Source organism: Apodemus sylvaticus, chromosome 16, assembly GCF_947179515.1.
Source record: "Apodemus sylvaticus chromosome 16, mApoSyl1.1, whole genome shotgun sequence".
NCBI lineage: Eukaryota > Metazoa > Chordata > Mammalia > Rodentia > Muridae > Apodemus > Apodemus sylvaticus.
Window position 1 is genome coordinate 44,020,871 of NC_067487.1, and position 72,089 is coordinate 44,092,959.

The following is a 72,089-nucleotide window of genomic DNA, read 5'->3' on the forward strand; positions in this document are numbered from 1 at the left end:
ACCAAGGCGACACAGGGTCCAGTTAGGCCCTGCGCCCACGACCACTGACCTTCGCTGACCAGCCGGGCGGCAAGCAACTGCGGTTCTGCGGAGCCTTTCGCTGCACGGAAGCCACTTCAGAACTCGGCTGCCCGCCAGTCAGGAGAGACTCACCGCCATCTTGATCCCGGGCTCCAGAGATCGGTCAGACTGAGGTACACAAACATAATCCTAGGCCCAACACCGCAGGGGTCTGAGCCAGACGGGCGTTGGCCTGCACCCAGGCCCTGGGCTGTTCGAGTGGCCATCGGGGCGCCAACCCAGCCAGGAGTTTTTTTTTTTTTTTTGCCCCGGCCGGTGCACGCGCCGCCATTTTGCCTACAGGAGCCAGAGTGCTCGGGAGGGCAGAGACTGCTAACAAGCGTAGCCTGAGGCTAACAAAACGGGGGTCTAGGCCCCAAAAGGCACAGGACTGACCCCAAGAACTGGGCGGCTTGGTGGGCCATCTGTGTGTCAACCAGCCCAGGAGGTTATTAGCACAACAGACTCTCCCGGTGCTTTCGCGGAGCGCGGACGCGCACGCCCGCCATCCGGGTCACCTGGCGGACCCAAATAACAGACATAGCCCTAGGGGAACTTTGCTCGGACCTTGGCCTCCCAGGCGTTTGCCTGGACTCAGGGCCCAGGCGACAAGGCTAACCTAGTGTGCGCCAGCCCGGTTGGGGAAATCGGCTGCCCAGCGGAGTGAGCGGAGCACAGGGGAGGTCACAGCAACATTCACCTTCGGAGCTCCCTGGGGGTGCACACGGGTTCCACCTGGTCCACAGACACAATCTGGGGCAAGGCCTCAGGCAGAAGCCCCCAGCCCAACTCTCTCCGCTTCAGATCAGCCTGGGTGGCCGCCACATCTCCAGGTCCCTCAAGAGGCTAGTGGGGGCTTCCGGGCGGCCAGCTGGGAGAAGTCGGTGTGCTCCAATAAATCCTGCGGGCCCCAGCGGGAGCCTTCAGGTGCCTGCTTCGGGATCTGAACAGCCTGGACAACAGCACCCTGTCTATAGGCAGTGCAGAGTGTAAGCTGTGCACCAGAGGCCAACGGGGAAGGGGCAGCTTGCACTGGTGAGTCCAGCACTGACAAGACCAAGTAACACCAGTGAGAGCTAGATGGCAAAAGGCAAACGCAGAAACGTCACTAACAGAAATCAAGGCAATATGGCAACATCTGAACCAAATTCTCCTCTACCAGCAAGTCCTGGATACCCCATCACACCAGTAAAACAAGATTTGGATTTAAAATCACTGGTCATGATGCTGGTACAGGAACACATGAAGGACATTGAGGAGAAAATGGATCAAAAGTTAGAAGCCCTTGCAAGGGAAACACAAAAATCATTGAAAGAAATCCAGGAGAATACAAAAGCCAACAAGGAGGAAATGCAAAAAACACTTAAAGAAATACAGGAGAACTTTGCTCAACAGGCTGAGGTCATGAAAGACGAAACACAAAAATCTCTTAAAGAAATACAGGAGAACTTTGGTCAACAGGCTGAGCTCATGAAAGAGGAAACACAAAAATCTCTTAAAGAATTACAGGAAAACACAAACATGCAAGGGAAGGAGCTAAGCAAAACCATCCAGGATCTAAAATCAGAAGTAGAAACAACTAAGAAAACTCAAAGGGAGACAACTTTGGAGATAGAAAGCCTTGGGAAGAAATCAGGGGACAGAGATGCAAATATCAACAACAGAATACAAGAGATAGAAGAAAGAATCTCAGATGCTGAAGATTCCATAGAAACCATGGACTCAACAGTTAAAGAAAATGCAAAGTGCAAAAAGCTTGTAACCCAAAATATCCAGGAAATCCAGGACACAATGAGAAGACCAAACCTAAGGATTATAGGCATAGATGAGAGTGAAGATTTACAACTTAAAGGGCCAGCAAATATCTTCAATAAAATTATGGAAGAAAACTTCCCTAACCTAAAGAGAGAGATGCCCATGAATATACAAGAAGCCTACAGAACTCCAAACAGACTGGACCAGAACAGAAATACTTCCCGTCACATAATAATCAAAACACCAAATGTTCTAAACAAAGAAAGAATACTAAAGGCAGTAAGAGAAAAAGGCCAAGTAACATATAAAGGAAGACCTATCAGAATCACAGCAGACTTTTCACCTGAGACTATGAAGGCTAGAAGGTCCTGGGCAGATCTCATGCAGACTCTAAGAGAACACAAATGCCAACCAAAACTACTATATCCAGCAAAACTCTCAATCACCATAGATGGAGAAACTAAGATATGTCACGACAAAACCAAGTTCACCCAATATCTATCCACAAACCCAGCCCTAAAAAGGATAATAGGAGGACAACACCAATACAAGGAGGGAAACTCCACCCTAAAAAAAGCAAGATAGTAACCTTTCATCAAACCCAAATAAGTTAAGCAATCAAATTTAAAAAATAACGTCAAAAATGATAGGAAGTAACAATCACTATTCCTTAATATCTCTTAACATCAATGGACTCAATGCCCCAATAAAAAGACACAGACTAACTGACTGGATACGTAAACAGGACCCTACATTTTGCTGCTTACAGGAAACACACCTCAGGGTCAAAGACAAACACTACCTTAGAGTAAAAGGCTGGAAGACAATTTTACAAGCAAATGGTCTCAGGAAACAAGCTGGAGTAGCCATTTTAATATCAGATAAAATTGACTTTCAACCCAAAGTCATCAAAAGAGACTCTGAGGGACACTTCTTGCTGGTCAAAGGAAAAATACAACAAGAAGAACTCTCAATCCTGAACATCTATGCTCCAAATGCAAGGGCACCCTCTTTCATAAAAGAAACTTTATTAAAACTCAAAGCACACATTGCACCTAACACAATAATTGTGGGTGACTTCAACACTGCACTTTCCTCAATGGACCGATCAGGAAAACAGAAACTAAACAAGGACACAATGAAACTAATTGAAGCTTTGGACCAATTAGATTTAACTGATATATATAGAACATTCTATCCTAAAACAAAAGAATATACCTTTTTTTCAGCACCTCATGGTACCTTCTCCAAAATCGACCATATAATTGGTCACAAGACAGACCTCAACAAATATAAAAAGATAGAACTAATCCCATGCCTCCTATCTGATCACTATGGAATAAAAGTGGTCTTCAATAGCAACAGAAACAACAGAAAACCCACAAACACGTGGAGATTGAACAATACTCTACTCAATGACACCTGGGTCAAGGAAGAAATAAAGAAAGAAATTAAAGACTTTTTAGAACACAATGAAAATGAAAACACAACATACCCAAATCTATGGGACACAATGAAAGCAGTGCTAAGAGGAAAACTCATAGCCCTGAGTGCCTCCAAAAAGAAAATGGAGAGAGCATACATTACCAACTTAATGACACACCTGAAAGCCCTAGAACAAAAAGAAGCTATTTCACCCAGGAGGAGTAGAAGGCAGGAAATCATCAAACTCAGGGCCGAAATCAATCAAGTAGAAACAAAGAGAACCATACAAAAAATCAACAAAACTAGGAGCTGGTTCTTTGAGAAAATCAACAAGATAGATAAACCCTTAGCCAGACTGACCAAAGGGCACAGAGAAAGTATCCAAATTAACAAACTTAGAAATGAAAAGGGAGACATAACAACGGAAACTGAGGAAATCCAAAAAATCATCAGATCCTACTACAAGAGCCTGTACTCAACACAACTGGAGAATCTGGAGGAAATGGACAATTTCCTTGACAGATACCAAATACCAAAATTAAATCAGGACCAACTAGACCATCTAAACAGTCCCATAAAGCCTAAAGAAATAGAAGGAGTCATAGAAAGTCTTCCAACCAAAAAAAGCACAGGACCAGATGGTTTCAGTGCAGAATTCTACCAGACCTTCAAAGAAGAGTTAACACCAATACTCTTCAAACTATTCCACAAAATAGAAACAGAAGGAACACTACCCAATTCCTTCTACGAAGCCACAATTATGCTGATACCAAAGCCACACAAAGATCCAACAAAGAAAGAGAACTTCAGACCAATTTCCCTTATGAACATCGATGCAAAAATACTCAACAAAATTCTTGCCAACCGAATCCAAGAACACATCAAAACGATCATCCACCATGATCAAGTAGGCTTTATCCCGGGAATGCAGGGTTGGTTCAATATACCGAAATCCATCAATACAATCCACTACATAAACAAACTCAAAGAACAAAACCACATGGTCATTTCATTGGATGCTGAAAAAGCATTTGACAAAATTCAGCATCCTTTCATGCTTAAAGTCTTGGAGAGAACAGGAATTCAAGGCCCATACCTAAACATAGTAAAAGCAATATACAGCAAACCGGTAGCCAGCATCAAACTAAACGGAGAGAAACTTGAAGCAATCCCACTGAAATCAGGGACCAGACAAGGCTGCCCCCTTTCTCCTTATCTTTTCAATATTGTACTTGAGGTACTAGCTCGGGCAATTCGACAACATAAGGAGGTCAAAGGGATACAAATTGGAAAGGAGGAAGTCAAACTATCATTATTTGCAGACGACATGATCGTCTACCTAAGTGACCCAAAGAACTCCACTAGAGAGCTCCTACAGCTGATAAACAACTTCAGCAAAGTGGCAGGTTACAAAATCAACTCAAGCAAATCAGTGGCCTTCCTATACTCAAAGGATAAGCAGGCTGAGAAAGAAATTAGGGAAATGACCCCCTTCACAATAGCCACAAACAGTATAAAGTATCTTGGGGTGACTCTTACCAAACATGCGAAAGATCTGTATGGCAAGAACTTCAAGACTCTGAAGAAGGAAATGGAAGAAGACCTCAAAAAATGGGAAAACCTCCCATGCTCATGGATCGGTAGAATCAATATAGTTAAAATGGCCATTTTGCCTAAAGCACTATACAGATTCAATGCAATACCCATCAAAATCCCAACTCAATTCTTCACAGAGTTAGAAAGAGCAATTATCAAATTCATCTGGAACAACAAAAAACCCAGGATAGCTAAAACTATTCTCAGCAACAAAAGAAAATCTGGGGGAATCAGTATCCCTGACCTCAAGCAATACTACAGAGCAATAGTGTTAAAAACTGCATGGTATTGGTACAGTGACAGGCAGGAGGATCAATGGAACAGGATTGAAGATCCAGAAATGAACCCACACACCTATGGCCACTTGATCCTCGACAAAGAGGCTGAAAACATCCAATGGAAAAAAGATAGCCTTTTCAACAAATGGTGCTGGTTCAACTGGAGGTCAGCATGCAGAAGAATGCGAATTGATCCATCCTTGTCTCCTTGTACTAAGCTCAAATCCAAATGGATCAAGGACCTCCACATAAAGCCAGACACTCTGAAGCTAATAGAAAAGAAACTGGGGAAGACCCTTGAGGAAGTCGGTACAGGGAGAAAGTTTCTGAACAGAACACCAATAGCGTATGCTCTAAGAGCAAGAATTGACAAATGGGACCTCATAAGGTTACAGAGTTTCTGTAAGGCAAAGGACACCATCAAGAGGACAGATCGGCAACCAACAAATTGGGAAAAGATCTTCACCAATCCTACATCAGATAGAGGGCTAATATCCAATATATATAAAGAACTCAAGAAGTTAGACTCCAGAAAACCGAACAACCCTATTAAAAAATGGGGTACAGAGTTAAACAAAGAATTCTCACCTGAAGAACTTCGGATGGCGGAGAAGCATCTTAAAAAATGCTCAACTTCATTAGTCATTAGGGAAATGCAAATCAAAACAACCCTAAGATTTCATCTTACACCAGTCAGAATGGCTAAGATTAAAAATTCAGGAGACAGCAGGTGTTGGAGAGGGTGCGGAGAAAGAGGAACACTCCTCCACTGCTGGTGGGGTTGCAAATTGGTACAACCACTCTGGAAAGCAGTCTGGCGGTTCCTCCGAAAACTGGGCACCTCACTTCCAGAAGATCCTGCTATACCACTCCTGGGCATATACCCAGAGGATTCCCCACCATGTAATAAGGATACATGCTCTACTATGTTCATAGCAGCCCTATTTATAATTGCCAGATGCTGGAAAGAACCCAGGTATCCCTCAACAGAAGAGTGGATACAAAAAATGTGGTATATCTACACAATGGAGTACTATTCAGCCATTAGAAACAATGAATTCATGAAATTCTTAGGCAAATGGATGGAGCTAGAGAACATCATACTAAGTGAGGTAACCCAGACTCAAAAGGTGAATCATGGTATGCACTCACTAATAAGTGGTTATTAACCTAGAAAACTGGAATACCCAAAACATAATCCACACATCAAATGAGATACAAGAAGAAAGCAGGAGTGGTCCCTGGTTCTGGAAAGACTCAGTGAAACAGTATTTGGCAAAACCAGAACAGGGAACTGGGAAGGGGTGGGAGGGAGGACAGGGGAAGAGAAGGGGGCTTACGGGACTTTCGGGGAGTGGGGGGGGCTAGAAAAGGGGAAATCATTTGAAATGTAAATAAATTATATCAAATAAAAAAAAATGGGGTACAGATCTAAATAAGGAATTTTCACCTAAAGAAATTCGGATGGCCAAGAAGCACCTTAAGAAGTGCTCATCATCATTAGTCATTAGGGAAATGCAAATCAAAACAACCCTGAGATTTCACCTTACACCAGTCAAAATGGCTAAGTCCAAAAACTCAGGGGACAGCAGGTGTTGGCGAGGATGTGAAGAAAGAGGAACACTCCTCCACTGTTGGTGGGGCTGTAAGATGGTTCAACCACTTTGGAAATAATTCTGGCAGTTCCTCATAAAACTGGACATGACACTTCTGGAGGACCCTGCTATACTTATCCTGGGCATTTACCCAAAGGATTCCCCGGCATGCAATAAAGACACATGCTCCATTATGTTCATAGCAGCCTTATTTCTAATAGCCAGAAGCTGGAAAGAACCCAGATGTCCCTCAAAGGAAAAATGGATAAAGAAAATGTGGTATATTTACAGAATGGAATACTACTCAGCAATTAGAAACAATGAATTCACAAAATTTTTAGGCAAATGGTTTGATCTGGAAAATATCATCCTACGTGAGCTAATCCAATCCCAAAAGAATACACATGGAATGCAATCTCTGATAATTGGATATTAACTAGCCCAGAAGCCCTGAATACCCAAGGCACAAATCGCATAACAAATGACTTCCATGAAGAAGTATGGAGAGGGTCCTGATCCTGGAAAGAATTGGGGGGAATAGAAGGACATTGGAGGGGAATAGAAGCACAGAGAAAAAGGAGGGAGGTGACTGGAGAATGGGTGGAGAGAAGAAGGTTTATGGGACATATGGGGAGGGGGGATCCGGGAAAGGGAAATCATTTAGAATGTAAATGAAGAATATAGAAAATAAAAATATTTAAAAAAAAAAAAAAGAAAAAAATGAGAATGTATTGGACAGCAAGCCATCTCCTTTGCCTCAGATAGAGACCACTCTGAAGCACAACATGTATTGCAAAGCTTGTTTCTGAACAATCTACATGTAGTGACCCTGTTTGGTATCTTGCCTGAGAGGGTACTCTTCTTAACTTTTCCCTCCCTCTCCAATTTGTCACACTTTGGTGGCCCTCTTCCTGAAAGCCCTTAATCATTCGTACATAAATTTTCAGAGTGCAATTTTTTTTGGTAACCTTGCTTAAAAATTTGTAACCTAAAATCTGTAAAGGCTACTAGTGTGAAATTTACTAAAAGCACTGTGTCATTTTCTTTCAGCCTCTGAATATAATCATAGATTTAAGATACATGAAGAACTTCTCGGAAATCCACCAATTCAGTTTAGTATATGCCTTAAAAAGTGCTTTTCCAAAACTAGTGTTATGCCAAATTTAATAGAAGAAAACAATTCAGTAAAAATCTGCATATTCCTTTTCCTAACAGTAGCCAGTACCCTATGTGATCTTTTTGCTCATGGTCTTCACTCTTTTAGCAAGTTTAGCTTATAGCACTTTGTCCGACGCTATGAAGAAAATGGTGTCTTAATTTTTGAAAGTGTGTAGCTCTCCAATTGAATGAACATCTGAACCAGGATTCACATTCATGTCTGACCTGGAGCTACAATTCCTAACCTTCCTGTTTCACCTATTCTATAAGCATTCTGTGGTAGAGTAGATGTCTGTGCTCGATAACTTATTAATGACTCTTCTCTCCTGCAGACTTAAAGTGAGCATTCATCTTCATTCAATGACTCTCATGAAAGAAATTATCATTAATAAATGCAAACCATATATAACCTAGCTATTTAACAGAATTTTAATTTCTTTTCTTAAATCTTTTTTCTGTAAGAAAGCAAAGACTTGTTTATTTTGTGTTAATTCAAGGAGATAACTCATTAGAGACCAGGAACCATGGATTTGACCAGATAGTGCAGAGAAAAATACCAATAACCCATGTATGCAAGGTCCGCGTAGAAGAATGGCTACTATGCCCATTACACTATGGTTCACATGTAATTACTTACATTACTTAGATAATGACCCTGCCAAACTGTGGTGGTCGTTTCTCGGCTTCTGAAAACTGATCACCTGAGATTCTTATCACCACATGCTATGATGAGGCAGATTCCTCATCATAGGGATATTGGCTCATCATTCAACAGCAATATTGTCTCTTTTATCTGTAACAACTATGAGAGTATTCAAGAATGTCCACGTGGGAATGCACACAGGGCCATTTTTCTCTTTGTGATTAGGCAAAACAGCATATAGTTCATAGCAATCTTTGAAACTGAAAGCAATATGACTCAACTGGTTGGCATTGTGCATGTCTGGTCTTACAAAAAATGCTAACTTCACATCCTGTGAGATCTTCTTTCAACCCTGTAGCATCAAACCTGTTCTATGTATTCAGTGGTTCCATGGTTAATACTCTTTCCAGAGTCTTTTCCTTAGCAATGATTTAAATGATGGCACTCAATTTGCAAAACGATGCTAATGAAATTGAGTGGAAGAATGATTTACTTATGATGGAAACTGAAAGTTATAACTGTGTTACTTTGAATGCTTCAGAATTGGCTGTTTTTGTGTGTCTATAACGTGTACTATAGTTGGATGAAGTTATATGTGTTTTCCCAATAAGATGTTGAGCCCTAACCCTCAGTACCTATGAAGCAAAACTGATTTGAAACAGGATGTTTGAAGATGATCAAATTAAGATAAGATCTTATGTTGTATAAGGAGGACTAAATAACTCATTGTTATTGTAACCCTGATTCAAGGGCATCTCAACACAGATGGGAGAACAGCATGAATGCCATTTGAAGTTAAAGACAAAGCTTAGTGCAATGGGACAAGAAGCCAAGGGATGGCCAAAACTCACGTTGATCTACCAGAAGCTGTGAGATAAATGTGGGACAGATTGTCCTGGGGAGATCTCAGGATGAGCCTTCCCTGCCTATAGCTCAGTCTCAAACATCTAGTGCTCAAAACTGTCATGCAATGCACACTTCTCTTGTTTAGATTACCTAGATGCTCTAGGGATCCATCTTGTTTACATTGATTATGTCAAGTGTAATAGACTAGAATCCAAGTATTTTGACTTCTTTAGGACACCAAATAAGCAATGTTCCCTATCCTTAGAGCAAGCATCCTGTGTTGTCCCCATCCTTAGAGCAAGCATCCTGTGTTGTCTTCCAGTTTTCAGAGGATTTTTCATTTTAATTGGCAAATATGTTGTTGAGATCTTTCTGATGGCCTACCATCCTCTTGGGTGTCCCTATTGTCACCTCTAACAAGGTTCCAAGAGTGTCGCACGGGATTTTCCTTATTACTGAGGAGAGGGTACATAACTAGTCCATCCACTGCTTTTGCTTGAACTTAGGACTTGAAAAATGGGATATGAATATCCATTTATTGGATAGAAATCCAAATGATATTTTTATATAATAAGCTGCTCTACTTACTGTATGTTCTCTATTAGAAAACAATGTCTCTGTGTTAAAAATGTATGTATTATATAAGTTCCCAAAGTCTCTTCTCCATTCATCATTCCACTCCTATGCTCTCCTGCCTGGTACTGCTACTATATTCATGAAGTCAAATTGAAGGTTTCACAAAATAAACACTATACAATGGTCCACATACACCGGTTTTCACCAGGATGATGTAGTAAGTCCTTTGGCCAATATTTAAGGCTTCATTTGGTATTTTTTTATCCACACTTACTACTTCAATCCCATACTATGATAATATGAAAAGCAAACTCTTATCAAGTTGATGTTTCTATAGTTCCTTGACCATCTCTAACTATCTGTGTTCCTACCATATTCTACCCCTGAAACATTCTTTCTTTTCCTTGTCCCAGTTCTTAATTTAAGACCCAGTTTATCTTCAAGCATTTATTTCCATAAAGACTTTTCCAGAACAATGGGCAATGGTTCTGTAATACTTACACTCTTTATAGAATGTGACCTTTAGCCCACCAAATTATACATCATTAAATATATCTTTTTGTTAGTATCTTGTGTCTCTAAAAAGTGTAAAATCATCTTTTTAGACTTTAGCATAAACAGTTGTAAAACAGTAAACATAAATTTGACAAATGATATCAACAATAGTCATTTTTCCAGAAAAGAAGCCTACACTTGAAATACTTAAAAGAGTATTCTTGTATACATTTATAAGATTTTAACGTCTGTAATATTATCTTGATTTCAAATAGAAGTTAAAATAGAGTGTAAATAGACTAAATTATGTGTCTAAATTTAGTCCAAATATTCAAAATAAGACAATGGTCAGATAAAGGTCTAACCTGAATATAAGTCTTTCTACTTTACTATAATTGAAGCAAGCTCAATGCTGCTTCAATTATAACATAGAAATCATTATTGTGTATTTAATATCAAACATATAAGGATGTGATAAAGTCAACACTCTCAAAATATCAAGAGATATTGATAATAGCACATTTATGAATAAATATTATAAATCCTCCTTGGTGCAGCATTCAGTTTCTCTGTCACAGGGAACTAAAGCATACTTTGCCTTTCTGTGTCACATGGTAATGAACCCCAATTTGAATTTGAGTTAGAGAATATGGAACTAGTAAAAACAAAAGAAACTTGAGCAATTTAGAAGCAGGTAGGATATTGGGATACCATTTGACACACTGGGTGAGATACATAGCTGCAAAAACTATTTTGGTTTGCTTAGTTTTGTTATATATTTAATTAAAATTTTTCTAGTACCTGCATTAAAATTGTTCATATATAAATATATATGTATACACACACACACACACACACACACACACACACACACACACAGAGAGAGAGAGAGAGAGAGAGACCATGCTTTGCACCCTTATAAGAAATCAGATATAACTAGTTGTTCTGAAAGTAGCACTTGTTGTTTATAAGGCTGTCAGCAGGAATAACTAAAGAATTATTGCATTTTCCTACTGGCTTGTCTTGCAAACACAATAGTGGAATTAAAGAAGAAGCATTATTTAAATATACCTCAAATTTAAATAGTGCTGTATGCTCAGAATTAATTCATACATTGGCTCACAGTATATATTTCAAAGTCCAGTTGATATATGCCCTTTGCTCATAGATATTGGAAAAATCAGTTGCTGAGTGCCCAAGAAGCATTTAAAGGAATGAAGTTTTGCTACAGACAATAAAATCCATGTTCTAATGACTTATGTCTCATCCTCTACAAATGAAGATCTTGAATAGCATAAGCTTTTGAAAAAAAAAGCTATTACTTCTTAGGAATATATGATAAAATTTCTGCACATAGCATCCAGTTCTGCAAATGGAAATATAATCTTATAAGCAGTGTTGGTAAGGTTAAGTTGACAGATCATCCAAAAATGATGTGGGAGCCTGAGAGCTAAGAGACACCTGTCACCTTCCCATGCTGTCTTTGCAATTATTTCTTGCTTGTTATTCTTCTCTGCATTCTCATCAAACTCATTGAGTGTGCATTGTAAACTGTTTTCATTTTATCCATTGTCCACGTATGATCTCAAGCTATAGCTAAGAAAATAGCAAAAGGTTTTCCAGTAACATCCATTTCATTTTGCTTGGCTATATGATACTCTAGCATCTATTAAAGTACCCACTGTTGTCCATGTGTCTATTCTTATTTATTTATTTGTTTCAGGATTGGGGATTTTATTAATTGGTTTCTAATCAACCTGAACAAATACACAAGATAATAGACAACTTCTTATGGAAAGAAGATTTTATTTTTATTGGTGCAAAGACATCGCATGAAATGGCTAGTCACATCCTGTCTACAGTCAGAAGCATTCAGCTCACTTTCTTTGTTTTCCTCTTACCATGCAATCTGATCCCCTAGCCCATGGTATGATATCACTGATATTTAGGGTGAGGTCTGTGATCACTTGATTCTCTTTGGGAAAGCCTTCATAGACATGTTTACAGGCATGATTCCTTAACACCCTAGTTCTTACTAATCCAATCAAGTTGACAGGGATAGAAAATTGATAATATGGTAGACAAGAACTATACAACCAAGTCATATGTCAGTCCTATTGTGTTTTTGAACTATGTTGAAACAGAAATGAAAAGGCTAAGTGATAATATATAAACCTTCAATTTATGTAGAAACTTAATACCCTGTGTCTTCCTGAAATCTTCAGTGAAAAGGAAAAGATCTGTAAAGTGAATAATATACATTGAAAAGTTGTGGCTTTCAGAGAAGTTCCTTCATTTGCTTCAATCAAAAAATAATAAAAATAGCATGCTATCTATGATGTATAATTTGAAAAGCTTAGTATTTTAATAGTGATGGTGAAATGAATATATTAGTTAAAAATTAATATAAAGATATTCGAGTTAAATCTGCTAGGTCAGGTACCCATAGAATGAGAAACAAAGGGACGTGGAATTGGCTATTAGATCAGGAAACAGACAAGAGGAAGGACAAAGCTCTGGGTGAAGTAATGAAACTAGAAGCTAGTGTTGGGTGGCTCTGACCAGCTCCCATGAAGCCCTTCCACTTGCTTCCTGCTTCCTGCTCAGTTTATGAGGGTAGTCAGAATGACCCTTCATTGATAACTAAAGCACCACTGAAGCTGTAATGAGGATTTTTCCACTATGGTAGTCCACACATATATGTTAACAAAAGGTGTTCATCCTCAAAAGGACTGATGCCATTGTAATACTGCTTGTATTATGGTTTTAACACACCTCCACTTTTGTAGAAATTATAAGAGGAAATACCCTTAAAGAAAAATCTAATTCACTATGATTTAGGGTAGAAGAGTTTCTTTACCTCATGAATATGACACTGACATCATAAATATTCATAAAATGTCTTTAAAATCCATGTTACAGAAACCACTATGCTGGTCTCTACTTTGAGACATGCTCTCCAAATATCTCTTGAAAGTCTTTGATTATTAAGCTTCTGTTCAAACCATTTATGTCTATTGGCTGAATCTATTCCTTCAAGAATAGAAGAACCAAGAATCCCTCATAATATTTGCACCTTGTTGCATAAGATTTATCAATCTGGTAAAATAGAAAGTCCAACTGGCAGCATTTTGTAGAAGAAAAGGATTTATGTTAGCATGTAACAAAAGTGATGTTATCTACAGCTGACTGGATTTGTTCCCAGGAAAAGAGTTTAGTCTTTTCATCAGACTTTAAACTTTCCTTTGTATGTCACCTGGTAGTCTGCTTAGAGATTTTTAGAGTTATTTTATGAGCCAGGGTAAGTATAAAACTTCTTGGGAATATTTTTATTTCCCTTAAAAATCACTTAATTTAGTAAATTTGTTATATTCCATTTGACATGTCAGATGTGATGACATAAATAATTTTATCTAATTATTGATATAAACCCATTATTAACACATTTTTATGTGTCACTTGGCTAGGCTACAGTACCAATTATTGATCAAATATCAGTTAGCAAAACACAGTGAAGGAATTATTTTATTTGTACCTAACAGTCAAACCAAATAAACTAGATCACCCACCATATGCAAATGGACCTCATTCAACTAATTGACAGATTTATGAGAAATGACAAAGGTTCATAGAGTAAAAGGGAATTCTCCTCTATATACACTTTAGTCTCAAGACCACACCCAAGTAACTCTTCCCTAGATGTCTTGCCTACAACCTCTTTGTAGATAAGCATTTAACTGCCATAAGAATGTTTGTTAAATCATTCTCTCCCACCCTTTTCTCTCTCACCCAATAGTATACATTAATATTGATTGTATATTTTTACTATGTTTAGGTGTGGGTCTTGAATTCCTGTTCTTTCCAAGACTTTTTAGTGTGAAAGGATGCTGAATTTTGTCAAAATGCTGAATGCTGCAAAAATTATTGTCTTGGCTACAAGCCAATTGACTATGCCTTTGATCTGTATAAAGATGTTATAAAGCAGGCATTGCCTTATTTCCATTTGTTGAGAAGGAGATTTAAAGAGATTCAGTAGTTACTTTCAGTGACAAATATAATAAAGCTGTAACTCAAGGAGGCTACGTGACTTAATGAAGTTTAGAGAAATGTTAAAATGTGATGTCCTTGATTTGAAAAACAGGGACTCCCCATTAAAAATACTAATTGTAGATTTTTTTCCTTTTCCATGGTGTTTTGTTACTGTCACTCTAAGTGACAGTAATGCTAATAAATAAATTATTAGCATTAGTTTACATTTGTCTTTATATTGTAGAGTAGTCAATTTTAAATGGAAATATTAGATTTAAACTCTATGTAGGATTGCAGAATTATACAATTTACATTTCCTAGTTTATAAGTGTATATAGTTCCTTCTTAGCAAGAAAAGTAGAAAACACGGAAAAATAATAATCTAACTCCCTTATTTTCAATTCTGGATATGCATGAATTAAGTGGGGACTGAGAAAGAAAACTCAATCTCCACTTCAATCTCAGCCATTATTTGTTTGCTTGTATTCCTTAATTTACGTTACCTTATACTACTAAATGATATAAAATGTAATACACTTCTTTACTTTGCACCTCTCTATACATTGCATCTACTGGAGTTCTTCACTCATGGACCATGTAGAAGACATATGCAAATAAAACATTCTATAACAACATGCCAGTGTGATGTGCTTATTCTTCTATTTAAGCAAAAGTTCTGTTGCCATATCACCAACAAGACAAAAAAACCCACATGGTCATTTCATTAGATGCTGAAAAAGCTTTTGACAAAATTCAGCATCCTTTCATGTTAAAAGTCTTGGGAAGAACAGGAATTCAAGGCCCTTACCTAAACATAGTAAAAGCAATATACAGCAAACCAATAGCCAACATCAAACTAAATGAAGAGAAACTTGAAGCAACCCCTCTAAAATCAGGGACTAGACAAGGCTGCCTCCTCTCTCCATATCTTTTCAATATAGTACTTGTGGTACTAGCTAGAGCTACTAGACAACATAAGGTGGTCAAGGGGATACAAATTGGAAAGGAAGAAGTCAAACTATCACTATTTGCAGATGATATGATAGTATACTTAAGCGAAGCAAAAAATTCCACCAGAGAACTCCTACAGCTGATAAACAACTTCAGCAAAGTGGCAGGTTATAAAATCAACTCAAGCGAATTAGTAGTCTTTCTATACTCAAAGGATAAGCATGTTGAGAAAGAAATTAGGGAAATGACACCCTTCACAATAGCCACAAACAATATAAAGTATCTTGGTTTGACTCTAACCAAACAAGTGAAAGATCTATATGATAAGAACTTCAAGTCTCTGAAGAAGGAAATAGAAGAAGACCTCGGAAAATGGAAATATCCTCCATGCTTATGGATTGGCAGGATTAATATAGTTAAAATGACCATCTTGCCAAAAGCAGTCTACAGATTCAACACAATCCCCATCAAAATCCCAACTCAGTTCTTCATAGAGGTAGAAAGAGCAATTCTCAAATTCATCTGGAATAACAAAAAACCTAGGATAGTATAAACTGTTCTTAACAGTAAAAGAACTCCTAGGGGAATCCCAGACCTCAAGCAATACTACAGAGCAATAGTGTTAAAAATTGCATGGTATTGGTACAGTGACAGGCCGGTGGATCAATGGGATAGGATTGAAGACCCAGAAATGAACCCACACACCAATGGTCACTTGATCTTCAACAAAGGAGCTGAAAACATCCAGTGGAAAAAAAGACAGTCTTTTCAATAAATTTTGCTGGTTCAATTGGAGGTCAGCATGCAAAAGAATGAGAATTGATCCATTCTTATCTCTTTATACTAAGATCAACTCCAAGTGGATCAGGGACCTCCACATAAAGCCAGACACACTGAAACTAATAGAAAAGAAACTGGGGAAGACCCTTGAGGACATGGGCATGGGGGGAAAGCTCCTGAACAGAACACCAATAGCTTATGCTCTAAGATCAAGAGTTGACAAATGGGACTTCATAAAATTACAAAGTTTCTGTAAGGCAAAGGACACCATCAAACGGGCAAATCGGCAACCAACAAATTGGGAAAAGACCTTCACCAACCCTACATCTGACAGAGGGCTAATATCCAATATATACAAAGAACTCAAGAAGCTAGATGCCAAAGTGCCAAATAACTCTATCAAAAAATGGGGTACAGAGCTAAACAAAGAATTTCACCTGAAGAATTTCGGATGGCTGAGAAGCATCTTAAGAAATGTTCAACATCATTAATCATTAGGGAAATGCAAATCAAAACAACCCTGAGATTTCACCTCACACCAGTCAGAATGGCTAAGATTAAAAACTCAGGAGACAGCAGGTGTTGGCGAGGATGCGGAGAAAGAGGAACACTCCTCCACTGCTGGTAGGATTGTAAGATGGTACAACCACTCTGGAAATCAGTCTGGCAGTTCTTCAAAAAACTAGGTATGACACTTCTGGTGGACTCTGCTATACTTCTACTGGGCATACACCCAGAGGATTCCCCAGCATGCAATAAAGATATATGCTCCACTATGCTCATAGAAGCCTTATTTATAATAGCCAGAAGCTGGAAAGAACCCAGATGTCCCTCAATGGAGGAATGGATACAGAAAATGTGGCATGTTTACACAATGGAATACTACTCAGCAATTAAAAACAATGAATTCATGATATTTTTAGGCAAATGGTTGGAACTTGAAAATATCATCCTAAGGAATGCAATCACAAAAGAATATACATGGAATGCAGTCACTGATAAGTGGATAATACTCCAGAAGCTCTGAATATCCAAGACACAACTCACATATCAAATGAGTCCCAAAAAGAAGGAAGGAGAGGGCCCTGGTTCTGGAAAGGCTTGATGCAGCATTGTAGGGGAGTATCAGGACAGAGAAATGGGAGGGGGTGATTGGGAAATGGGTGGAGACAAGAGGGCTTATGGTACTTATGGGGAGGGGAGAACCAGGAAAGGGGAAATCATTTGGAATGTAAACAAAGACTATACAAAATAATAATAATAATAATAATAATAATAATAATAATAATAAATAAAAGAACTTCATGAAATCAACAGGAAACACTAATCTAAGAATTGAACACTACTGAGCTATGAACTTGTCCATCTTCAGGACCATAAATTTGTAAGCCCTGCTATGGAGAGCAAACTTGATCTTAATCTTATTTCCTCTAACTGATGCCTATAACAATGAGTGGATGAAGAGGCCATGTTGGTTATGCTCCAATAATTTTGTATTCTTGAAAATAAGCACATCCTGAGAAGATCTCAGCCTGGTACCTTTGGCAAGAGTGTTTCTCCTGTTTTTGGTTGATTAACATTGAGATGCTCCTAAGTGATTTTGTTTTCCTACTTTAGAACTTGCAGCTGGCTCTAAGCAGGTAACTACAACAAAGCTTGTAGAAACTGGTAACAGGCAACTTTTATAGTTAATTTGAGAATCTAAGATACTAGAACAGTGAAAGACCCACATTACTGTCTGTAATTAATAAACATTTTGCTAGAATTTTTTTTAATTTATAGAAAAATAGAGAGAAAAGGAAAATGTTCCCTTCTACCTTGTTGCCATATCCACATAAAACATTATCCACTATGAGCATTCTATTCAAAGTGGCACACTTGTTACTATTCATGGAGTCACAATGACATGATTATTTCCCTAAATGGTAGTATCAATCTGGATTCACTCTTCATATTTCTTTCATATAAAACTTTCTATAGATTTGACAAAAGTGTAACTATACAATGCATTCACTATTATAATATCATGCTGTGTTGATTCATCTTTATTGTCAGCTCTATTGGTTTTCAAATCACTATCCAGTTCTTAGCTTCTCCAGGGCAGCTGAACTCCAGGACGAACCACTCTGAATGTGAGCAGCACCATGCCACAGGCTGGGTGTCCAGACTGAATAAAATGGAGAATTCAAGTGAGTACAGTGCTCTTCTTCCTGAGTTACTTGGTGGAAGAAATTTCAGGAGAGTGTACATCCAGGCTGTAGGGGATCATTACAGCTCATTGCACTTCATGTGCTCTACAGAGACAAAGAGTAAAAAGATATAAAATCTGTGCAGTTCCTGAAGAAATTAATGTGATCAAGTTAAAAAACTATAGACAAGTTGGGTGCCCAGATAGCAACTGTGATTGTTATAAAGATTTCTTCCATTAAAGAAACACTGTATTACTTGATGTGCCAGGGTAGGGGAGGAATACCCAGGGTGTCCCACCCTCTCATAGGAGAAGGAGTGGGAAGAAGGGACTCAGTAGGGGAGGGACTGAGAGGGGAAGCAGAATATGGGAAGTGAACAAATAAATTAATTAATTAACACTAAAACAAAGAAACATCTATGTTCTTTATTTAGCCAGTAGGCAAGATGCATTAGGATGAGGCCCTGCCAGGTGAATTGTCAAACTTTTGAAAGTGAAATTGATTCAAAAGAAGGGAGCCTGAATTCAGAATGCTGCAGTAAGAAGTTCAATGCTAAAAACAAACTGCTATGCAAGTTTGTGCTTTCCCTGGCATAGCAACAAGGTATACAGATGCTACTACAGTTGTGGTGAAAGGGGCCAGATTAGAACTGGCAGCAGGAATTAGCTTTGCAGGCATGCAAATTGCAAGGGTTACAAGGATATAGGAGCTTGTGGTAAAGTTCCAGAAAGCCTCAGATACCAGGTACAATACTGCAGTTCTGCATTTCCTGCATGGACGCTAGGAAAGCCACCGAATAAATCTGTAAAGAATGTTGTGATGAATCCTGAACGACATTGCGTATGCCATGGGAAGTCTTCCATGGAAAGCTGTAAACACAAAGTAGAGCTGTCCCAAGATAGAAACTGTATCTTCTTCCTGCAGCATAACTGGAGGGGCAGGGATGCCCAAGGATGCTGTAGCATAGGTAATGTAAAAAAGAACCCCAGATACTGGGACATGATACTAAAGAAATGGGCATTTTCCTTGCTAAGTCGTGGCCTTGCTTCAGTCCAATCTTTTCAGGTTGTGTCCATTGCTTCATTTTAGAATAGGAATTTTAATTCTATTGTATTTTGGAAGTATGTAAGTCGTGCTTTGTGTATTGTGTGTTGGAAGTATGCGACATTTTGCAGAAGTCAGAGTTAAAAGGTTTCCTTACGTTTCAAAAGACACCATGGATGGTGAACTTTTGAACACAATTGAGACTCTAAAAAAGTTTTGAGGATTCCTGGTGATTAACTAAATGCATGTTGTGTGGAGCACAATGTGAGGAGCAGCCATGAGCCCGGGGAAGAACAGAGGTGGAATGTTATAATGTAAAAGTGTCAAGCTGTTGACTCGGCTTGCTATGGTCAATATTCATCGAAAGCTTATTGAATTTGGAGCTTCCTAGGAAACGCAACTCTATGCGTATCTGAATGTTTCCAGAGAGGCTTAACTAAGGAAGGAATACCAACCTGCTTAACTAAGGAAGGCATACCAACCTGCTTAACTAAGGAAGGCATACCAACCTGCTTAACTAAGGAAGGAATACCAACCTGCTTAACTAAGGAAGGAATACCAACCTGCTTAGCTAAGGAAGGAATACCAACCCTGAATATTCACTGAATATTCCTATGGGCTAGAATCGCACACTAAATAAAGAATAGAAAGTGATATGAGTATTCTCTCTCTCTCCTTTCCTCCCTCTACCTTTCCCCCTCCCTTCCTCCCTCCTTTCCTCTCCCTTCCTTTCCCCCTCCTCTTCCCCCTCCCTCTCTCTCCTTCCTGATTATAGGGAAACATGACACATGACAACACACCTTACTGCCATGTCTTTCAATATCTGCTTGAACTATGATCCAAACATAAACCTTTCCATTTTTAACTTGATCATAAACAGGTATTCAGTCACAGCAATAAGACTTGTGTGAAACACAGATGAACAATTGTTTCACTCCCCTAAAAGTCAGTGCCCTCATTCCTTTCTTCCTAATGCCTGGCAACCAATAGTCTTTGACTTGTTTCTATAGATTTGTCTTTCCCAGGAATTCACGTAGTTGGCATCACCCTATAGTCAGTCTTTTCGAGTTAGCTTTTTTTCATTTATATGTTTCAGGGCTTGTTATGACCTTCCTTTAAAGCATTAAATAAAGTTCCACTGTCTATCCTCATCTAAATATAGTGATCCACTCATGTTCTGTAGAACCTCTGATCTGCTTTCAAGGTTTGGCACTTGTGGATAGAATAGTCCATGTGCAGTTTTTCTCGTGGATATAAATGCCAACTCATTTGAGTAAATACAGCAGTGTGGTTACACTAGTTCCTGTGGAAATATCTGCCTCTAGCTTTTTAAGCTGATGAAATGAGATTCTCTGTGTCTAAGTGCATGACTTCCAGTTTTTTTTTCAGGTAGCAATGTACTTTGTACCTTCAGTCTGTTGCTAAATCTAAAAGGAGTCATTGATCTTTCAGTTTGTTCGGTTTATTAGTTGTTAACAAGGGGTGGTAGCTTCCTCATTCCTTACTACAATCAGAAATCCTAATCCATCACATCTTTAATTATAAATTCCTGAGTTCAAGACCCATAGATAACACTTGCCAACAAAAGCTACTGAAACAATAATTTTGAGTAAATTCATATTTCTGCTTAAGAGTCCTTTTGTATATACCAGAGAGCATATTGGGAGATATTTGGAAAATGGTTTTCCCTGGTAAGAATAGTTTCTAAATGTATAGAATTGATTAGAAGAGAAATAAAATCTTGAATTCTATACTGGAACAATCTTTTTCTGTGTCTTTTTGTTTAACCTCACAGAGGTAGTGTGAGTCTTGGCTCATTGCTTTCATTCCCTTGGGAAGAAAAAGCAGCATTGATGTCATAATCTTAGTGTGGAACGTACTCCTATGGATGCTTCTCCTTCTCAACCCTGGAAAAGAAACGTGGTAGCTTTAAGGGCAAAGCTGTTGTTTTGATGTAGTCCTTGTAGCAAGGATCAAATCCTTGGTAGCAGCAGCAGCATGTGGCACAGCTTGATCTTTCAGATCAGGCAGATTAAGAATATTATATTTTCTACCCAGTCAATGCATGGACCATGGTTAATGATTACTTAAAGCCTAAATCCCCCGGATGATTTTATGTCATTTGGAAATGATCAGAGCCCATGTCCAGCAAAATCTGGCAGCGACATGTTGGCACTCCCTGTCAACAGCAGATGCTTTCAGAGAGAGTGAGTGGAGATGGGGGGACAGAGAAGCCTATAACACAGGTAGAAATTATTGTGTTTACGCTTCAACTCGACACACACATTCATTCTTTGAAATGAGATGTTGACATTGAAGACATTTAGCATGGTAATGAACTACGTATCATTACTGACAAGGAGTAGCATTGCCTGTTTTCTAATTCCAGGTATACAATTGAGAATTCTATTTCACTGCAAAAAATCATTGTCAGCAGTGCACTGAAATATATCAAGCACTTTGGGAAGTGTATTTCTTTAATATTTATCAGGATAAATTTCATAGGTCACCAAGGGAAGAGCATCTGCAGTGCTCTTTGTTTCTTAATACTATGCTGTAGCCAAGGTTTAAAATCAAGGTGAGGCTTGCAGCACCCGGCATGATATCCCTTCTGTTCATCAGGCCTTGCTTCAAATCACTCCGCTGAGCTGCTGGTTATTTCAAAGATGTAAGTACCACTGCTGCTTCTCTAGGCACATCTGGTCATTGTTGTGTTTCCTGTGCCTCACAGCTGGATAGGAGTCTTCATTGCTTTTTTCCCTTAGCGCGTTGCATACAACCTTGTGGTGCTTTGAAAGCTAGAACTCTGGGAGGAAGCGTCTGGAGGAGTTCCGGTGGAAATCTTCTGAGGCCTGTATCCAAAGTATGTTATGTCTTCAGCAATAGAAATTTAGGCATGTATACCACTCCTGGGCATATACCCAGAGGATTCCCCACCATGTAATAAGGATACATGCTCTACTATGTTCATAGCAGCCCTATTTATAATTGCCAGATGCTGGAAAGAACCCAGGTATCCCTCAACAGAAGAGTGGATGCAAAAAAATGTGGTATATCTACACAATGGAGTACTATTCAGTCATTAGAAACAATGAATTCATGAAATTCTTAGGCAAATGGATGGAACTAGAAAGCATCATACTAAGTGAGGTAACCCAGACTCAAAAAGTGACTCATGGTATGCACTCACTAATAAGTGGATATTAACCTAGAAAACTGGAATACCCCAAACATAATCCATACATCAAATGAGGTACAAGAAGAAAGGAGGAGTGGCCCCTTGTTCTGGAAAGACTCAGTGAAGAAGTATAGGGCAAAACCAGAATGGGGAAGTGGGAAGGGGTGGGTGGGAGGACAGGGGGAGAGAAGGGGGCTTATGGGACTTTCGGGAGTGGGGGGCTAGAAAGGGGGAAATCATTTGAAATGTAAATAAAAAATATATCGAATAAAAAATTAAAAAAGGGCGGCAGCGGCGGCGGCGGCAGCGGCAGCAGTGGCTGCTCCAGCTGAAGGGCCATCAGCAGTGGAACCAAGGCGTCACAGGGACCAGTTAGGCCCTGCGCCCACGACCACTGACCTTCGCTGACCAGCCGGGCAGCAAGCAGCTGCAGTTGTGCTGCGCCTTTCCTGCACGGAGGCCACTTCAGAACTCGGCCTCCCACCAGTCAGGAGAGGAGCATCCATCTTGGTTCCGTACTCCAGGAATCGGACAGACTGAGGTACACAAACATAATCCGAGGCCAACACCGCGTTGGTCTGAGCCCGACTGGCGTTGGCCTGCACCCAGGCCCTGGGCGGGTCGGGGGGGCCATCGGGGTGCCAACCCAACCAGGAGGTTTTTTGCCCAGGCCTGCGAGCGCGCCGCCGCCATTTTGCCTGCAGGACGACAGAGAGCTCAGGCGGGCAGACCTGTAACAGGCATAGCCTAAGGCTAACAAAGCGGGGGTCCAGGCCCCAAAAGGCACAGGACTGACCCCAAGAACTGGGCGGCTTGGTGGGCCATCTGTGAGCCAACCCGCCCAGGTGATTGTTAGCAAAGCAGACTCTCCCGGCGCTTTCAGGGAGCGCGGGCGCGCATGCCCGCCATCCTAGTCACCTGGCGGACCCAATTAACAGTCATAGCCCTAGGGGAACTTTGCTCAGACCTTGGCCTCCCTGGCTTTTGCCTGGACTCAGGGACTGGGCGGCCAGGCTAACCTTGTGTGCGACAGCCCGGTTGGCAGATCGGCTGCCCAGCGGAGTGAGCGGAACACAGGGGAGGTCACAGTAGCATACACCCTCCGCACTCCCTGGGAGTGCACACAGGCTCCATCTGCTCCACAGACACAATCTGGGGCAAGGCCTCAGGCAGAAGCCCTTAGCTCTACTCTCTCCGCTTCCGGATCCAGATCAGTCTGGGCGGCAGCATTACATCTCCAAGTCCTGCAAGTGGCTAGCTGGGCTTCCGGGCGGCCAGCTGGGAGAAGTCAGTGTGCTCCAGTGAATCCAGCGGGCCCCAGCGGGAGCCTTCAGGTGCCTGCTTTGGGATCAGAACAGCCTGGGCAGCAGCACACTGTCTACAAGTAGTGCAGGAGGTAAGCTGTGCACCAGAGGCCAACTGGGAAGGGGCAGCTTGCACTGGTGAGTCCAGCACTGACAAGATAAACTAACACCAGTGAGATCTAGATGGCAAAAGGCAAACGCAGGAACGTCACTAACAGAAATCAAGGCAATATGGCCACATCTGAACCCAATTCTCCTCTACCAACATGTCCTGGATACCCCATCACACCAGTAAAACAAGATTTGGATTTAAAATCACTGGTCATGATGCTGGTACAGGAACACATGAAGGTCATACATAAAGAAATTCAGGAGAAAATGGATCAAAAGTTAGAAGCCCTTGCAAGGGAAACACAAAAATCATTGAAAGAAATCCAGGAGAATACAAAAGCCAACAAGGAGGAAATGCAAAAAACACTTAAAGAAATACAGGAGAACTTTGCTCAACAGGCTGAGGTCATGAAAGACGAAACACAAAAATCTCTTAAAGAAATACAGGAGAACTTTGGTCAACAGGCTGAGCTCATGAAAGAGGAAACACAAAAATCTCTTAAAGAATTACAGGAAAACACAAACATGCAAGTGAAGGAGCTAAGCAAAACCATCCAGGATCTAAAATCAGAAGTAGAAACAACTAAGAAAACTCAAAGGGAGACAACTTTGGAGATAGAAAGCCTTGGGAAGAAATCAGGGGACAGAGATACAAATATCAACAACAGAATACAAGAGATAGAAGAAAGAATCTCAGATGCTGAAGATTCCATAGAAACCATGGACTCAACAGTTAAAGAAAATGCAAAATGCAAAAAGCTTGTAACCCAAAATATCCAGGAAATCCAGGACACAATGAGAAGACCAAACCTAAGGATTATAGGCATAGATGAGAGTGAAGATTTACAACTTAAAGGGCCAGCAAATATCTTCAATAAAATTATGGAAGAAAACTTCCCTAACCTAAAGAGAGAGATGCCCATGAATATACAAGAAGCCTACAGAACTCCAAACAGACTGGACCAGAACAGAAATACTTCCCGTCACATAATAATCAAAACACCAAATGTTCTAAACAAAGAAAGAATACTAAAGGCAGTAAGAGAAAAAGGCCAAGTAACATATAAAGGAAGACCTATCAGAATCACAGCAGACATTTCACCTGAGAGTATGAAGGCTAGAAGGTCCTGGGCAGATCTCATGCAGACTCTAAGAGAACACAAATGCCAACCAAAACTACTATATCCAGCAAAACTCTCAATCACCATAGATGGAGAAACTAAGATATTTCATGACAAAACCAAGTTTACCCAATATCTATCCACAAACCCGGCCCTAAAAAGGATAATAGGAGGACAACACCAATACAAGGAGGGAAACTTCACCCTGGAAAAAGCAAGATAGTAACCTTTCATCAAACCCAAAAGAAGTTAAGCATTCAAATTTAAAAAATAACGTCAAAAATGATAGGAAGTAACAATCACTATTCCTTAATATCTCTTAACATCAATGGACTTAATGCCCCAATAAAAAGACACAGACTAACTGAATGGATACGTAAACAGGACCCTACATTTTGCTGCTTACAGGAAACACACCTCAGGGTCAAAGACAAACACTACCTTAGAGTAAAAGGCTGGAAGACAATTTTACAAGCAAATGGTCTCAGGAAACAAGCTGGAGTAGCCATTTTAATATCAGATAAAATTGACTTTCAACCCAAAGTCATCAAAAGAGACCCTGAGGGACACTTCTTCCTGGTCAAAGGAAAAATACAAAAAGAAGAACTGTCAATCCTGAACATCTATGCCCCAAATGCAAGGGCACCCTCTTTCGTAAAAGAAACTTTATTAAAACTAAAAGCACACATTGCACCTAACACAATAATTGTGGGTGACTTCAACACTGCACTTTCCTCAATGGACCGATCAGGAAAACAGAAACTAAAGAGGGACACAATGAAACTAATTGAAGCTTTGGACCAATTAGATTTAACAGATATATATAGAACATTCTATCCTTAAACAAAAGAATATACCTTTTTCTCAGCACCTCATGGTACCTTCTCCAAAATCGACCATATAATTGGTCACAAGACAGACCTCAACAAATATAAGAAGATCGAACTAATCCCATGCCTCCTATCTGATCACTATGGAGTAAAAGTGGTCTTCAATAGCAACAGAAACAACAGAAAGCCCACATACACGTGGAAACTGAACAATACTCTACTCAATGATACCTTGGTCAAGGAAGAAATAAAGAAAGAAATTAAAGACTTTTTAGAACACAATGAAAATGAAAACACAACATACCCAAATCTATGGGACACAATGAAAGCAGTGCTAAGAGGAAAACTCATAGCCCTGAGTGCCTCCAAAAAGAAAATGGAGAGAGCATACATTACCAGCTTAATGACACACCTGAAAGCCCTGGAACAAAAAGAAGCTATTTCGCCCAGGAGGAGTAGAAGGCAGGAAATCATCAAACTCAGGGCTGAAATCAATCAAGTAGAAACAAAGAGAACCATACAAAAAATCAACAATACCAGGAGCTGGTTCTTTGAGAAAATCAACAAGATAGATAAACCCTTAGCCAGAATGACCAAAGGGCACAGAGAAAGTATCCAAATTAACAAACTTAGAAATGAAAAGGGAGATATAACAACGGAAACTGAGGAAATCCAAAAAATCATCAGATCCTACTACAAGAGCCTATACTCAACACAACTGGAGAATCTGGAGGAAATGGACAATTTCCTTGACAGATACCAAATACCAAAATTAAATCAGGACCAACTAGACCATCTAAACAGTCCCATAATGCCTAAAGAAATAGAAGGAGTCATAGAAAGTCTTCCAACCAAAAAAAGCACAGGACCAGATGGCTTCAGTGCAGAATTCTACCAGACCTTCAAAGAAGAGTTAACACTAATACTCTTCAAACTATTCCACAAAATAGAAACAGAAGGAACACTACCCAATTCCTTCTACGAAGCCACAATTACGCTGATACCAAAGCCACACAAAGATCCAACAAAGAAAGAGAACTTCAGACCAATTTCCCTTATGAACATCGATGCAAAAATACTCAATAAAATTCTTGCCAACCCAATTCAAGAACACATCAAAACGATCATCCACCATGATCAAGTAGGCTTTATCCCGGGAATGCACGGTTGGTTCAATATACAGAAATCCATCAATACAATCCACTACATAAACAAACTCAAAGAACAAAACCACATGGTCATTTCATTGGATGCTGAAAAAGCATTTGACAAAATTCAGCATCCCTTCATGCTTAAAGTCTTGGAGAGAACAGGAATTCAAGGCCCATACCTAAACATAGTAAAAGCAATATACAGCAAACCGGTAGCCAGCATCAAACTAAATGTAGAGAAACTTGAAGCAATCCCACTGAAATCAGGGACCAGACAAGGCTGCCCCCTTTCTCCTTATCTTTTCAATATTGTACTTGAGGTACTAGCTCGGGCAATTCGACAACATAAGGAGGTCAAAGGGATACAAATTGGAAAGGAAGAAGTCAAACTATCATTATTTGCAGACGACATGATCGTCTACCTAAGTGACCCAAAGAACTCCACTAGAGAGCTCCTACAGCTGATAAACAACTTCAGCAAAGTGGCAGGTTATAAAGTCAACTCAAGCAAATCAGTGGCCTTCCTATACTCAAAGGATAAGCAGGCTGAGAAAGAAATTAGGGAAATGACCCCCTTCACAATAGCCACAAACAGTATAAAGTATCTTGGGGTGACTCTTACCAAACATGTGAAAGATCTGTATGACAAGAACTTCAAGACTCTGAAGAAGGAAATGGAAGAAGACCTCAAAAAATGGGAAAACCTCCCATGCTCATGGATCGGTAGAATCAATATAGTTAAAATGGCCATTTTGCCTAAAGCACTATACAGATTCAATGCAATACCCATCAAAATCCCAACTCAATTCTTCACAGAGTTAGAAAGAGCAATTATCAAATTCATCTGGAACAACAAAAAACCCAGGATAGCTAAAACTATTCTCAGCAACAAAAGGAAATCTGGGGGAATCAGTATCCCTGACCTCAAGCAATACTACAGAGCAATAGTGTTAAAAACTGCATGGTATTGGTACAGTGACAGGCAGGAGGATCAATGGAACAGGATTGAAGATCCAGAAATGAACCCACACACCTATGGCCACTTGATCCTCGACAAAGAGGCTGAAAACATCCAATGGAAAAAAGATAGCCTTTTCAACAAATGGTGCTGGTTCAACTGGAGGTCAGCATGCAGAAGAATGCGAATTGATCCATCCTTGTCTCCTTGTACTAAGCTCAAATCCAAATGGATCAAGGACCTCCACATAAAGCCAGACACTCTGAAGCTAATAGAAAAAAAAACTGGGGAAGACCCTTGAGGACATCGGTACAGGGAGAAAGTTTCTGAACAGAACACCAATAGCGTATGCTCTAAGAGCAAGAATTGACAAATGGGACCTCATAAAATTACAAAGTTTCTGTAAGGCAAAGGACACCATCAAGAGGACAGATCGGCAACCAACAAATTGGGAAAAGATCTTCACCAATCCTACATCAGATAGAGGGCTAATATCCAATATATATAAAGAACTCAAGAAGTTAGACTCCAGAAAACCAAACAACCCTATTAAAAAATGGGGTACAGAGTTAAACAAAGAATTCTCACCTGAAGAACTTCGGATGGCGGAGAAGCATCTTAAAAAATGCTCAACTTTATTAGTCATTAGGGAAATGCAAATCAAAACAACCCTAAGATTTCATCTTACACCAGTCAGAATGGCTAAGATTAAAAATTCAGGAGACAGCAGGTGTTGGAGAGGGTGTGGAGAAAGAGGAATACTTCTCCACTGCTGGTGGGGTTGCAAATTGGTACAACCACTCTGGAAATCAGTCTGGCGGTTCCTCCGAAAACTGGGCACCTTACTTCCAGAAGATCCTGCTATACCACTCCTGGGCATATACCCAGAAGACTCCCCACCATGTAATAAGGATACATGTTCTACTATGTTCATAGCAGCCCTATTTGTAATTGCCAGATGCTGGAAAGAACCCAGGTATCCCTCAACAGAAGAGTGGATGCAAAAAATGTGGTATATCTACACAATGGAGTACTATTCAGCCATTAGAAACAATGAATTCATGAAATTCTTAGGCAAATGGATGGAGCTAGAGAATATCATACTAAGTGAGGTAACCCAGACTCAAAAGGTGAATCATGGTATGCACTCACTAATAAGTGGATATTAACTTAGAAAACTGGAATACCCAAAACATAATCCACACATCAAATGAGGTACAAGAAGAAAGGAGGAGTGGCCCCTGGTTCTGGAAAGACTCAGTGAAACAGTATTCAGCAAAACCAGAACCGGGAAGTGGGAAGGGGTGGGTGGGAGGACAGGGGAAGAGAAGGGGGCTTGCGGGACTTTCGGGGAGTGGGGGGGCTAGAAAAGGGGAAATCATTTGAAATGTAAATAAATTATATCGAATAATAAAAAAAAAAACAAAAAAACAAATCAAAAAAAAAATTAAAAAAAAAAGAAATTTAGGCATGCCTTGTCGGACATCTGTGGGAGAAGAGGTCCTTGGTCCTATGAGGGCTCCATAGATGCCCCCCACCGTGGGGAAATCTAGGGAGTTTAGGTGGGAGTGGGTTGGGTGGAGACAGGGCATGGGAGGATGGGTTGGGAGTTTTCTGGGAGGGGGGAAAACTGGGTAATGGAATAGCATTTGAAATGTAAATGAAGAATATATTCATTAAAAAAGAATCTGTTTTCAATTAACAACAACAAAAGGACTGAATTTGCTCTTATTCCATGGCTTATGTCATTTTACCTGTACCCCTTTTTTTTCCCATAGATAAGGTTTTTACTCCCACCTGTTATATATCTAGGCTAGTTTTTCCATTTCCATGATTTTTCTTCTATTCAGTCCCTTTAATTAGTGAACTTTCCATTTATTCGAAATACTTTGGGGAGTTTAATCATGGGGACATGAATAGCTCATAGTGATGAGGCTTCCTCCTAATTTGCCTAGCAGTTTGGTGGTAGTGCTTCCAGAGATTTTTGGGTTTACAGTGAGTGTGACAGAAAGAGCTTCAGTGAGACAGTTTTATTCTCATGGTTATGATGTGATTAAACCATTTGGAGCACAGGGCAAAGACCAAAGCCGGGACCACCTCAGTGTACAACATCCCCTCTGTTTGTAATGCTTCAAAAAACACAGATCCAGAAATTCAAAAAGGCCTTCCACATGGTTGACTATCAGGGGGATTGGGATGGCTTCATCTGCAGGGAAGTCTTGCTTCCCTCACGTGGGGAATTCCAACTAAAGAATATCTGGATGTCATGATGAGTGAGGCTTAGGTCCCATTGATTTCACCATATTCCTCCCTGTGTTCAGTGAGAAGTTGAAGGGTATAGATCCTGGAGATATCATCAGAAATGTACGTGCGTGCTGTGGTGAAGAAGCCACTGGTACCACCCAGGAAGAACACCTGAGAGATCGGCTGACTACCACAAGCAACAAGTTCACAGATAGAGAAGTCGATGAGCTGCACAGGGAAGATCATGATGACAAAGAAGGGAAGTCAACTAGTCAACTATAGTGAGTCCTCATACATTCTTAAACATGGATCAAAAGGCACAGATGACTGAAAGGAACTTCAAAGTCCACCCAAATGCTCCTTGTTGCCTCTTGGGATATGTCTGAGTTATTTCATTGAGAGCCTATTACATGCCCTTAACATTAGAGTCTTCCGTTTTCTTTTTTTTTTTTCTTTTTCTTTTGTTCTGTGTTTATTCTTAGACATTTAGAGCACATGTTATCTTTATACTCAGATTGGAAATGAAGCTTGCTGTCACTTTTGTAATGGAACCTGAGGTAATTTAATGAACTGGTAGTCCTGTCCATCTCGGGTAACTTCACTCGACAGTTAGGATTTTTTTTTTTTTTTTTTGAGAATGTTATTCACTCTTCTTTTGTTCTGAACAATAGCTAACAGTTCTGGTGAAAAGCAAACATGAATGAAGATCTATTGCCTGAAAGTAGGTCTTTTCTCCAATTAAAATCAGATCTCTGCTTCTCCTATTTAAACTCTATTTTCTAGTACTTCCTACAATATACTATATTCTAAAATTCTGTTTGAATTTTTATTTCATGAATTTATTTTGGTTCACGTCTGATTACTGTACACATATGCAACATTTTTTAAGAAATTACTGTCTTGTATTTTGACATTTTGTTGTTTAGTTTTTACTAGAGTATATATAATATGAAAAATATAGACAGTTTCATAACGTAATCTTTAAATCATGTGATAAACAGCAATGTATGTTGATTTCTAATTGGATTTTGATTATTGTTCATGTGGAATGATCAAAAACTCAGAATGATCTTTTTACTTAGTGACTTTTTTGGAAAATGAGGAAACATCAGGTTTGAAGTTCAGAATTTAAAGTGGCATGTTTCACCTTGCCCCCTGGGGTGACACTTCAGTTGTACACTGGGAAACACTCTGTGAGTCACAGGGATTTCTCTTGTCTCAGAGCTCACTGGAACCAGTGGGTCTTATTTTACATCAGCAGCTGCTGGATTTCACACTTCTATTTGCCACCTTTCTAGATCTTTCCTTTTGAACTTATTAACACCATCCTGCAGCTACCTTCAAGATACACTGCCAGAAGAAATAAAAGTTTTGTGCAAGGAGCAAAAGGGTTTCTAATTCCCGTATGTCAGCACTTCAGGTCAGGCCCATTGCCAGTGACTAATAGCATTTAAACAATAGTTCATTCAGGTGAGATGATTCACTAGATATTATTCAAAAGTGAGAAGAAAATTGTCTGGTTATACACCTTAAAACCACCAAAGCACACAGAAAATGAAGCTAGAAGTCCAGTTTCTTATTCAAGCTTCGCAGGTAACCTGAAATTGACAATGAATTTCTTCATGACCTTTCAACATCTCTGCTTTCTCATATGTACAATTAAGTGGATATTGCCTGCATTATCTGCTTATTTTGATGACAAAATCACACAAAATTACAGGGAATACTGAATGTACTCTCTATATATACCATCAACCTTCCAACTTGGAAGTTTAAGGAAATAAATGTATGAATTGAGAAAGGCAACAAAGAGGGCCAATAGTAATTAGAGGCTATTCACCTGATTTCTCATTCAACACTTGCATTTGAGGAAAAGTAGCTACTTCTATTTGGCTGACTTTTAACTAGAGATGTAAAATGAAAACTTCATTTCACAATTACCAGGTTGTCTGGTAATTTTTAGCATCACACAAAGTCACATATCCAAGTTGCAGGGCTATAATTTGTGTGTGTGTGTGTGTGTGTGTGTGTGTGTGCACATGTGTGTTTTGAGAGAGACAGAGACAAAGATACAGAGACACAGAGACACAGAAAGACAGAGACAGAGAGACAGAGAGAGACAAATACAGAGACACAGAGACTTAGACAGAGAGACAGAGAAAGAAAATGTAGTGGATACTGTTGGTGGAAAACCTAAATCTGTTACATTTAGAAATAAAAATGTAATTTTATCTATATACCTGAACACATTTGGATCATGATAGAGAATAGCATAGTAAAATATAAAAATATTCTGATTATAATAAAGAGAATGGTTGTATGATACCTCACTGAAAACTAAGCCATCAGTCAAGCGTAAGGCATGCACTTCCTATATGCTCCTTCCATAGAATCTCGGTCCTAGCAAGAGCTGCCAGTTATCTGATTTTAGTAAGTTTTGACAGGCAGACATTAATCAATAAAAGTTTTAGGTCTGTATGGTTAATGTGAAAGCACATAATTTGACTTATTGTCTCTGTATTTACATTACTATATGAACAGTATTTACTGTGAAGTCTAGAGTCATAAATAACATATTACTATAAATAAATCACATGTAATCTTTAAAGGCAAACACTGATGCTATCTGCAGCATGGAGCCTTTACTAACCCTTTAATCAACATGAATAGAACCTCTGCTTAGCTAATAACTATTTGATCTTCTCTCTTTTCTCCAAAAACCCAAGACTGATTCCATGCACCAGTTTGATAAACACTCATGCTCTGTGTCACATTTATGTTTGTGTCCCTAGTATGTCCAGTATGGTGTTATGTAACAAATAAAAAGTGTATTGGAATTGGGAAGGCCATGATGATAAGCCATAACAAATCATTGGCCCTAAAACATAATCCAGTATTATTTGATCACACAATAAGAAAATGAGGAATGAGTGGCATTTTCCTAATAGTATTTCAAACTATATTATGGGATGAGTGTTAAAGTGAATGAACACTGAATGGAGTTTTTAAATAAAGTAATACTCTCTGTGCATCAATTCATCACTAATTACACTAATTAAATACACTTAATTATCTGGCAGCAAAGGTCACTATAAGATGGTAGATCTCACAGATAATACACGGAGAGATTGTCACCATTGAGCAGTCAGTGTGATGAGGGCCCTTGCTAAGGTTAAGGCTATCAAGGAGCTTTTGGAAATTGCTGTTAGTTGGGGGGGGGGAGTATAATGATGTGTTTTGAGGTGATAAGTTGGATTAACTGCATTCTACAAAGGCAGATCAAAGTTCACAAGAAAATGTACTTCTGACATGTGTCACCAAGTCTTAACATGTGTTTTTTTTTGTCATTTCAATAAATATAAAATTGCATGGCTAAGGGCAGAAGATCTTGGTTATTTAGTGATAACCTTGAAGCTTCCTCCATCAGTCTGTAGGCCATAAAGAGGGTGCTTTTCTGGAATAAAGAACACTCTTCAAATTGTTTCATGATACAGATTGTTGCTGACTGAGACCTTGCTGTCTGGCTCAGGACACAGACAGCTATGTCTCTGACATGACAAATTGGTGCTGGTCAGCAGAAGTTATAAAAGATTTGGGCCACAAGCACATATAAAACCCTCGGTTCAGTCTCCAGCACTGCAATAGGTAAATAAAAACTCAGAATGCAGAGTATTAGCCTCTCTTGCCATTTAAATTTGTCTGGCTAAAATTTTATGTTTCCCAAAGAATTTTAAAATATAATTTTTGGATTATTGTAAGGACTAGAACAGATTTCAATTTTGTTTTCTCTCTGAATTGCAATAAATTTCAAATCTGCAAGCAAAAAAAAAAAAAAAAAAAAGATTTGGGCCACGTTTCAAAGCTCAGTTAGCTAGCTCTGTTTTATGAGTGTGTGATACATAAGGCATGCATTTCCTATATTCTCCTTCCAGAGAATCTTGGTCGTAGCAAGAGCTGCCAGCAAGTAGACTTTTCCTCTTTGTACCTTCAAAGAGACAAGGATGTCACTAGCTAAATAAGTGTCCCTTTATCAAATTCATGCCCTGCAGAGAAGTAATCAGATGAGTTGATAAAATGGTGCAAGATTATAAACATGGAGCTATTTGAGCTCTATTTGAGAAAACCGAGGACATTTGTATGTCTCCAGAGCTCCCGTGGGATCATCTAAAGCTTGATACTACTTTGTCCCTACTTTGCATATGGCCTCTCTACATAGGCATATGCTATTCATTTGCTCTGTCTTTCATAGACATTGATTCTTTAGTTTAATTGCTGCACATTGGACTTTGTTGTAAGTTAATGGGGGAAACCAAATAGAATTCTTTAACCTGAAAGATGGCATTTCTTAGCAACATATGAAAAGATTCGTAAGTAATAATAATCAGAAGGAATTACAAAATTCTAGATAATATGGATTGGTTGTATGACATTATCATCAGGACAAGTATTTTATGAATAAAAGAAAGCTAAGAAAGGGAGACAGTAACTGAGTATCACAAACTGAGATGGGAAGAAAAGTTGATTCTTGAAGTTAAAAAGTGACAATGTACTATAGCCAATCACTTATAGAAGGGGAATCACACATGTCATATAGAGCATAAAAGGTGTTGCCAAAAGAAAGAGCTTTTAAAGTAAAAAAAAAAAAATGAGACCTGTTTTATCAAATTCTGACAGTGTTAGCATGAAAAATGGTTTTGGGGACAAATGGCAAAGCGAAGAATGTCACTAGTAAGCTGTTAAACTGGCCAATCCATGATGACTGCTACAGTGTGAAATCAGGTGTGTGTGTGTGTGTGTGTGTGTGTGTGTGTGTGTGTTTTCACATACCTAGGAGAGGAAGGAAAGTTTGGAAATACATGAGAACTTTTCCAGTGTCAGCCAGCAATGACCTATCAGAACTAGAGTTTTAAAACTGGTCTATGTGAGTTAATTCTATTCTAACCATGAATCTTTCTTATGAAGAATTGAATATCAAAACTTTCAAGATTTTAGTAAATAATAAAGGATTTTTTTTGATTCCCATTCATGGTTTCTTAGAGATGCCAACATATATTGAAGCCAGTCTGACCCTAAGTCTCTGTGTCAACTAGATACAAGGATCCAGAGGAGTAAGTTATCAAAAAAATGAAACTTTCTAGTTAAAATCAGTTACTTTCTTTCCTGATGTTATTATCTATTGTTGTGTTACTTTTTCCTGGAGAGGGTGAAGAAAACTCTCTTCACTCTATGTAGGGCACTGATGACAACCAAAGAAACAGTTATGTCCATCTGGTCCAGCTTAGTTACCCACGTGTTTATTGGGGCTTACTTAGAGGAAAATGAATAAGGGCTTGCCTACAGGAGCACGGGTGAGTCAAAGCAGCTAGGTCAGCGCAAAGCCCACTTAACATAAACAAAACTCATAAAAACTCTATCCTTTGGAGGTCCCAGCATGACCTTCAATCAGGTCAGCTGATTGGTCTCCCCTTTCCAGTGATTGCTACAACTTATTAATGTTAGAGAAGGACCTTGTAAGTTTTAGTGGCTTGCTGAGACTTGTTAGTTTTGCTCATTTCTGAAGCCATAAAATGCTATCTTGCCCAGATTTAAGGAGCCTCCCTCCTGAAAGGAATGTTTTATTTCAGAGAAAAATAGCTGCAAACCATCTAGTAATGTGTCTGAGCATCCTTGTTCATGACCCTTTTGACAGATACTGAAGCTGAATTCTTCAAGAGAATCAACTGACCTTTACACAATAAAATGTATGTGTCATTGAGGAAAATACAGCACACTCTCAAAACTGAGTTGTTTTCTTTGGTAGTCAGTCCTCAGGAGAAACGCAACATTGAGAAGATCGATGGTACCAGTGGCCAGTCCTGTAAACACAAATGACTTCAGGCCCTCAATGGAGCGGCCTCATGACCACAATAAAAATTTACTCAAGAGGACAAATAAAATCATGTTATATACCATCAGTTTATAGTTATATTTGTACGAAGACTCCAAAAATATCTTGAAATATTACTACATTTTTAAAGACAATGTATTTGGACAATAAAGAATGTGTGAAGTGATTATAAACCTACTTGACATTGTTGACAAGATGCCTCCCAATAATCCATTCAGGTATTTTATCTACCCAATAAAGGTAATGTCTACAAAGGGCACCAGTTTTACATTTCTTCAGTTCAATTAATGTTATGTTGATATACTCCATTTATTTTATTGTTGAAAAATTTTGTACAAAATGAAAAAATTCTATTTTTTTAATCTATAAAGTATTATAGCGCAACTTGGGCGAGTCCTGTGCATTCACCATGGGTATCTATCTGGATGTTTACTCCCATTCCATGAACAAAACTGTCTTGTCAAAAGTAATGTGTGCTTTAGCACACATCCTTTTTCATTTTCTTCATCTGCAGAATTAACATGTTCTGTTTTGTTTTGTTATGGCTGAAGCATCTTCAGATCATTTACTCTTAACTGCTTAGAATAAAAATTATCATGATCATCGACCTTAACCTTCTTAAGTGGTATCATTGTGAACACAAGTCAATTTCATAGAATAATCATATTAAGTAGAACATCAAGCAGGTTAGCAGGAATGACATTTTATAGAACATACATGGATTATATTTTCATACTCACAAGAGAACTGAGATGCTATGAAGAGTCATTAGGCTCATGTTTGGATTTTCTGAGCTCATACAATGGATAGATTTTATTTACACAGCCAATATATATTAGTGGTCCTAAAGTGACATTTGGGACTTATGGGAGACTCTTGTTTTTCTCTGATTATCACACATGAACAGAATGTAGATGGATAGTTTTAGCATTAAGCTTTCAGTTTTAATATCATTCTTTTTGAGAAGCCTTTCTTTGGTGCTCAATCCATATGATATTATATGTACACACAAGCATATGCATGCACACACACATATATATACAAGTAGGCTCTCTTCTGTTTTTAAAATAATGACTTACTAATTTTTTTCATGCAAACTAACACTGTGTGATGGTACTATACATTCTTGGCAGCCTTTCTTATTTTTTATCTTTATGTTACTGTATTTATTTTGTTTGCCATAATATGTGTTGAGCCCAGGGCCTGTACAAGCAAGGCAAGTAGTAAATCCTTGAGTGGCACCCCTAGCTTATGGTTAATATTTTTAATAGCCATTCTAATTGAAGTGAAATGGGATCTTGTGGGCTTTTGTTTGTTTGAGGGTTTTGTTGTTGTTACTGCTGTTTTTAATGTTTGTTTTTGTTTTTGTTTTTTTTGAGACAGGGTTCTTTCTCTATGTAGAAATATCTCATCTACCAAGTTAAACTCAAGCTCTCCACAGGATCCCATCAGCCAATAACCCAACTGAATACAACCCAGTTCAGGCACTAGGAACTTTGCCTGGCTATAAGAGAAGGACAGTGCAGACTCCTTATACACTATTACTGGGACTCCTTACTAGAATCACCTTCAAAAAATTTGGATTGTAAACAAATAAAACACTTCAATCAAAAAGAATATACAGCTCTCTGTGTTTTTCCACACATACCCTAGGCCTTTGAGGTATTCTTCTTCCTCTATTCATATTATTCTTAGGTTTGGGTTTTTTTCATAGTGTCTCAGATTTCCTGAATGTTTCATGTCATTTTTTTATTTTTTAGATTTAACATTTTGTTTGACTGATGTATTATTTCTTCTAGTATATCTTCAGAGCCTGAGACTGTTTATTCTATCTCTTGTATTCTGTTAGTGAACCTTGACTCTGTCGTTCCTCTTTGAATTCTCAAACATTTCCTTTTCAAACTTCCCTTTGTGTTTTCCTTATTGCTTCTATTTTCAGTTTCAGTTCTAAAACAGTGTTATATGGTTCATTTCCTTCAACTCTTTTTTGCTTGTTTGGTTTTTTTTTTTTCCTTTGCTTACATTAAGAATGTACTCATTTCTCCCAAATGTTTGAATGTGCTTTCCTGGATTTCTTTAAGGGATTTATTCATTTCCTCTTTAAGGACCTGTATCATCTTCATATAGTTTGTTTTAAGGTCCTTATCTTCTGCTTCAGCTATGTGGGAATATTGAGGGCCTGCTGTGGTAGGACATCTGGGCTTTGGTGGAGACATATTGTCCTGCCTGATACTGATGGTGTTCCTATGCTGGCATCTGGACATCTAATCTGATGTGGGGAATTATAGGTTTAGGTGCTGCTTTCTCAATTGGCTTTTGTTGGGTGGGTGTTTCGTTCTTTGGTTCTTACTTCGTTTCTAGATTTTCAGAGAGTGTGTAGGCTCTGTGTTGCCTGTTTTATTAACAAGATTGGGCTGGTGTGTTCACAGAGAAACCTGATGGTGGCAGAGGACAGGAAGCAGCAATGAGTGTGAGGAGGTGGGTCAGAGGGGATCTGTGGTATCCACAGCAGGCATGCGTGGAGGGGAGGGATGGCTGCAACTGGTGTTCTGTTACAGCCTTATTGAGGAGACTGAGAGGTTGGGCTTAGGGAAGACTGAAAGTGGACAAAGCCTGAATGCACACTACCTGCTTCTGACCTGTATGGCCTGTGTTTGAGAAGAGGAAGTAAACTTGATGGGGGGACACAGCCACAAGTGCAAGGAGGAGGCCAGGAAGGGAGGCCTATGGGATCCACAGAAGACGTGTGGGGTTGTTTGCTGCAGCTGGTGTCCTGTTGTAGCACTAGCCTAAGGGATTGGGTCTGGGGGAACAGAGAGCCTATATGTACGTTCTTACTAAATTTGAAACAACTGAAAATCACAGCTTTAAACTATTATAAAGATTTACATACAGCATCAAATATTTGCTACTGTTGTTTTGTCAATTTGAGACAAGCTCCTCTTACCTCAGAAAGCAGGTGTCTCCATCACAGCCTATTGGAAAGCCTGTGGAAGCATTGATTACTGATTGATGTAAGATGTCCTGGCCCAGTGTAGGTGGTGCTGCCCCTCTGCCTCTCAACAGGTGTTCTTGGGAGGCATAAGAAAGCAGGCTAAGAAAGCCAGGAGGACCAAAACAGTAAGTACTGTTCCTCCATGACCTCTATATCAGCTCCTGCCTTCATGTTCTGGCCCTTAAGTTCCTGCCTTGGCCGTCCTCAGGGATGAGTTGTAATCAGCCCTTGTAAATCAAATAAACTCTTTTCTCCCAGGTTGATTTTGGTCAAGATATTTATCATCACTGTAGAAATCAAAGTACAACAAATACCATGTAATAATAATAAGCTGTGTCTGCCACAAATGTTTATTGAACATCTTGAGTTTTGCTTATAGATTTTCACATCAGATCCTCTGTTGTCTATTCATACTTCTTTGCTTTACCACCTTGTAATTCTTTTAATCTGTGAGTTTTTATTAATTAGCTAACAAACTATAATGGATTAAAATAAGCAGTTGTAAGCACCTTGACAATCTTCAATATTCAACATAATTGAATACAGTTGCTACTTTCAGTTGTGAGATACTAGCTCTGGGGACATTTAAATAATGCTAGAGGTAAATAAAATAGGTGTTGTGGTTTGCATAATGCCATCTTTTAAGAGTCATAAGTAGGACTGAAGAAATGGCTCAGGAATTAAGAGCACTGGTTGTACTTCCAGAAGAACTGGGTTCAATTCCCAGAGTTCACATAACAGCTTAACAATTAATTGTCTGGAACTCAGATCTCAAGGAATCCAACATGCATATGGCGTATAGATATACATGTAAACAGAATACCCCTTCAAATAAAATAAAAGTTAAAAACATTTTTACAGAATCTTAAGTAAATAAGCCCATTGTTCTAGATGATTTCCTCAGCCCATAAAAATATGGTATATTCCATTTATATTATTTCTAATATTAGATAAAGATAAACTATAGAAAATAGAGTTAATTACCATAAACTAGTTATAAATTCAACATGATTAATGAATTTCCACAACATCAACAGTTCCAGGAGATGTTTTCTTCTTTATTAATTTCCTAAACAGAGCGCTGAGTAGTCAGAGGAAATATAGTTATTAAGTCTCAGTTTAGTAAAGATATTTTAAAGGAACCCTGTCCTTCTAAAGAGATAATTTCTCTTTTACAGATAATATCCATCCCGGGTGCTTCCACCTGAAAGTTTCTTTTCGGCTCTTTAACAAAAGAATATTTATCAGTTCCACAGCTGATTATTAAAATATTTCATTGTATTATTTCCAAAGAAGTTTGACTGCATTATGACAAATATGAAAAGATTTTATTCAAGGGAGTAAAATGAATTCTCTTGGCACAAAAACATGGTACTTGTATACAAATTGTTCATTTGAATCACAAAAACCATAAATATAGTCTGGGTAACATATTTGCACACCAACCAAACTACAATCTAAAACTATATTATCAGACATTAATTGCTTTATTTAGTACTTAATTCTTAATCCCTACAGAATATCACATTAATTTTTTGTATGTAATAAAATATATGTATTTGGAATGTGCAACTATATTAAATAGATGCCCTACTTGGAAAAGCAAATTAGGTAAAAATCCATTATTTATTTTTATACTGAAAGAATAGGGAAGTCTGGCAAGGGAGTAAGCTGTCAAGTATGTAACTTGGGTTAAATTACTGTTGGGGTCCTTTTGTTTACATGACAATGGTACTCCCTCTCTACAATAATACAGAACAGTTTTTCCATTTTCAGACTTATTATTCAAGACATACGCAAGCTCCAAAACCAGTGTGTCCTGTCACTCAACGTATTTTCATCTTTCAGTTTACAAATAAAGAGAATGAAATGCGGGGTTAAAATCTATACTCTCAGATAGACTGACTCCTTCAGAATAATTTCTGATAGATGCTGTAAGTGTTCAGCATGTCTTTTATATATTATGAGTTTCCCATCTTATTTATACATCTTGATGGTCAGTTTTATGTCAGTTTGACACAAAATAGAGTTATTTGAGAAGGACGTTCAATTGAGAGGATGCATCAGTAAGATTTGCCTATAAGAAAACTGGCAGTAAATTTTTTTTGATTAATGATTGGTGTGGGGCTGCTCAGCTCACTCTGGGCAGTGCCAACCCTGGGTGCCATGACCCTGGGTTATGGATATTATAGGAGAACAGGCTCAACACGTCATGAGGAGCAAGCCAGTAAAGAGCACTCCTCCATGACTTCTGCATCTGTTCTTGCATCCAGCTTCTTGCCTTGAATTCCTGCCCTGGCTTCCTTCTGTAACAGACTATGTAACCTGAGAGTTGTAATCTTGTATAAACTCTTTCCTGCCCAGGTTGCTTTGGTCATGGTGTTTATCATGTTTTGGTCATGCCGTACTTTACGCACAGCATATTCATTGAGCTAGCAAAGCAACATGGTACATGTATACAACTTATCATTTTGATCAAATCAATTTTATCAGTTTATCAGAATTTTAACAATTTATTCAATATTTCACTAATCTGGATTTGTCAAAGAGCTTGATATCAGAAATTTTTATTGTATCTATTTACCACTCACTCAGAGAATTATATCATTTGATCCTAAAGAGGACAGTTTCTTTTGGGGGGAAACATTTCTGCCATAGGTATTATCAGAGGAAGCTTCACACAGTTCAAGCTCAGAAATAAGTAATGGATAGGCCATGCCAATAATCAGATAGATCAATTTCATTAATTGATCAAACTGATGATTCTATTTTTTGTAATATGAAGTAGATAATACCAGACTAACTTATCAAAATATGATAGTATCTTAAACAAAAACAATACAAAACAAACAAAGGAACAAAACTAGAGCTTTCAAATAATATTGCAGTGATTTATATATTTAAATATATATGTCTGTTCATGTTGTTTCCTGAACCTTAACATAGGCAATCTTTGTGTTTCTTCATAGACCCCCAAGTCATAATAAAACCTTTCTCAAGTATCTAGTTCAGTGCTCTAGACACGGTTAATACAACTGCTTGTTAGGTAAGGGGGTTTCTAAACTATGTGCTGATAAACATCGAACAGGGAAGCCTGAGATAGTATGTGAGTGGGAAGAAACCCAGGCCTAAAGCAAAGTACATGCCAATTGCCCTCTCAGAGTGATCCAGAGAGCTCATAGGTTCTGCCACTCTTGCTAGAACATTGGCTTAAGTACAGGGACACAGAAAGGACTATAGAAGTTCTCAGCACACACTGATAAGTGCAAAGATCACATCAAGACCAAGCTGGCATCATTTCAAAGATGTACAGTTGGTCTGACATATAGAAGTCAATGAAGTTATTTACCTTATAAAAAACTTAAGGATGGAATTCACATGATAGCCTCCACAGATATGGAAAGGTATAGACTGTGGATCCAGATAGAAAGCAGGGAGAGTGGCCCAAAAGATACTGAGAGGTTTAGAGCCAATGTAGGATGAAAGTGTACCTTGAAAAGAAAGAGAAGGTGGCAAGAAGAGAAGGAAGAGACAATAAAGATAAATTCTGTTTGAGAAATTTAACTTAACATTCTGTTAATGAACAAAATGAACAAAATTTAAAAAAAGAAAAAAGAAAAGAACAGGAGATGGGTAACAAAGCAAAGCCCTGAGGTTCATGGCTAAGAACATGTTTATCTGAGTCTTTCTATCTACACTGTCAGGGAGAAGCTGTGGCTAACAGAAAATGGAGAGATCTGGAAATGTTTTAAGCTAAGGAGTAAAGATCTGTCCATCTGGCCAACTTTAATTCTCTAGTACACATATTAACTTCACTTTAGCCATGTATTAAGCACTAACATTGGCCTACCAAGTTTAAAATACTCTGATAACAAGGAAATCCAGGGACAAGATTACAATAGGATCAAGTTTGAAGCCACTACCACTAGAGAAGCAACATGAAGAACATGAGGATAGGATCCATGTTCAAGAACTTGGGAGTCAACACATCATATTCTTTATCCTTAACTCAAAACCTTAAACTTCTTTATTTTGTTTTCCACATAACTAGCCCATTCTTTAAAGATCTTTCTAATGTAACAGCCTTTGTAATATGAACATGCTGACCCCTCCCTTTTTTTCCCTTTCAGGAATAGATTGGTCATGAGCTAATTTTAATGTTCATGCCTGGAATTTGATGTGACTAATGTAAAGGTCAGACTTCTTAACCGTTATGAATATTTTCCGTGTATCTTCTGACATTATAAAATGAAATATAATCTTGTACCACTGAAATGCCTTTACTCTAGAGATTTTGTTTTATGCCATAAGCCATGGCACATCGTAAGTATAGAATTTCAAGTCTAATACTTAGACAAAAACACAGCATATTGTGAAATTGATTATATAGTGTTACCCAACTTGAATAGCATATAAACTCTGTATAATAATCACACAAAGCATACGACAAATACTGAATAATAATGGAAAAGCCAAAAATTCAATCATCTTAGGCCCTTAAATGAAATCTTTCTTTTTTAAAAAATGCATATTTAATAGTAATAAACAAATGAGACTTTTCAAAATCAAAAGAGGAATGAATATCCGTAGACAATTTACTGTCAGATGCCAGTAAAATTGTAAAGTTTCTAAAGGAATGATATAAATTTGTATTGTTTTATTCATTTGTTTGTTTTGTTTCGTTTTCAGAAGGAGTTTCAAAATAAGTCGAAAATCCTGTGGGAAGGTCACTCACCTGAATGCATGCATATTTTGGTAATTTTTGAACACCACAAAATGCATGAAATTCTGGCTGCAGTAGTGAAATCTAGAGGAATATCTTTTAGATTAGATGTTAAATCAATGTTTTCCAGCAATTACAGATTACATGGCCAATCTGGTAAGACCAAGTTATACATTTAAATCCCTTACAGATGTCTTCAGAATACTTGTGTCCTGGTTTGAATATAACATTAAGTTCCAAAAGTTTTCTGTTCAGAAGTAGCCAAGAACATTTACTATTACAACAAGCATGTATACCCTGCCAGTTTCATGGTATCATTAACGTTCCCTTAGTTTCTTTCTCTTACAAAAGGCTGAAAGGGCAAAGGTTTATTTTACCTAGAAAATTTCGAAGTTTGCAGTGTAATAGTAAAGTATAAAGAAAATACATTTAATAAAATGATAGGGCATTGGCTTAAAATTTAAGAATTTTAGTGGCAGATATCATCCAACATGGCTTAAGTTAATGTAATCTAAAGGAGATTGTTTTTAAACAATATAATATTTAAAATCATGAGTCAATTTTTTTAATATAGTATCAATGGTGTAATTAAAGGTACCTTTAATAGAGTATAGAAGTCTACCTTGACTATTTATCAACACTTGTGTTAAATAATTTGCTTTTGAATCAATAAAACTGGCTATGTAATTAATGCAAAATATTTGTCTCAAGTTTATTCTCTCTCTCTCTCTCTCTCTCTCTCTCTCTCTCTCTCTCTCTCTCTCTCTCTCTTTCTGTAGGATTTCAAGTAATTGAAGCTATCCTCAAATTCTCTGTGTAGATGGGAGTTTATGATTCTCCTGCCTCTCTCTCCTTTACCAAGTAATGGGATTACAGGCAATTCTTCCCATTTTCAACACAAAGTAGATAAGTATAAATCTTTTAAAGTTCTGGGTAAACCATATATATATGGAAAAATAAGGAATTTCTACCAAAATCAGAACAATGAGAATGCTCAAAGTCAAAAGAGTAGCCAGAACATTCGTTAATGGGGACCAAAGCAATCAACAGAGAAAGTCAGAATCCATGAATGAAAACAGACACTAATACAGGGTAAGACCATTAATTTCCTTGCTCCCCCAGCAGCCTACAAAACAACTTCTAGTGTTGTAAAAGTGATGCAGTAGGAAGGAGTTTTCATGGTTGGCTTACAGTTGATTTCATCTGTGTTGGTCAGCAAAAAGAAATGGTTCCTTCAGAAATGGAGATTTGCTGCAAACTTATGGTGAATAATCAAGAGCATATGGTGAATGCATCACCAGTAGCTCTCATGCTCCAGTGGATGGCCCCACCCATGAACATACATGTACTTACTGCATTAGGAAGTTATTTAAAAAATAGAGTTGGAAAGGAGACATGTCATAAAGTACATGGGAGGAGTTGGAGGGGAAAATTTGAAAGATATATGATCATATTTCATTGTTTATGAATCAAATTCTTAGTAATGAAAAGGTTTAAAGAAAATAGTTATCAGTACATTCTGCATAAACACAGGATTTCCCCCAAAAAGAGTCTCACTGAGGGGGATGAAGGAAACTATTGGTCATTTGATTTAAGCTCAAATTAGACAAAACTCATGAAGAAATAGTACCAGAAAATTCTTACCAACAAGTTATCCTGAAAAGTCCAAACCCAAATTGAGGAAATATTAATTGCATGTCAATGGAGTTCCCGCAAGAACATGCAAGTGCTTTGAGGGGTTGGGAAGAGGGTAATTAAACCTTGAAAGGGATTCCTGCAGGGAAGGCCTCAAACCACATGAATTCACAGGGAAATTTTAAGTAAATTTTGGTCAAGAAATATACCAATGGCAGTAATGATCCCACAGAAATTATAGATACTAAACTGATTAGAGATGAACAAGAATAAGATTCTTAATATCTACATGGTACATACTCACTGATAAATGGATATTATCCCAAAAGCTCAGAATACCCAAGATACAACCCACAAACCATATGGGGCTTAAGAAGAAGAAAGAACAAAGTATGGATGCTTCAATCCTACATAGAAGGGAGAACAAAATACTCACAGGAGGTAGAGGGAGAGAGGGACCTGGGAGGGAGATAGGAGGGAGAGAGGGAAAAGTAGGGCAGGATCAGTATGGGAGCAGACTGGGGTCAGAATATAGAGGCTTAGCAAATTGAACAGAGGTCTGTAGCAGCAGGAGATGGGGAACTGAAGGAAGTCCCAGATGCCAGGGAAGTAAGAGGTTCCCAGGTCCCAGCATGAATGACATTAGCCAAAATATTCAACAAAGGGGAGATAGAACCTGTAGAGACCACCTCCAATAGATAGGCATGATCTCCTAGTAGAGGGATAGGGCCACCCACTCATCTCAAAATATTTAACCCAGAATTGTTCCTGTCCAAAAGAAAGACAGTGACAAAAAAATGGAACAGAAATTGAAGAAAAGTCCATCCAGAGACCACCCAGGGATCTATCCCATCTGCAGACACCGAACACTATTTCTGATGCCAAGAAGCACTTGCTTGATATGGCTGTTCTATGAGAGGTTTTGCCAGCACCTGGCTAATACAGATGCAGATACTCATAGCCAACCATCAGACTGAGTCTGGAACCCCAAAGAAAATGCTAGGGGAAGAACTGAAGAAGCTGAAGGGGATTGCAAACCCATAGGAAGAACTAACCAGACCCCGCAGAGCTCCCAGGGACTAAATCACTAACCAAAGAGTATTCATGGAGGGAAGCCATGGCTTCAGATACATATGCAGCAGAGGAGGGCCATATTTGGCAACAATAGGAAATAAAGCCTTTGGTCCTGTGGGTGTTTGATGCCCCAGAGTAGGGGGAGGCTAGACTGGTAAGGCAGGAGTGGGTGAGTAGGTGAAGGAGCACCCTCACTGAGGCAAAGGGGAAGGGGAGGGTTAATGGGGTAGGGGGTTTCAGAAGGGGAAACCCAGAAGGGGGATATTATTTGGAATTTAGGTGAATAAAATGGGCCTGGAAGTGGTGGCACACACCTTTAGTCCCAGTTGGGAGGCAGAGGCAGGCAGATTTCTGAGTCTGAAGCCAGCCTGGTCTACAAAGTGAGTTCCAGGGCTACAAAGAGAAACCTTGACTCAAAGAAAAAAAAAGAATAAAATGATTAATTAAAAAATCAAATGCTTAATAATTTTAAGAAAGTTAAAGTTAGCATATAAGTGATTAAAGAAAAATATTATGGAAGAAAGAAACTATGGCACACTAAAACAAATTCATCAGATAAGATATTTGTGAAGAAAAATAAAAAAACTACGCTGTCATAAAATATTCCTGTGGGGCTGATGATACAGCTCAGTGAGTAAAATGCTTGTGGATAAACAAAACACCAGTCCCAACATCTATCTATATACAAAGCATGTGTGTCACTGTGGGCGTGGCCTCTAAGACCCTCATCCTAGCTCCCTGGAATCCAGTGTTCTACCAGCATCCTTCAGATGAAGATACAGAACTCTCAGCTTCTGCCTGCAACATGCCTGCCTGGACACTGCCATGCTCCTGCTTTGATAATGGACTGAACCTATGAACCTGTAAGCCATCTCCAATTAAATGTCGTCCTTTATAAGACTTGCACTGGCCATGATGCCTGTTCACAGCAGTAAAACCCTAACTAAGACACGCATGTACATAGCAGGATTGTATTAGTTCTAAAGAAAATTGAAATTATGAGATTAGCAAATAAATTAATCATACTGGGAAGATTATACTGAGCCAGATAACCGAGGCCCTGAAATCATGTCTTATGTTTATGCTAACCTCAACTCTTTAGTGTTGTGTGTTTAATTTGGACCATTTCCAGAATCTGGGAAACTGGGAGGGAACGGTAGACTCAGGGTTGACCTTGAGCAAGGAATGGTAGTACATAGGTAAAATGATGGTAGAAGAATATTGGGAGCAGAAAGGTTCAAACAGGGAGCAGGTAGAGGTAAGCGAATTAGGAGAATTGGGTTTAATCAATAAGATAACAAGGGCATGAGGAAGCCACTCAGAAATTACTATTGTGGGAGAGAGAAGCGCTAGTAAACTAGAATAGAATCATGAACAAATATGTCGATTATCTGGCAACCTTATCAAAATACATAAAAGAGCCTTTGAAGGCAGATGTCCTATGAGGTTATCCAATGGTATTTCTAGAAGGAATGACTCGCTAAACAAAATCCCTGGTGCCGGGTATGGAATATCTCCATAGGCGTTGTTGGTGACTGACATTCCAGAAGATATTAAAGCAGTGCAGACTTTTGCTATACCCGGGTTATCTTGCTCAGTTGATAAGATACTACACAGCTTACTGCTGGATAGCTTTCCATAGTGCTGGACAGTATTACACAGACTGTAGAGGAGAAGAGTCGAAAGCCATTCCAGTTTTAACAAGACGTAGACTCTGTGAACTTCAATACCTACCTGTCAATAAAAATGCGTCTATTCTTGCAATAATGCCATGACAGGTATTGGGAGTGTACATCCATGCTGTTCCATCTGAGTCTTGCTTTATAAGAGGGAATCCATGCCCAGTACTGGAAACCTATTCCAAACCCATGACTGGAGAAAACTTGTGTCCTAGAGTAAATCTAATACTGCCGACTTGGCTGAGTTGACATATCATCAAAAAGCATTCTGTACATATGGATGCTCACATACAAAGGCAACTGTCAGGTTAAACCAGAGAAACTTCTCTTTGCACTATTCCGAGGTAAATGCAAAGTTCCCTATCATACAAGATGCTGAAAGATGAACAAAATGCTCACAGGAGCTCATGGAGATAAAATATAGAGCAGAGACAGAAGGAAAGGCCATCCAGAGACTGCCATACCTGGGGACTCATCCTACAAACAGTCACCAAACCCCAACACTATTGTGCATACCAAGAAATGCTTTTTGAAAGGGGCCTGATATGGCTGACTCCTGAGAGGCCCTGCCAGAGCTTTACAAATACAGAGGCAGATGCTAGCAGCCAGCCACTGGACTAAGTGTGAGTCCACAATGGAGGAATTAGAGAAAGAACTAAAGGAATTGAAGGGGTTTGCAACCTCATAGGAAGAACAACAATATCAACCAACCAAATCCCCCAGAACTCCCAGGGACTAAGTCATCAACTAAGGGGTGCACGTGGTTCCAGCTGCATTTGTAGCAGAGGAATGCCTTGCTAGGCATCAATGGGAGAAGAGGTCCTTGGTCCTATGAAGGCTTGATAGATGCCCCAGTGAGGGACAATCGAGGGAGGGAAGGCAGGAGTGGATTGGGGGAGGAACAGCCTCATAGAAGCAGGGGGAGGGAGGATGGGTTAGGGGTTTTGTGGGAGGGGAGGAAATCGGGAAAGGGAATAATGTTTGAAGTGTAAATAAAGAATATATTCAATTGATAATGGAGGAGAGAGAGAGAGAGAGAGAGAGAGAGAGAGAGAGAGAGAGAGAGAGAGAGCAAAATAATAAAGACAGGTGGAGGGGTATCCCTAAACAGGACATCCTGCGGAAGGAAGAGTAGGAAGATTGCAGGAATTGACAGACAGGGAGAAAGATGGTAACATGTCATCCTCTAAGCATGGTAAGCTCCTGAAAATCATGAATGCACAATGGTTATGTCTATTGGCTGTTGGTTCACAGAAATCAGGCTTTGTAGTAATCATCTATGGAAGGAAAAGTTCTCACAGGGCCCTACAACTTACTGCTCATTTATTAGCTACAGATTCAAAGACAGGGCATAGCATACCCACTAGTGAGCTCACCAGGATCAATAGATAGTTCCGAACCCAGGGTCACCTAGATGACTCATTTTAAAGTCTGTGCAACACAAAAGAAATCCAAACGGATTGTAAATAGATTTGCTAGGGTAAAGAATTGTTGCAAGCATGGGAGAGAAATAAGAGAGAGAAATAACCATAATCAACTATAGACTTGTAAAAAGTTGCCAACTTTAAAAGTTTACAAAGTGTGAAACTTTAAAAGCTGTACAGAATTTATCAATAAAATGTAAAACAGAAGTACAAAAATTAGAAACTAATAATAAGATTAAATACACTGGACTAGATGGTTAGTAACGACATAAGGAATACCAAGCAATCACTCAGAAAATGAGACAGATAAACAATACAGTATATACATATCTGCAATCAATCCAGCCTAGAGATAAAAAAATCTAAAATGTAATATTCTTTAGTAATTTGATAATTTTTTGAGAAAGACTAGTCAATTTTAAAGCAGAAAATCAATTTAACATGAAAAACACTCATCAGTTTCCCAAATGTATAAAGGATCTCAGTCAAAGATCTGTTGACTGAGGTTCTTTAGTACTTAATTAACTGAACTAGATCCAAATCTCAAAAGTTTAAGTTACTAACTACATCAATTACTTTGTTTGTAAATAACCACACATGCAGTCTCTCATCCTTTGTGGACGAGCATAAACATGATTAATTACTGAAAATACAAAATAATCTCTTATAAGCTATTTACTAATATTTCATATTACGTTTTCCCCTTAAGTGGATTTGTTGGTATACATTTGACATAAAATGGTCTCTTCTAGTGACATCATTGAAGTACATCTAGCTTCACATAAATTGCATAAATATAGACCTGAAGAACAGTACCTTTGTGCATTAAATGTATCACCATTTATCTTGATCTGTTCATTTCTCGCTCCATTTTGGCATAAACTACAATTAATTCCAGGATTTGCAGTCATTTTCACTTGCATATTTGGCCAAAGTGTCATTTGAAAACATATAACAAAATTCAAGAAATGCTCTCTTTTTGATTTTAAACTTCACTGCTGATGGCAAATCTGATCGTGACTACAACTTTGGTGGGTGTTGTGGTTGTTGTTGTTGTTTTACATTTTGATTTACTCCTTCATTCTCTCCATCACTCATTTTGTGTGTGTTTGTGCCTTTGTGTGCATGCATGCAGGTGTGCAGGTACACACTTGTACACAAGTGCTGGCACCCACGCAAAGGTCAGTGGACAGCTTTTGGGAGTCTGTTCTAGTGTATAGATTCCAGTGGTTAAACTCAAGTCATCAGGTTTGACAGCAAGTCCATTTACTAGCCGTGCCATCTCACCAGACCCTGACTAGATTTTTAATTGAGTCGGTTGCCCTGTTTACTCCAGAAATGATGACCATAAATTCTGTTCATGGCTAACAGGTCATCTACTTTGAGGTATTATTGAACACACTAGTTCACATTAGAGAGTTGTTTATATCTAAGGCTTTCTGGCTTTACGACTTGGTCTGTTGTTCAGATATTACAAATTATTGACTACGAATGAGTCATCGAAAGTGTGAGGCTAGCCTGGTGTACAAAGCAAGTTCTGATGCCACAAATAAGTTCTTGGGTAAGAATAATAGTGCATGAATTATAACTTACAAATTAAGAAGAAAACATCGAGAATAAAATGACAATAAGTTCTGTCAACTGTGGAAATTAATTAAGGCGTTTGAATTCAGAACCTGACAATAGCATTCAAAGATGGAGGTGCGGAAGTATTCTTAAGACAGAAACAAAGAAATGAGGACCTTTGATCCTTTGACTGATGAGTGTGCATGGGTGAACTTGTAGTAATTTTCGTGATCATGAGGCAGGACTTCACAGAGTAGGAAGTCAGGGTAACTGAGGAGCAGTGGGTGCAAATCAACTTAAGTCCTCCGTCAACATGAACAAAGTCTCCTGGAGCTGTGTCTTACTCCATAATGTTTATAACTGAAGCTTCTAGGAAAGATTAAGTAGTACCTTTCTAGCCGTGATAATAACAGTGACAAATAGTGAAGTACAACAGGTGGTTGGTTTGTTTGATATCATTGTTACCAAAAACTGAAGTGAAAGAGCAGTAATGGAAGGTAGGAGGAACACAACAGTCTTCTTACAGTTCCCAGACCAAATGCCAACATTAAAACAACAATATAAGAATCTATAAGTGGAGGTAGTTTAGCCCAGACAGGCTGGCAAATATTACATTTAAGTGAAAGGGGCACCAAAATACTTCCTTCTCTGTTAAAATCCCAAAGAATTTTAATTTAAACTTAATTACAGTTTTACGTAAAGCATTACACATTAATTATCCAGTCTCCGGGGACATGCAAAATAATGTCCTTTTGCAGGAAGTAGGCTCAGTGTTGACTAGTTGCCAACTGTCAACCTAAGGGTTTTTTAAAGAGACCCATGTGCAGAGCTTTTTAAAAGTAGAGGAAATAAAATAATATATGTGTATAAATAATTAACATGCCTTCTGTAATAATTCTCTGTGAAACCATAACTTTTACAATGAAAAAGAAGCACACAGCAAATTGGAAAGTATTACATCAGCCTCTTAAGGGTGAGAAAATGCAGTATCATTTTACACAAAGCTAAGTAATGTCAACCAAAAAGATATTTAACTTTAGAGATTCATTTCCTCACAACACAAATATTTTCTAAACTAATTAATACCCTCTTTAAAAAAAAACAAGAATGAATCCAACAAAGAAGGGCAATTTATAGTCTAAACCTAAGAACATCTCAAATGCATATGTATTCATTCATATCTATTGCCTTTAAAGTTTACATGTGTACAATATACATAATTAACAGCAAAACACAGGAAATCATCATTCCTAAGGGGCTAATGTTGATTATAAGTATAGACCTTGGCCAATTTTGAGCAAATGAAAAATTTTCAAAACTCCCAGACAACCATTAGCTATTTGAACAAAAATTTCAGTAAATTCAAAGTTTAAAGTAGCCCAAATTTCTCACTTTTAGGCAAGCAATGGAGTTGCAAAATACTTGATCTTCCAAAAGAGTTTTGCATATTGTCATGTGGACAGTCTTTTAAAATATAGATATTTAAAAAATATAAAACTATATTAAACTTAAATATTGTTGACAGTGATAAGATAAACTTTTGATGTTTATTCTGACTCTCAATTCTCATTGTGTTTCTCTTCCTACATCAGTCAGGAAGAGAATTTTTTATGAATAATCTTTTGCTTGTATTGCTTGTACTTTGTTCCTATTTTGGGCATGCTGGAGGTCAGGCTCACACAATCTTCCTTGTGACAGGAGTTCTCTCTACCAGAGCTGAATTCTGAGTCATTCTCCATTTTACAGAAATGGTTCACTCACATGAGTAGAGTATGTGTTTTCATTTTGATTTCTTTGTTGTTGTTGTTATTGTTGTTGTTGTTGTTGTTTCACTCATTTTAAAATAATTTCTTGATGTCATACATGATCTCCACTGAGGATTTATTATGACAGTAGCCATTTTCTCACTAGGCCCAATCCTGTTCTGCAAATATTGACATAGATACTTCCCACCATGGGAGAGACAACACACACCTGATGGATAGAATATTTTGTCCAGCTAAACAGCCAACATTGGTTACCAACCAACATAACATTGGGACAAGAGAGCACAAACTGGGGGGTCAGAATGGCAGGGATGGTAGCTAATAGGATAATCAATGTGGGTTCCAACTTGCAAAGGTTGAAAAGGTTACTGCTGCTGCTGCTGCTGAATTCCAACCTTCTGGGCACAGAGACCAAAGCTGAGTAACTTAAAGAAACTGTCCCTTACAAAACCAAATGGTCATTTAGCAGTATATCTTCTTACTTGATAGCTTATCCTTCAGGAAGTAGCATTGTTATATTTTTGTGGATAACAGTCACATCGTTTTGAGTGGGAGTTACGTCTTTAGTTTTTGGTCACAAGACCTTAAAATCCACTGCTATTCAAAGGCTTACAGATCATTTAATATACACAGTCTCAGGTGACTGCCTCAGATTTAAGAGCTAACTGAGCACTTTGTCCTCACAACACATTTTGGTTTGAGACAGGGTCTCAATATGCATCCTAGGCTGGCCTCTAATATGTTATACTTCAGTCTCAGCTCCCCAGGTCCTGGAATGATAGTTTTGCATCACAATTCCCGGTTATCTTAATACATTTTGAATTATGTGCTCTTGTCACTATCAAAGAGCACTAGAGACTCTGATGCTATGCTTACCTGTATATCCCAAATGAGCTTGCTTAGTTTTTATACTCTGTGCTAGATGGTGAGAGTGTGTGACACAGAATAGCTGAGGCACAGGTTGGAGAGAGGTGGCTGAATAGATGCATGTCCCAGAAACCCAGTTGCCTAAGTCTGATCCCCAGAATCAACAGTGGAAGGAAAGAATGGACTTACAAAAGTTGATTTCCAGCCTGCATGCAATGTTATATGTACACACACACACACACACACACACACACACACACACACACAAAAATATTGTTTTTAATTTTTAAAAGAATAACTGAAGGAAAATAAGTGAACAGTAGTTTTCTTATATAAGATACAGAGATAGAATTTCAACACACCAATACTGAGTGCCATGTGTACCTACTCACTTACTCACTTGGCACCATGGAAACCACCTTCAGTGTGATGTTCCTACATTAGCATTAGCATCGATGTGCACAAAAGAAGATAAGGCTGCTCTGATATTTCCTTTACAAACCTACAATCGCTTTGTGTATACACCTCACGTGCACTCTTTCGTTTCAGTTCTCACATCACCTTGTTGTCAAGGAAACAGACATCAGCAACACTTTGGAAATGGTGAAAAGAAATCCTGAAAAGAAAAAATATATATTGGATATTGTGGTACATACGACTTTACTTCTCTGAGGCACAATGTTTTTCCTGTGTTAGTGAATCAAATACAAACTCACTGCAAAGCATGACATCAAAGCCCAACAGGGTAGATGCTATGAACAAAGCTCACCAATAGCTGAATAATAGCCAGGCAAAATATTAGTTTGATAATTAAATGTATTACAGTATTCACTCATTATACAAAATCTATAGTATACTATGTACATATTTGAAATTATAATATTTATTTAATTCAGTGACCAGCAACTAAAACAAATATAAAAGTCATTGACTATAGGCAACTAATTTATTTCAAATTATAAATTTATTTTTGAAGAGGGTGCAGTTCTCAGCACCCTCACTGGACAGCTCTCAAGTATCTGTAATGCCAGGTCCAGGGCATCTGATGTCCTCTTCTTTTTTTTTTTTTTCTTTCTGTCTTTGATATTATTTGCTTGCTTGTCTACAGAGTCTCATTATGTAGCCCTCGCTGCCTGGAACTCATTATGTTCATCTCAGACAGCAATCTGCCCTCCACACAGTGGGATTAAAGGCAGGGCACTAACACCAACAACAGCTACTTAACGATCTATAACTTTAAATGGGAGAAAGAGAAAGAGCATTCAGGGATTAGAGAAAATACATTTGAAAGGAGAAACAGCATTGCTACTTACAGGGTTTGAGAGATTGTCACCACAGTCAAATGAGAGTAGAGGGAAACCTTCACCAACTACAGATCCAGAGAAATGAGCAAGACAAGAAAGGAACGGGAGGAGGAATTGTCAGAGAGTGGACCGGAAGAGGGATAACGACTGGAAGAAAAAGATTAATTTTTTTTTAAAAAAGCATTTGGTATTTAAAAAAAAGACAACAAGAAAGGAATGAGGGTGGCTCTTGGGCAAGAAAAAGTAGCTCCATTGCTTTCTATCCCTTTAAAGAGTCTTGTTGATATGCCCCATGGATAGAAAGCAGCCACAGCCCCAAGGATTTGAACAAGCAAACAAGAAAATGATAGCTGACATATGCACTTATCAGTTACACTACCTAAGGCAAATAACCTAATCTTACCTTTCTCTTTCATTATTTTTAAAATATGAGTACCGTGAACTTCCTCGTTTTGAAAGAAAATCTGAAAATCAGAAGGAAAATCAAGATAACACAACAAATCTTAGAATTTGTCTTTTCTAAGTGAGCTTGTTTATGGAAAATGTTGTAGGATTTTCGCTGTGAAGTTTAAAAGACTATAACTCAAGGGGTAGAAAATTTAGAAGATATTGAAAATATAAAGGCATATATATGTATATATATATATATATATATACCACTGCTATCTATAAAATATTCTCAATAAAAAAGAAATTAATTAAAACAAATTAATCAAAATGATTTTAGTTTGGTTATATATAACATAAGCATATATGTATATATAAAATAACAGTTTATAATATATAAAAATTAACCAGGAAATTTTTTTGCATTCATTGAAAAGAAAGCAGTTCTCAAAAGTCAATTCCTTTCAAGCATAGTGATACACACCTATAATTTCCAACTCTTGGGAAGATGAACCAGGAGTATCCATGAGTTCAAAGTCAGCCTTTGTTATGAAATAGTCTCAAAAAAATCAAGAAAGAAATGAAGGAAGGAAGGAGGGAAGGAAGGAAGATGGACAGAAAGCAGAAAGAAAGAAAAAAAGAAAGAAAAATAGGAGAGAGAGAGATTAAAAGCTGCTCTTTTTCACTGTACAATGTATAAAACACCCTCTAGCTTTAATCTCTATAACTGTTGCTGTTCCGAGCAACAGTTAGAGCCTTCTGCTCTGTGTAGAGAGAAAGGTGGCTCCCCAAGAGCTATCTCGAAGCTAATCCCCAGAGCCTGTGAATGTACTACCAAAGACTGCAGTATGTAGGATTAAATTAAGCATGTTAAAATGTAGAGATTATCTGGGATTATCCAGGTGGGACACGTGTAATCACAAAGGTCCTTACAGGAGGGAACAGGAAGGCCACATTGGGAACCGGGTAGGTGATGATTGAAGAACAGTGTTCAGCCCTGTAACTGAGGCCAGGGTCAGCAGGCAAGGACCATGCATTGGGTTTGGAAAAGACAAAGCAATGAGTTCACCATTGTGAGCTTCCAGTAGGTATTCCATGTTTGTTTTGTTTTGTCTTCTTCAGTTTAGACTTTTTAACCTGCATTTGTGGGGTGGTAAATTAATATAGTTTTAAACCAGCAAGTCTATAATTATAGCAGAAGTAAGCATTCCATTCTCTGTATTGATTTCCTCTGTCCATTCCCCAGTTTGGTCTACACTAGGAAGCAAACCTTTGCGTCTACATGAGACGTTAGAAAGGTACTGCCAGATAATGGAAATGCAGAGAGAGGAGAGAGCATTTATTCCTGTGAGCCTTTCAGATCACCACAGCCTACAGCCCTATTGATGCTTTCCAGCTTTAAAGCAATTCTTCTAGTAGCTTCAGGACTCCAGACCCCACGTACCAACTCCCCACTGCTTCTAGTCCCAAGTGTTTGGCTAATCCTGTCCGTTACTGAATACCCTCCCATAGTTTGCCTCATCTTTAACAATCCTCCAGCTAAGCCACATGACTCTGGCATCTGTGTGCTGTCAGTATACTATGTGGTTCATCACAGAGTATCTCTTTTTAACTATTTAGGACTCAGATACTTGAGCCTTAACAGTATTTTGGGGTACTTTAAAGAGGAACTAAACATGAGATCATTTAAAACCATATCAGTTGTCTATCAGAAAGTCAAGTTTAATTTCATCTTCTTAAATTGAGTGGTAATGTAGAGCTTCCCTTACAATAAAAAAAGAAAAGAAAAAAGGATATTCCTCATTTGTTAAACAACAAAAGCTACGTAATAGCAGTGGATCATATTTATACACAAAAAGATGGTGTTTATAAAATGCAAAATGTTACAGAAATATTTCCAAAAAGCAGAAGAATTGATTTGTCACTTGTTCTAATTAGCCATGACACGGAGAACACACACTTTTAGAATGACTGCAATAAAAAGCCAATCTGATGTTATCAATTATCACACCAATAGTTGAATAGTAATTAGAATTCAGTCTTTAAAATGCATGTGCCCACCTGGGGCATATTTATTTTGATGATGATCTATCAAAACTATTACACAGAGCCTGGGGACAACAGCAGTCTTCTATGGAGTGGTGTTTGGGCCAATCTCCAGCATCACAAAACTGAGGAGAAAGAAAAGAAAAGAATACAATGCAAGATGACAGGCCATTGTAGCTCCGTGTTGCTCTGTCTCATCCCTGCTCCCAGAGGCACTGGTACCCATGTAGCTGTTGCTGTGGCCAGTGTTGATGGGAGCTGCACATCAACCATGGCTGCATTACCACCCTGAGCAACTTTGCCACCTTTGTTGCCATCTCCAACAACTACAGCTATCTGACCTCTGAGCTCTGCCAGGAGACTGTGTTCACCAAGTCTTATGAGAAATTCACTGACCATCTTGTGAAAATGTACAGCAGAATCTATGTTCAGAAAACCCAGGCTTCAGCTATAGCTACTGCATAAGGGTTTTTATACAAGAAAAATAAAGTAAGTTCATTGTTTTTAATGGCTGAACAGTACTCCATTGTGTATATATACCAAAAAATGGGTGGAACTGGAGAAAATCATCCTGAGTGAGGAAACCCAATCACAAAAGAATACTCATGGTATGTACTCACTGAGAAGTGGATATTAGCCTAGAAGCTTGGAATACCCAAGGCACAATTCATATATCAAATGATGCCTAAGAAGGAGAAGGAACAAAGTATAGATACTCTAGTCCTTCTTAGAAGGCAGAACAAAATACCCACAGAAGGAGATACAGAGACAAAGTGTGGAGCAGAGTCTGAAGGAAAGACCATCAGATAGTACTTCCACCTAGGAATCCATCCCATACACAATTACAAAACCCAGACACTATTGTGGATGCCCACAAATGCTTGCTGGCAGGAGCCAGCTATGGCTGTCACCTGGGAGGCTCTGCTAGTGCATGACAAATACAGAGGGGGAAACTCTCAGCCAGCCATTGAACTGAGCTCAGGGTCCGCAATGGATGAGATAGAGAAAGGACCAAAGGAGCTGAAGGGGTTTGCAGTGCCATAGGAGGAACAACAGTATGAGTTACCAAGTACCCCCAGAGCTCCCAGGGACAAAACCATTGACCAACGAGTACACTTGGAGTAACCCATGGCCCCAGACACATCAGCAGCAGAGGACTATCTTGTTGGACACCAAATGGGGGAGAGGCTCTTGGTCCTGGAAAGACTTGATACCATAGTGTAGAGGAATACCAGGACAGAGAGGAGAGGGGTGGGTTGATTGGGGAAGGGGAGATGGCTTATGGGACTTTCAGAGGATGCTGGAACTAGGAAAGGGGACAACATTTGAAGTGTAAATAAAGAACATACCTAATTAAAAACAAAGAAAGAGAAAAAGAAAAAGAAAGTCTGTTAAAATGGGGGTAGGATAGAACTCTGGACAGATGGCTGAGTGGTTAAGAGTATTGGCTGCTCTTCCAGAAGTCATGAGTTCAATTTCCAGCATTCACATGGTGGCTCACAACCATCAGTAATGGGATCTGATTCCTTCGTCTGAGTGTGTGTGTGTGGGGGGGTGAAGATAAAACACTCATATACATAAAAATAAATGAATAAATATTAAAAAATAAAGAAGTTACTTACACAAATGCTTTTAGAAACTACATAGATGCAAAGTAAAATATCTAGGTTGATTAAAAGTGTTTGGTCAACTATCTAGAAAACAAATAGTCATAACGAAAGCCATTTGACTTAGAACAATAGATAGATATAGACAGACAGACAGACAGACAGACAGACAGACAGACAGACAGATAGATAGATAGATGATAGATATAGATAGGTGATAGGTGATAGATAGATAGATAGATAGATAGATGATAGATATAGATAGATGATAGATAGGTGATAGATAGATAGATAGATGACAGATAGATGGATAGATAGATAGATAGATAGATAGATAGATAGATTTAATTATACCCAAATAAGAACTGGGACAGAGTTATTAATTCAAAGGCAGTTCTGTTATATACTTAACATTGCACATATTCATAGCTCATTAAATAAAACAAATTAGGCAAAAGAAAGTGTTCCACAATTCTCTAATATCCCCACCAATCCCCTCAAGTTTGCCAAAGTATCGCTTGATACAATTCATGATTATGTCTCTTATTTCACACATAGCAGATTCCACAGAATAATTTTCACTCTTAGAGTGAGTGATAAAACATGGTGAAATAAAGCCACAGTTCCCCCACCAAGTGGGCTTATGATTTCTTACAAGAATTAAAGTTGGTTTTCATTGCCATTTTTCCCACCTCAACTCTTAGCTCTGATCTCTCTTCCATGCCATTTATTAATATCATATCAGAGAAAAGAGACCTGAGAATGACCCAGAGCACATTAGCACTCCTGGAAATGACACAGCTTCACATTCAGAGACACAATACTGTCCCTTCTGCATTCTCCATGAAACAAAGAACAGACTTCACTCTCTAAATACTGCATAATAAAAATGCCTCAAATCAGTGCATCGTAGAAAAAAATATAGAACCAATTAAATATGCACATTCATCTTATAATTTTAGCTCCAGCCTTTAGCTATAAGATAAATTCCCGCTTCTACAGACATGTTAAGAAGAGGCCAGATTCAGGCTCATATTGTCTGTGCTCAGCATTGGGATGAACTAACTTGAGATGCCTTCATTAGACTTTCTGATGCTTATAGTGAATTATAATATACTTCAAGTGCATAAGTTGTGTTCCATTTTCAAGGTGAGCTAAACAGTTTTATATAATTGTAAATAATCGTAGTTATCTGAGGAACTAAACATGGGTCTTTAATTAATATGTATAATTGTTCGACAAGAAATTTAACTATTTAACTTAGTGTTTAAATGTAGTATAACTTGTACAGAATATGCATTGTTATGCTGCAACATTATATTACATTGTAATTGTCTTAAACTTGGGGAGGAAAGAATTTGTTTGTCTTATATCTTGTAGTCCGTCACCCAGAGGAGTCAGGACAGAAATCTGAAGCAGGAACCTGGAGGCAGACACCGATGTAGGGAACATGAAGGAATGCTGCTAACAGACTTACTCCTCATGGATTCTTTAGTCAGCTCTCTTATAATGCCCAGGATGACGAGGCAAGAGATGGCACTGCCCAAAGTGAGCTGAGCTCTCCCACGTCAAATATCAATGAAGGAAACACATCAAGAGCCAGTCTAGGGTTTGTGTTTTCTTAGCTGAGGTTTTCTTTTCCAAAATGAGTCTAGCTGTGTTAAGTTGAAGTAAAACTAGGCAGCATAGCAGGTAGCATTTACAAAATGCACATATATTAACAAACAAGTGTCTGTTCATATTAGTGCTATAATATATTTTAGATGTTTTATATAATATAATTAATATAATATATAATAGTATTATTTTCAATCAGCTTTAAGTGAACAGTGATTCTATATATTTCTACAGAGAATAAATCATCAGCAGGTGATTAGCTAGAAATAAAATACTTTATGCATTCCCTCTTCTTCAGTTTTTGTTGTTATCTGATGTATCACTTTCCCTGGGGAGAATCAAACACACATTTAATCACCCTGGACTCTGATGACAGAGCAAAGAAGCTATTGTGATCCAAGTCTAGTCTAGGCTCCTGTAGGATTCACAAAGATAGGCCTCCTTCTGTTTCCCAAGCACTGGGATTAAAGGAGTATACTTCCATGTCTTGCTAAATATTTTATCCTTCTTAATGCCATTACCTCCTCTATCATTAATCATGACAATAATAAAATAATAATACAATAAATGATAGTAATAGTGGTGTTTCTTCTGGCCCTACAGACCAATCTGCTTTTTATTTATAAATCACTTTTATATCAAATACTCTCTTTTTCACATCAAGCGTATGTATTAAAATATGGCTACTCATTATATATTCAGAATCAATACCAGGTCTTCCTTCAAACCTTTATGCAAAAGCCCTGAGATGTTTAACTCCCTCAAATAAAATGATATTTTATTTGAGCACTTGCATATATAATCTACCAATATCCTCTGTCAGGCTTTAAGGCATCCCCAGATTACATTTAATAAGTAATACAACGGAAATTCTATGCAAATAGTTGTGCCATATTAAGTCACTTGTCTTGTCCCAGTGACCAACTGCCTGACAAAAATCAGCCTAGGAGTTAAAGGTTTTAGTTTTGGTTCTTCATTAAGAGGAGTGAAGTCCATCATCGTAGGGGGACAGGGGGACAGGGGGACAGGGGTGTCCTGTTCTAAAGCACTAACCAGGAATCACAGAAAGAATCCCAGTATCAACTGGCTTTCTCTTTTTACACTTTCCGCTCAATCCAGGACCTTGGTCCACAGGAAGTTGCATACATCTATGGTGGGCCTTTCCTCCTCCATTACACCTCACAAGAGCATACGTTATTATTGATCCAGATATTTATTAATATATTCCAGTTGACAGGTGAAATTAGCCATCACAAACACACCACTTAACTCTGCGATATCGGAACACCACATGTTAAACCACGATATTCCACCTCTAGTCCTAACTGACTTAGGGCCATCCCATAACAAAAACAAGCATTCATTTGACTTCAAAAGTCTCATAGCCTCAACCACTTTAAACACTGTTCCATAGTCTAAATTCAGAGACTTCTACTAACCCTCTCGCAATCTTTTTTAACTATGAGCCCTGGGAATTTTTTAAAATGTTTCAGGTTTCTATACTGTGACTAGTCCTGTGCCAAAAGGGAGGCCTGAGTCACAGCAAGGAAAAGTCAGATCAAAACAAGACAGAAACCCAGCAGGGCTAGTATCAAATTCGACACACAAATCCACGACCAGAATCTGGTGGTATTATCCAGGTGCCCATGGTCTTGGATGATCATGTACATCCAGCTCAAGTTCTTTGAGGCAAATGTGGCTTCTCTCTTGGGCTAGTTGTAATTGATGCCTGAAGCCTTGCTTAGAATGTGGCCAGTGTTTCTGACATCTGCAGTATTCTGGAGAATCAAGCCTCCTTTCCAGAGCTTCCTTTATAGTCCAAGCAAGAGTTCCACATATGGATCAGGCTATAAAGTGCATGGTTAGCTGGTTTTCTGAAACAGTGTGGCAGATCTCCATGACCCCTCACGTTTCGTCTTATGCAATGTCTGCAAAACCAGCACTATGTAGATAATACCAAGCAATTCCACTGTTGTTTTGTTTTGTTTTTAACTTACCCTTATTCAAATTCTCAGGACAAATACAACCTCAGTCTTTGCCAGAATGTAACAAGAATGGCCCTAGGCTGATGTCAACAAATTCCTGATTCTGCATTGAAGCATTTAAGCAGGAACTTCACTATCTACACTTGTAGTCTTAATTTTCTGCATCTGCATTCCCTCTAGAATAGACAGAATAATTTTCTTTTGAGACAGGGTCTCACTATATAACCCTTGGTGGCCTGGAACTTCGTAGGTAAAGCGGGAAATTCAGCGAAATCTGTTTCTGCATCACAAGTGCTGGTATTAAACATTATTATTATTATTATTATTATTGTTGTTGTTGTTGTTGTTATTTTACAATACAGCCATTGTTCCCCTCCCAGTTCCCCCTCCCACAGTTCCTCATCCCATTCCTCCTACCCCTGTTTCCAAGAGGATGCTCACCACCACCACCAGGCTTCCCTACTCCCTGGGGCCTCAAGTCTCTGGAGGATTAGTTGCTACCTTCTCCCACAGAGGCCAGATGAGGTAGTCCTCTGTTTTATATGTGCCTGGCTTCTCAGAGGACAGCCATGCTAGGCTCCTTTCTGTAAGCTTTTGTCCTAGTGAGTGTTCTATCAATGTGAAGATACACCATACCCAAGGCAAATTATAAAGAGTTTACTTGGGGCATTGCTTACAGTTTCAGAGGGATATTCCATAATCATCATCTTAGTGGTGAGCATAGTGACAATAAGGTAGTTTTGGTGCTAGCGCAATAGCTGGGAGCATTGATCTGACCCACAGGAAGGAGGAGGGGTGGGAGAAGTACGAGAGAGAGAGAGAGAGAGAGAGAGAGAGAGAGAGAGAGAGAGAGAGAGAGAGAGAGAAGCAGAGAGGGGACGGGACAGGTGGAAGGGGAGAGAGAGAAAGAGAAAGAAAAGAGAAAGAAAAGAGAAAGAGGAGAGAGAGAAGGAGGGAGAGGGGAAAGAGAGAGAAAGAGAGAAAGAATTGGCATTTGGCCTTGTGTAGACTTTTGAAACCTCAACCGTCCATCCCACCTCTGGTGACACATCTCCTCCGACAAGGCCAGACTTCCTAATTCTTTCAAACTGTTCCACCAACTAGGGAACAAGCATTCAAACAGGAGTCTATGAGAAACATCTTCATTCAAATAGCCATAGGCTTCTCTACCCTACAGGCCCAAATTGCATTTTGTAAACCAACCCAGAAGCCTTAAACTACTTACTTGGTCAGGTAGCCAATAGCAATGGCCTCAATCTTGGTATCCATTTTTGTTTGTGAGTCTTCTTGTTGTGACCCAAACGTCTGACCAAAAGGTAACTAAATGAAAATTTATTTTAGCTTACAGTTCAGAGAAATGCAGTTCATTATCAAGTGGAGATCACAGCACTAGAAGTAACACTTCAGCCATTCTATTTACAAGAAAGCAGAGATGAGAATAGCAGTGCTAGCTATCTTTCTCCTTCTTCACCTTTTATTTAGTCCAGGGACCTAAGGATGGTGATACTCACATTTCACAGTAAGTTCTCCCTCTGGAAACTCCTAAAAAGATGGTCTTACAGACTCAAAAGTGTGTCTCACTGATACTTGGGATGTCTATTAACCCATCAAGTTGACAAGTTGAGATTAATTGTGGAAACTACACATTATTATTTTTTTCAAATATTTTCTGTCTTTGGTTAGTTGAATCCATGGGTATGTTGAATCCATGTTTTCTGTGATAGGAACACATGATGCAAAAGGACACTTGGATTTATTTATGTCCCAACCATGTTGTCTAACTAAATATCCATTGACTTCTCTAAAAATCAACTTTCTTCTTTTATGAAACCTGAATCAGACACCCAAATGATTGCTTTTATTGAAGTTGTTTTCATAACTGAAATAAAAAAGCAAGTATTAGCTGATAAAAGGCTGTCTTGCTCCACCAAAGGCATCATCTGAGAACAATGACTGAACCGTAAGGCAGTAGCAGTGGGGACCAGACAAAATGGGTGAACTGGAGTTGAGCAAGCTTACCCCAGTGTCATACATTAAGCAGTTAAGCTCATTTAGCACCAGCACCCGAACTCAGGTCCTCATAAAATTCAGGGCTGCTTGGGATGTATGAGTAGTGTTTGCCAGCAACCGGGCCACAGTGCCCCACATTCAAAGAGAGGAAGCAAGGTGTCTGTCGAGAGTGCTCCAAAGCAGCTTGTTTCTTCCTTGTCCCTTTTTAAACTTTATCCACCGTCTTTTCCTTTTGGTTCACTGGGTAGCTTAGTTATGAAGCAACATTTCAGATTATAGGCTCCAAGGCAAGTAGGTGGCACATCAGGCAGGTACACATCAGGAATTTATGCAGTGACTTTGTCCCCTTCTGGCTGCTATGCTGATCAGTGACTCCTTACCTCAAGCAAGGCCTCAAAAGAAAATGCACATCCTATACTCTAGAATCTACAGCATCATCCCAGACTGATAAAAAGAAGGGGCAATATTTTGCCTGCATTATACCTTTGTGCCACATAAAATAGTAAAACAAAACAAAACAAAACCAAGCAAGCAAACAAACAAAAAACCCCACAGAAGATTGCCTTCTTGGAATAGTGAGATTCAATAGGAGCAAATAGCTTACATTTTCAGACTTTTCAATTAAATAGGAGAAATTACAACTCTCCTATTTAATTCTGGCCAGCAACCCACCTTGCCTTTCAGATAACCCTGTAATTACACTGTCAACAAGACTTGTAGCACCAGTGAAAAGAATAGAAATGTTGAGAAGTGCCTATTTTTCCATAGGGACCTCAGGATGGGTTTGGAAAGGTCCTGTATTTTGTAGAAGAAAAGCAAGGCTGGCTGATTGAATCTCTTTCCCCAAATTTAAAGTGGGGGGAAAAGGGTTACAGACTAGATCGACTTTGAACCAAGAATGTTCACTGCCCTAGTTAGGAAGAGAGTCTCTGTAAGTCCGAAGGAGGAGTTAAGCCTTTGTTCATGTTGTTCCAGTTGGAAGTATTTATTTGCCCACCCAATAAGATTTTCAAAATATAGCTTATTGAGATTATTTTGGAAGATAAATATTTAGAAGGATACAACATACTGAACATATTTTTAGAAAAAATGTTGATATTAGCAGCAGCAGCTAGATGCTTTTTATACAATTTTGAAACAAAGACCAACCATGATAAATCTTAAGAGTTCTAACTTAGTATTGATTCAGGATGTATTAGTGAAGGATGGATTCTTTTAAAATCTATGTATTAAATTTATTTTTACAACTTATTTTGTATCTGTATATGCATATATTGTTGCATATGTGCATACATATTTACATAAATTAAATGTGTCCTACATTGTGTTATGACCTGTATATGTACCTGAACATATACTCACATATATATATACCAATGTAGGAACCTCACCAATATATGGCATTTCTTAGCACTTAAATGTGATTAATAAAAAAAACTGAAATTATAAAGGACATTATCCCTTGCATAGATAATTATGTTTTTAAAGGATGGCTTATAATTCCTCTATTCACAATACAACACACTGTATAATTTCTGTTCTATCTTTCCTTTTCTTTCAATAGATGGATCATCAGAAGAAAGGACGAAGCAGCCGCTGGGAATTGCACCAACTCTTCCAGCTGGGCCTCTGTACTATGTGGAGCTAGTCAGCTTCTTACAGAGAGACCAGTAATCTCTTGTTGAACAAAACAGAACAAGACAAGATAATTCTTGCTGTGAGTATGTAACATAAAAAAAATAAAACAAGACCACTTCATATTTTGTCTAAGCAAAGGACAGAAACAAGGGCATTGTACAGACCACAGAAACACCAGGTATCTCTCTCCCAGCTATTTCAGGGTGCAACTGCTTCCTTTCCATTTACAGATTTATTTCCCTTGTGCTCATTTCTCCTTTTAGAAAGAGACAGAGTGACTCATCCCTAAAATTATGCCAAATTCTTGACAGCATCTACCCCAGGGTAAAAAAAAAAATCTATACTTCTTGGAACTTTTCTGTAAATAGCCCAAAGAAATCACAGATTTTCTAGATTTTTCTAACACTCTGCTCCCAAGACACACTGCAATACTCCATGTGGAATAACTATATTCATTGGTTCAATGAGTAATAAGGCAAAGTTGTCCAACTTTAAGTAGGTGCTTAGTGGACTTGGGTAGAAAGGTACTAAAAGCTTTACCAGAATGCTATAAATTTTATTATTCAATTTAAATTGAATATAGAGATATACACCCACATTTATAAATACCAAATTACATATTTTATTATATAAACATACATAAAATACATACATTGAAGTTTATGTGTCCAGACACAGAGAAAGGGCTAACATGATCAGAGTATCTAAAAGTATCTACTCATTGTGACAGACAAGATTCTGGGATTTTTAAGGGAGGGATTTCACTTTTGACTTTCACTTTTACAATCAATATTTTTGCAGGGGATGAGCATTGAAAAGATTCAAAATCAGTTGGTTTTGAGTTCACAGACAAAGGATTATTCTGGGCTGTATGACTTCAGAAGAAATCCGTTTTAAGACCTGACAAGAATACTGCAGACAGAGATTCTTTGAGTGGCCTTCAAGAAGAAGTTAGCAGCCTAGCAAGATGTGAAGAAGCACACCTTTTATCTTAGCACTCATGAGGTAGAGTCAGGCAGAGACGGACAGCTTGGTCTCCAGACTGAATTCCATGACAGCTATGAGAGACTTTGTTTCAAAAAACAAAAACAAACAAAACAACAAAAAATTACGTTATACAGACTGAGTAGGTTGTATTAAGGAATATTTATGTACGTACATATATATATAGGGTTACATAACAAAAATGACAAAAGAAGCCTTAGATTTCAGAGAAAGCAAGAAGGGGTATTTAGAACATAAGGATTCAGAGAGATGAAAGGCAAGGTGCAAAAAATGTGATATTAAAATCTGAAGAAATAAAAGAAGTTATAAAAAGCAAAAACAGAATAATAGGTAGTGGTAATAATGAATTAAAAATAACTAGAAGCTATCTTGTGAACACCTACCAGCCCCTCCTAATTCTAGAGAGACAGGCATTTAAGGTTAGGACCATAATTGGTAGGTAAACACAACATTAGCAAGGAAGAAGGCTAGGGAATGTGGGTATTTAGTGAACACACAGTGAACCCTAAAGATAAGGGTAGGGACTTTCTTTGAATTAGTCTTTCAATTGTTTTTTTAAATAAAGCTTTCTGATAGAAAGAAATCTGATGAGAATTTATAGCAAACACAGAATTTTATTAATTTTATTCCAGTTGTGTGCTTCTGATCAGAGTATAGCCCTTGCTATTTCCACCACTCTTCATCTTGTTCCATCTTCCTTATCCCAAGTATTTCACAATTAATTCTGAATTTCCAGATGCTTTTTGCTTCCCTCATTGAGGTGTGTCTTATGAAAGATTCTTGGGCCTGGTGGGTGCTCGTTGGCACACATTTAAATCTCAGCATGCAAGAGGCAGAGGCAGAGGCAGAGGCAGGTGGATATCTGAATTTTGAGGCCAGCCTGGTAACCAGAGTTCCAGGACAGCCAGGGCTCTGAAAATGAGGCGGGGAGAAGGAGGAGGAGGGGGAGGAGGAGGAGGGGGAGGAGGAGGAGGAAGGAGGAAGGAGGAAGGAGGAAAGAGGAAGGAGGAAGGAGGAAGGAGGAAAGAGGAAGGAGGAAGGAGGATGAGGAAGGAAGAGGAAGAGGAGGAGGAAGAGGAAGAAGAAGGAGGAGGAAGAGGAAGAAGAAGAAAGAAGAAAAGAAAGAGGAAGAGGAAGAAGGAGGAGGAGGAGGGGGAGGAGGAGGAGGGGAAGACTACCAGATACGAGCTACAATAAAACTGATCAATATTTTTTTTCTGGTCAGAGGCTTTCAAGATCTAAGTCCAAATTCCATGCAGAGATATAAACCTGGTCTTTTAGCCTATTGCATTTAAATTATTTCTCTCTCCCTTCTCTTTGCCTCACAGAAACGTCAGCACTCCTGTGTAGTTAAAGATAGACAAATATCATATTTGACCTGTGTAAAGGTCAAATGCTGGCATTAGCATTCAGGAATTTCAGCTTCTGAAGAATCTTTATGGGTCAGAAAAGGAAAGATAAGAAAGCCATCTAGAAAGCTCTGGGTACAGTTCCCTGAGGATGGTGGTACCTAGGGGCTGTGAGGAACTGGGGTGTGAATACTACTGACGCCTGCTCCCACAGGACCAAGGGGCCAGGGAAGGCAGAAAGGGTGTATGTGCTCAAGAGAATACTTGTTCAAATCATCAGGTGACATCTGGGCGAATGCAGCCAAAGGACAGTTGGTCCTCTAAATTCCATCCATCATTTGGGTCCAAGCTCAGGCCATAGGCTTAACATCAAGTCCACATATATACTAAGCCATCTCAATGGCCGGCCATCTTCCTTCCTTTTTATTGGTAACTGACTTTTGACACTTCCGGAATTGTATAAATAGTAAAGGAACTGAAAGAAGAAATCACCTACACATAGCTTTGACAATGGGTTAAAAAAACCTCCAAACAAAACTCTTGAAAACCACAGATTCTCACTGATTGTCCAAGAGGTAAACCATTCCTAGAGGTAATTGAGGTGACTGGACAGACACTACACTATGGGAGGAGTGACTCTTTCAGTTTGGGTGGTCTTGCAGAAAGTACTCTAAACTACACATTTTAGAGTCTGCCTATTCAGTCTTCCAAAGACAGCCCTGTATCCAGTGTTTGCTTACACAAATTATCTCAATGAGGAGAGCTTATAAAATGAGACAAAGCGCTAAATCCAGAAGCGGGTGGGGGGGGGGGGGAGAATACATTAGAAGGAGAGCCACAGGCTAATAGCAACCAATAATATTCATAAACTGGTATTAGTCCAAAGTGCATGCCACCAACACGCAGAGAATGCAATGTTGATTGCTCTGTGTTATTCGGGAGCGTTTGAGCTGTTGAAATGCGAATTATTACCTTGTTTTAATATTTAAAAGATCCTTGTATGTTCTCCATCCGCCATTAGATATTCTCAACCTCTACATTCTTTTTTCTTTTGTTTTGTTTTATGACTCGACCTTGGCCAGCCTAGATGTGCTTTAAAGGTATTTTTGAAACCTGTGAATAAAGAATTCAGGCTTGGGGGGAACTGTTATCTCTTTCGCTTGGTCTTTCACTATGATTAATTGCCAGTCAATTGTCTTCCGTGGCTGCTGTGCTGTGGCTGTTGCCACTGGTGCTGTTAGTCTCATATTTCTTCTCCATACCAGACACTGATCCAAATCTTGGCAGCTTCTGGATGGGTGTGACCTTTTATGGAGCGCCATTGCCTCCAGTCAGGCTTTTACGAACTAGTCTATTTCTGCGCATGTGCAGGGGTTCCGAACCTCCAACGTGCAGAGGTTCTGACCCTATTACGTGCAGAACATTCTACAAGAACAACTATATCCCACCTTTCTAAGACGCCAGACACCCCAATGATTCCCCAGTTTACAGGTGTTTATAATGTATCTCTTTCCTGGTTTGCAAGTCTGTTCTCAGAGTAGTGTAACTAGTCTCCTGAAACCGGATCAGAACTCCTAAGATAATATGGCTGCTGGCAGCTGCTCAAGCTGCTTTGCATAAATTGGATCCTGAGCAGTGTTTTCACAACACCTTTCCCCTTTTGTTGTGGTTTAAATAAGTAGTGTCAAATATTTGAATTACACTTTGTGCTATAATCCAATCTGCAAAAAGGGCAAAGGCTAATAAAAACTCTGGGAAACTTTGAAGTCTTTTATTTTCCAAATTCCTTTTCACATCTGGTCTCTTCTCATTCTGAGTCCTGAATCCTATTGCTAGTTCAATTTAGGTACATAAAAATATCATAAAATTCCACATTATGGTATTTCTAGTACTTCTTGTTTATATTTTCTGTGATGGTATCTCATACCAACAATGAATCTGTCTTTCATAAAGATGCAAGGGTAACACATTTCCATCTACCATAAAGTTTTAAAATTTCCCCCCAAATAATCTTTCTACAAAAGGAATCCTCAACTTTGCTTTTTAAAGTTTTAAGCACCAATGAAAATGATTATACATTGTTTTTTTTTTCCCTTCCAAACTCCATAACTCTATAATCTGTCCCAGATCTGACTTTCTCTCTTCAGGACGTACTGTACCCGGAGAAGTTGGGTCAACAAGGCCCATCCCTTCCTTTGTTCCTTTAGTCATGTACCTGATGGTTTGTTCCCACAATAATCTTTCTCTTTCTCTCCACAAAAGACTTGTCTCATCTTAACCATAATCTACTCGCCTCCTTTCTTTTAGTGGCTAATAACATCACCAAAATCAATACTTTCTCCAGCACTACATTTAAAAGTTTGATTTTTTTCCCATCCAGTTAAGTTTCCTTCCATGTTAGAAAGATGCTCCTGTCCCTTCCTCATAGACAGCAGCTTCGGATGAAATGCATTTGCACTCCTGAAGTATAGCCAAAGTCACACACAGACAGAGAGCTTCCATACTTGAGTAACTTGGATAGTTAATTGGATTTCAAGAAATGCAAGAAAGAAGGTGTTAAGATCTGAATTATGCTTTTGCATATACTGTGTGAAAATTCAAAACTAGTGATATTACATACGGCATTTGCCATGATTACCAATGAATCCTATAACACATAAATAGAAGACTGTGCAATAATAAGGCCCTTGACCAGACCAGGCCAAAACCACAAAACAAGACTGAAGTAAGTCCTGATGTTTGTTTGAATGGTAGCAGTCCTGTAGACTACTTATAAATAATCATTTAACTTCCAATATTGATATAGTTCAGCATGTAGAGTTTTTTGGAGATTATCAGACTCTCTAGGGAAAGGCTGGAGATTCTTAATGTAGAGAAAGACATCAACCTAGCCTCAATCGAGTGAGAATACACATCACACATTTCAAGACTCTTGTTTGTTTGTTGAGACAATGGGTGTTGCTCCGTGTACTGTAGCACTAGCTGTCCTAGAACTTGCTCTGTAGCCTGGTCCTGGCTTTTGTAGAGAAGGCTGGCCTTGAACTCAGAGATCCACCTACCTCTGCCTCCTTAGTACTGGGATGAAAGATGTAGTCCATCAGTGCCCAGTGCAGTACTCTTCTAGTTAGACTGATCCTTCAGATGATAGTGATTTAAACAAATTGTTACACATAGCAACATTTCCATTATCACCATATTTTAATAATGG

At 38.6% G+C, this 72,089-nt stretch overlaps 1 pseudogene; it reads left to right on the top strand.

The window, feature by feature from the left end:
- The first annotated feature begins 21,748 nt into the window (after positions 1-21,748).
- LOC127666654 (myosin regulatory light chain 12A-like) lies at positions 21,749-30,648 on the top strand (annotated as a pseudogene).
- The last annotated feature ends 41,441 nt before the right edge of the window (positions 30,649-72,089 follow it).